The sequence below is a fragment of the Sminthopsis crassicaudata genome, chromosome 3 (genome assembly GCF_048593235.1).
Source record: "Sminthopsis crassicaudata isolate SCR6 chromosome 3, ASM4859323v1, whole genome shotgun sequence".
Classification (NCBI taxonomy): domain Eukaryota; kingdom Metazoa; phylum Chordata; class Mammalia; order Dasyuromorphia; family Dasyuridae; genus Sminthopsis; species Sminthopsis crassicaudata.
Window position 1 is genome coordinate 638,040,146 of NC_133619.1, and position 70,983 is coordinate 638,111,128.

Below are 70,983 nucleotides of genomic sequence, written 5' to 3' on the forward strand. Positions count from 1 at the left end.
CAGAGGATTTCTGAAGCCCTCAGGAAGAGGTAAGATTGATATTAATATTCAGAAATTTCTCTGATAGTCCTGGGAATTAAGATCAGTTAGCAATAGCTAAATATGATAATAGCATTTAGCATATGGCGCCTAGACGTGAAAACTTCACAATAAATCTCTAGGCCTTGAAATATTAATTATTAATTATTTTAAAAATTAACATTTGAGAAGGCATAACAGTTCCTTGTCCAGAAGAGAAAGTAAAGATACATTATGGATCAAACTGTGACCAAACCCAAGAGTAAAGTTGTAAATACAGAGCAAACTTATGAGTTGGAAACTAGAAAAGGTGATTCTTTAACAAAAAACACACCCGAAGAAAAGAAAAAGCAGGAGTGCTCCCCAATGTCAAAGAGCATTTATCCCTCATTAGAAGGCTTACCAGGACATGTGCCCTAAAGTGATCAAGGCAATGAAGAAAATTACCTCCCAGCACCCCTTAAGTACAGCTCAGTAAGAGAAGATGAGTGAGGGGATTAAACAGATAGATGCAGGAATTTAGCCTTCAAGCAGAATCAGGAGACAAAGCAAAGGCTAGATTACAGCAATTAGAACAAGAAGTGAGATAGCTCCAGCAAAAAGCTGAAGTGGAGGACAGAGAAAGGCTTGTTTGACCAGAGAGGAAAGCAAGAGCTCTGGCCACAAGCTGAGCTGAAGAACAGACAGGAGATTGCTTTGCCAAGACCAGCTGGTTTTCCTATTGAGCATAGAAAAAGCCACCACATCCCCTCCTTCCCCCCCCCCCCCACTTCCTGCACAGCTTTAGAGGAAGGTTTAATGAAGGCAGCCACTGAAGGGGAAGATATAATGCTGTGGGATTCTGATTGGGGGCTACAGGCTTATCCTGTAGAGGACAACATGTCAGGAGATCCGACACATGTTCTGATCCCATTTAAAATGGCAAGATAGGCCATGTGGCAGAATTGTGAAGACCAGGAAGAGAAATAATACTGCAGTTCAGCGAAACTATAGAGGGGTACTACGAGGATCCCCAAAACAGACTAGATAGATTAGGAACCTATCCAGAGAGGAGCTACAGGCTCCAAAGAGAATTATTAGGCCTTGATGAGAAATATGTACAGTATTTGGTGAATGCAGTTGAAGGTTTTAGCATTAACCCATGAACTACTGCATGTGTTGAAGTACAATCCAAGGCTGCAGATAGATTAGTAATCAGACTTTCAGACTACACACCTGTGATTGTACATACTATATTAAAACATATGGAACCATTTATCTTGGTTACCAATCCTCACCCATATCCTGTGAATTTAAAGGGAGATTATTCAATTGCTAAAGCACTCCCATTACATTCTTTGGTGAGGTGAATTTTACTCAAATGATTGGGCAAGAAAAACCCATGTGTACTATTTATATAGAAAACAAGCCATTCTTAGGAATGATTGATATAGGGGCTGATATATGTGTTATAAAAAAAATTGAATTGCCGATTCAAATTCAAATAGAAATAGTTAATGGAGTAGGCTTTATGGCCTTAGTCAAAAAAGATGCATAGTGTTCTCAGGACAATAATTGCTATAGTAAAGTTTTTAAAAACACAGCTCAGTTAGTTTCCAAGCAACCTCACAAGGGTAAGACATTGGAGTTAGAGAGAGTGGAGTTTTATACCTATAGAACTGCAAGGATAGTCTCTGGAGAGTTGGAACTCCCCTTTGCTCATTCATGGATTTTTCACTTCCACAGGTTGGCTTGATTGCCCAACCCCCAGGAGTATTTATAAAACATTGTTTATTTGTAGAATGATTTGGGAAACTGCTTTCTCAATCACTAGTATTGATGAGGAAACCACAAAACTCTTAAAACCTCCTTGAACTCTGCCTCACCCCAAGCACAAACAGTTTCTTCCTTTTCTAAAAACCCATTGAATTCTATTCAAATTCTAACCCTGGCTAGAACTCAAGTCAGAAGCCAACCTGGGACTCTACCCACAAGCCCCTTCAGATTATCAAAAGCCCTTCTGTTATAAAAGGAGCAAAACTGGAGTCCACTCTTTGCAAAGATCCGAAACATGGCATCCTTACGCTGGCCATGTCAAAGATTTCTGCCCACTGGAACTGTGGTTCTGGTGCCCTTTTATGTCTACCCTCAACTTCACTAACTAAACTTTACTTCCAAACCCCACAATAAACCAATTTTATCAATCTAGGTTTTTGAGTATGTAAATTCCTTTACAGAGGACTCTTGCACCGCTACTAGACCTCATTTAACTCTGTATCCTTGCGCTGAATCCTAAGGAGCTGCAGGGGAGCTCTATTTGACTTCCTGTACCCCGAATCTGCCACTAGACCTCAATTAAACCTAATTTCATTGAGGTACTCCTTATGTAGTTCTCATCATTTGGATCCCTGATAAAAATCCTCAAAAACTAGACAACCTTAACCTTTTCAGGGCTCTCAGAACCGATCTAGGTTTTGAGCTGTTCATGCAGTATTCTTTCCGGGAAGAATACATGCGTTCCTCCTTTCATCTCACCCTATCTCTAAAACATAGTAGGCACTCAGACTGGGTCTGGGCTGCAGGCAATATTCATCCATGAAGACTACTTGCATTTCAGACAAAAAGTACTCTTTTTGTCACACTCTATTTGTAGGGATAGCAGGACCAGGAAATCCAGAACTCTGAACGCGAAAACTGCTCTCATGAGAAAGTGTTTCTTTTTCACCACCAAGGAGACATATGGCCGACCCCACCCCTCTTGGGAATCTCAGGCCAGCACTCTCTTTGATCTGTTCTGGGGAGATAACCAGAGAAATGTAAGCAAATCTGTGTTTCAGCCCTTCCCCCACTCCACTGTAAATGGACAGCCTATAGCTATGAGGAGAAAGGTCACTGGATTGGGGTGCGCTTGGAGATATGTCTCTACCCGGCTGGTACTCCCTGGACAGGGGTAAGTGTTCTCTCCTTCAGGATGAGCTACCCCGTCCTCAAATTCCTGCTTGAGCCCTCAGCATCCAGGAAGCACTGGGTAAGATAACATCTCTTCCTCTCCTATCCTCTCTCCTCTCAGAACTCTCCCATGTGGCTTGACAACCTGCCATTTAAATGCTCCCATCCTGTCCCCTTCTTGGGGTACTGTACAGTGGGGAAATTAGGGACTCAAATCTTAATTTTCTCAAATCTCTGGAAAAGTTTCCCATCAACTCTTAAAATGGTATTTTGCTGGCAATCTGGACAAACGGGCCACTCCCCTCCCAGATCTTTTATCTGGCTCTTAAAGGGGCCACAATTTTCAGCCCTCTCAGAGAGCAAGGTTGTCTCATACATTTTAAAATGGGATTTGGTTTCCCTGATTTGGTCATCCTGCATTAGGACAGAGCCTCCTGTCACAGCTTTTCACTGTAGAAGCCTCAAAATTATGCTTTTCCATGCTCAAGAGGCTGTCTACAAAGACAGGGCATTTCAAACTGCTCCATTTTCCCCCCTTAGCCTCAGGGCACTTCCTGAAACTTTTCTTTACCTGCTCATGGAGAGATAAAGCCTAGATATCTGCTACATCTCTCTCCATCTCACTTTCCTATCTAACCTTACAAGTGGGAACTCCTAACTCCTGAATTTTATTGGTCCCAGGACCTTTTGCTCTTAGCACACTCTCCTATTTTTCTGAATTGGCATTCTATGTTCCTGCCAACAACTAAAAGCTTCTTTTCTAAGCTCCAGCCCTGGTCAGGTTGAAGCTTCAAGAAAGACCTTGGAATGATGGCTGGGGAATAAAATTCCAAATTAAGGCAAATTAAATTAATTGTTAAGAGAGCAAACATGGCTTCTGTCTCTTTCCTCTTATTCCCTGAACTGCAGCAGTAAATGAATTGGGAAAGATGGAAACTATTTGAAAACTCCTTAACTACTTTCAATTTGGTGCCTCTTATGGAAAAAAGCCTTTCCAGTTGCCTTTTCGCTAGCTTGCAGAATTACCTTGTGGGGATTCCTGTGTTGTCTCTCTCTAGACTTTTTCTCTGTTCTCTATTTGGTCCCTAACAAATTCTCCCTTGCTCTGTTGTGCCACAGTTCTCTTTTACTGCCTCAGTTTCTCCATACTGTTCTCTATCCTGCCTCAGTTTCTCTGGCATTGCAGTTCAAGGAGCCCAGGGGCTATAGAATATGAAAAGATTCTCTTTTAAGTTGCCTCTTAATGCAGAGACAAACACTGAGCTTGAGAAAAATAGCTCAATCACAACACCTGAACTCCGAATAGAATTCCAATCTCTCTCTCTACTCACCCAACCCCCAATTTTTCAGGAGTCATATATCTCCAATTAGGGTCTGAATTTTCTAAAAGCTCCAATGCCCCCACGCCCAACCCACTAAAGGTTGGGTGGGGTAGGATCTTTTGTCTTCAACTCACCCACTGCTCTCTGCTAGCACCTAGTTAGCCTGGGGAGAAGGTTAGTTTCCTTCCATTCCCCCTTGCCTCTTGGGAAAGGGGAGAAGGGGGGTACATGGAATTCCTCCACATTCACTAGTGGGTTCCAGCCTCCAGTTTCAGAGACTTGGCTTCAGCAAAAGATTTCAAGATAGATCTGCCTTTGAGTTCATTGAATTATTTTTAAGACTTATTAAAACTGGGATTTGTTAAAACTGTTTAACTATTGCTGTATGTTTGACGGGTTTTAGGAAATTTACTAGTGTGTTATGTATATGAATTTTGATTTATCTGATAACTTGTTTTCTGTAAAAAAAAAAAGGAGGAAGGAAACTGATTGAAATTGGTCAGGAAATTGGGAAACTGGTGTATTTTTCTTAGACACTTCTGCTCTACCCCTTATTTCATTAATTCAGATTGAATTGGAAATTATTTTGCTGTTTGCTTAAAATTTACTGGACTATGATTTGCTGAGTTATGTTTTAACTTTGAAATCCATTATTCAGTCTTTGAGATTATTCTTTAGAAACTACCAGAAATTGGACACCTTTCTTGGGACTGGCAGTCTCTCTGATCTGTTTCTTCCCTCCTGTTACCCCAGTTCCTTAATTACTATTTCAGCATTTTGATATCAGGACTCTAATAGTTTGGGGTGGCCTGTCTTGGTCTAACTGCATAATTTGCTCAGAAATCTGCCTCCTACTAGCAGCTCCTGTTCCAGAGAGAGTGGACAGGTAGAGCTACTCCAAGCCCCACTTTTCCCCTCTTTTGGAGCCCTTGACAGATTTGGGGTGCCCCTCTTAGGGCAGCAGGACTGCCTTGAGCACTGCTACTCAGCAGAGGCTGAGTTTAATGCAAAAATGACCACAGACCTCAGACTGTCCATCTCTCCTGAAATGCTCCCCAACAGCAGAGTACTTGAACAGGGAGGCCTGTGTGTCACCCTAAATAAGGAATGCCATTTGATGCTAATAATTCTGGGGTTATCAGGGAGAAACTGGTCCTTGCCATAAGTCCTTGCATTTTTCTAATTTTAGACTGGTTTATTTGGCTTATTGTCCTGACTCAGTTTCCCTAATTATCCTTACTCAGCCCTGCCTCAGTTTCCCTGCTTTTCAATTCCACAAAACCTCCTGGGCCTCCTTATAAGAATACCTGATAAGTGTAAAAGAACTTATGTTTAGAATATCAGAATGTCTTATCAAAATGCCTTTTCCATGTCTGAGATGCCTCCCCCTGATTATGTCATCTCTCTCCAGAAGACTCACTCCAGCTCTCAGCACTTTTGCCCCAGTCTATTTCAGTCTTACTGTTCACCAGGTTTGGTTTTGTTTTTCAAAACCCCCCACCCTTTCTATATCGAGGTGAACAGCCCAATTTCCTAGGACCTGATTGGACACTTTTAAAGCTACTACACTTAGCTGGGTATTTCTATTGAGACGTCATTGAAAATACTTCTGCAAACTGACAAAAATTAAAGTTTTTGTCATATCTCTCTCTCTTGCGGATGCCCAAAGAGAATGAAAAGCTATAGAATTGGGGTGCTTGGGACCAGTTAATCGCCTCTTAATGCAGAGACACACTTGCCTTGGAAAAAAAAACACCTCCACCTCACAATTTGAATACTGAATAGATTAGCTGATCTCCCTACACCCACCTTGAAAGGAGTTTCCTTTGCATACTTCTGCCTTCAGAAAAAAGGTGGCTATGAAACACCAAGCCCACCAAGGTTAGCCTCTTTCAAAGCAAAGAGAGGACTTAATGTTTTTTTTTTTTTTTTTTCCCATTCAGCTGTGCTTTTCTTTTAATACAAATGTCTCCCAGACTTAGGCCTGTAGAAAACTGTCCGAGGAAGACCCCAGTATCTGTCCTGAATTTAAGCAGGAGGAACTGCCTTCTCACCACCACAGTGAACACCACACGGGCTGAACTGGTCCCTGGCATCATGCTCCCTGGTAGGGTTTGAGGTCCGACCCTGTTTCCCTTTTATCCCAGAATAGTCCCAACACCTCAGGGGCTGGTAAGCTGTGTGCGCAGCACTGAGCGCACCCCCTCTGACTCCTTCCACCCTTCCCATAAAGAGTGGGGAAACTAGGAGGGAAAGTTCAGTATCTTTGTTTATTTTTTGGTAAGATTGAGGAACCAACCCCCTATTATTTTAAAGAAGAGCAGTACAGTTAAAAGATTTCCAAGAGTTTAAATTGTAGTCTTATCTCACAAGTAAGCATGTGCCCATTACCAGACTCTGCCTCACAAAAAAGCAGTGGCTTATTAGATACCCAGGTCTGCTGCCTCCTCCTGACTTCTGAGTCCACACCCTTTGGCAGACAGAAAGAGACAGAGAGACAGAGACTAAGGTAGAACTGGCCACAAGTAGGTGGTCTGATTCAAGGCAAAAAACAAAACCAAACACAACCCTCTCTTTTGTAAGTTAGGGGATGTCTAATCTCAACTTTTCACTTAAGTCCCTGAATTTGAGTACTTTTTTTTTTTTTTAGTTCTGTAACAAGCCACTTTCACAGTCAACATGAAGGGATTATATTCAATGACTTCTTAGTGTTCCAGCTTCCAGAAGCCAAACAGAATAGCAGAGAGAGCTGCCTGGGAGGCTCAGACTTTATTAATATATCCTCTGCTCCCCCCCCCCCCCATTAAGGAGTCCCACAGGCTCCTTTTGCTTCTGCTGTGGCAGCTTTGGCTCAGCCTCATTCCCGGGGCAGGAAGGAAATGGTATATGTGCGGGGGATGGTGGCAAAGCCCACCACCTTGGGGGAGATGTCGATGGCTTCTTTGGGGATTGGAGACTGGAAGCGAAAGTTCTGCAGGATGGTGGTGAGGAAGAGGAAGAGCTCCATTCTGGCCAAGCCTTCACCAAAACAGTAGCGTTTGCCTGAGGAGTGAGAATCAGAGGTAGTCAGGGTGGGAAAGACTCTCAGGACAGAGACTGTCACAGTTGGGTCTAACTGTAGCAGACAATGTCAATCCCAGAACCTCTCAGGACAAGGCAGGAAACTAAGAGAAACAAGGAGGAAACTAGGATGAAACCCTTCCTTAGAAGAGAGAATGTCAGAGCTGGGAGAAAACAAGAAGTCACAGTGGGGATGTGGCTGATAGTTAATTAGATACTGACTGTGTGACTTTGGGTAAGTAAATTTCCCTCTCTCTGCCTGAAAAATGAGACTCTATGGCCCCTTAAGATTACTTCTAGCTTTTAGCCTATAATCTTTTAGGGGGAAAAAGTGCCAGACTAGGAAGGGACCTTAAAACACAGAAAAATCATAGCTAAGAGGATTCTTAGGATAGAGAATGTCAACACTGGGAGAGAACTTAGAAAAAGAGAAGAAACACAAAACACATTTGAGTCTTGTGCCAAAAAACTTCCTCTATGAGGCACTCATCTGTAGCAAATACAGATTCTGGAAACTTCTCCTTTATCATCTTGCTAATTATTTGCTCTTTTTTGTTGGTTTTTGTTTTTTAAAGCTGATGAAGAACTACAAGTACTTTTAATATCTGCTAAATTTTGATGTTCTAGGTTAATATCCCATTGAGACTCTCTGGGTATGGGTGTCTAGAACATAGGACATCAGAGGTAGAAGGGACACTGCAACATAGAATTGCTACTTATCCTCAACCTTCCTACATTTCCTTCTCAGCAGGGTCCTTTACCTCCTTTGAAGAGAATATGAAAGTCATCCTCAAAAGCTATCTATATTATCTTCTCCCTTTTCTTTGGTCTACCAAATAGGTGGTCCTCCTCCTTCCTATTTCCATGATCTCATCCCTCCCAATCTCACAGAATTCCCCATCTGGATTTCTACATGCTACACAAACTAGCCTATTTGTTGTTCTCTAAATTGATCATTCACCTTTCTTCTAAGAAGCCCTTTACCTGGAATGCCCTCCCTCCTCATCCCTGTTTTTAGGCTCCTTAACTTTTTTCAAAGTAAGCTCTAGTGCCACCTCCTACAGCAAGCCTGTTCTGATTCTCAGTATGTGCATGTTTGTAATTACCTATCTACACAAATTTTGTCCTCTCCAATAGAAGGTAAGCCCCACAATCACAGTCTCTCTGGAATTATCCCACCCACCTATCTACACATTTTTTAAAAAAAAAATTTTTATTAATTTTTATAATTATAACGTTTTCTTTGACAGCACATATTCATAGGTAATTCTTTTTAACAACATTATCCGTTGTACTCCCTTCTGTTCCAAATTTTTCCCCTCCTTCCCTCCACCCCCTCCCCTAGATGGCAGGCATTCCCATACAAATTAAATATTTTGTAGTATATCCTAGGTCTACTCACTCTTAAGAAGTTTGGTCAAGTGAAATTAATAAATTAAGCAGGATGAATTGAAAGTGGACTGAAGAAAAGGAAGGGTTCACCAGGCTCAAGTCACACTGGTTGGGACCAGGGATAAGAGAGGGGTTCCTAGAAAGGACAAGAAAAGAACTTCCTGCTCACCAATGGAGAAGGGGACAAAGGCATCACTCTTCTTGAACTGGCCCTTTTCATCCAGGAAATGCTGGGGGTTGAAGGCTTCAGGGTAGGCAAAGAAATTGCGGTCCTTCAATACTGAGCCCAGCATGGGATAAACTTCTGTGCCCTAGAATTGGAGGTGAGAGAGGAGAACAAAAGAAATGAGAGATGACGGAGGGCAGACGGAGGGGAGACAGAAGAAAGATAGAGGAAGAAAAGTTCTTAGAGCATTTAGGGTGTATGTGTGGGGGGAAGGAGATATGATGCAGCAAGTTTCATTCTATTTCCATCACAGATAAATTCATGCCTAAATAACAAACTATGAATTGATATAGCATACATCTATCAACTAAAAGCAATATAATCATAAATATATAATGGGTTAATTCATTGCAAACTATATAATTTTTATTCCAAAAATTACATTTAATTCTATCCTATTTACCTTACAAATAATCAGTGATACCCCTAAACACCGAACTGAGCAAACACTGATGAAATTGAATAGGAATACCAAAATGTTCCCAGAAGCATAGGAACAACTGAGAATAGGAGGAACACAGATGGAGGATGTTCCAGGGGACATGAGACAAGATGTAGAGACACCTAATGAAGGAGAATGGAGAAACTCTCAAGAATCAGGAAGATAGAGATGTATTTGGACCTCTATCCAAAGATGGAGGAGTAAAAGGAAGGAGATATGGAATTGGGGGAGGTGAGAATGAGAGACTCCTACCTTGGGAAGAAAGTAGCCCCGGAATTTGGTGTCCTTTGTGACTCTCCGGGCCAGACCCATGGGGATCATATCGCCAAACCTTTGGATCTCATGGATGACGGCCTCTGTGTAGGGCATCTTGGCTTTGTCCTCGAACTTGGGCGAGCGGTTCCTGCCAATCACCCGATCGATTTCCTCGTGGATTTTGGCTGTGGTTGGTGAGGGTGAGAAAACAGGATGCAGGGCGTCAAAGAGATGCTGGGGAAGTGCTCAGGGAGCAGATGGAGTGGAGAGGATGGACATAGCCTTCAGTGAGAGGGGGCTGGTTTGAGGAATGAAGGGAATACACAATGAGTGAGTGTGTTTGTGTGAATGTGTGTGTGTGTGTATGAGTGTGTGTGTGTGTGTGTGTGTGTGTGTGTGTGTGTGTGTGTGTGTGTGTATAAGATGTTCTGGGCATCTCCCAGGGCACCAAAAGACTCTGAAGGTACTAGAGAAAGGGAACTTACCTTCCACTTCTGGATGCTTCATTAGCAGAAGGAAGCCATAGCGAAGGGTTGTGCTAACAGTCTCTGTGCCAGCAAAAAACAGGTTGAGGGTGGTCATGGTCAGGTTCCTCATGAAGAATTCGGTGTTGGGATTTTTCTTTTCCTGGGAGGAGAAGGTGGACAGGGCTCAGCTGGTCCTACCCCCACCTAGCTTCACCTGCAAGCTCTAAAGGTCTCCTCTTGCCCTCATGTCAGCTCAAATTACTTGAATCCCAAGAATGTATAGGGATGAAAGGGGGGGGGAGGGAATCCATAAATGATACTTGATTCAAAGGGACCCAAAACCATTTCTATTCTCCTCAGAATTCCTGATGAAACTAAATTTAGTGCTGAGGAACACTTCAGAAACTGTCAAATCCAACACTCTAATGAAGTTTTTGTTGGAGTCTGCTCATAATAGTGACCAGTGAGTGTGAGAGATGAGATCAGAACCCAGGTCCGCCTAACTCCTGACCCTGCAGCTGTAGCCACTGTAGAATACCCAGAAGGCAGAGCTGGAGAGAGCCCAGTAGCCAAAGAAGCCCCACCTTTGGCTCCTGACAAGTGGTGGTCCATTCTCAGAGAGGAAAAAAAAATTTCCCCAAGATCTTATGCAGAAAGTTAGACAAAGCTATTGGGACAAGAAGATAAGGTTCCTGTCACTCCCAGCCCCTGAACCAGCCTGTGACTATCTAAAGGGGCAGGTGGAAAGGAGAATGGGAAACTTGTCATTCTTGTCGTCCAGAGCCTGTTTCTGCATCTGCCTCCACCTTTCTGGGCCTCTTTCTGTTATTCGTGGCCCCTCTCTATCTCACTTTCTTCATTTGCCATTCTGTCTCAATCTCTCCTTGCCACATGGCCTCCACATTGGCAATGACCACAAGTGCCAAAGTCTATCTGAATCCCCGCTCTGGTGGCTGCCTGATTCTGGTTGTGTGTGAACCTGCCTCCTGCCACCGCCACAGTGACCTGTGAGTCTTGCCTCTGGAAATCTGAGAGTGGCCATCTAATTTCTGCTAGTGAAGTCTACTTTCCAATATTTGGGGGTTCCCTCAGAGATGCATAACATCCTCAGCCCGTCTGCTCCATTTTCATCGGCTACTGGGGCAGTACCTCCTGCATCTTGATCAGGAAGGAGTCAATGAAGTTCCGGGGGGCATTAGGGTCCAGGGTGGCCTGGTTCTGCCGGACCTTCTCAGTGATGAAGTCCTCCAGTCCTTTCAGGTCCTTGAATGCTTGCTGCTGAGGTCCTGGCAGATGCTTCATCACCCCATAGAACATCTCATAAAGCTGGAGGAGTGCACAAGATAAGACATGGAGAACAGGGCCTTGGGGAGGGTGACTGAGGGGTGTGGGGAGTAATAATCATGAAAAATAAAAGTATAGAATAGGGAACGGGGGACATAATGGAGAATGGGTGGTCAAGATAGGGTATAGTGCCAGTCTGGGAACAGGGGGTCTGAATGAGGAATATGGTACAGGAGATAGAAGACAGAAATGATAACTGAGGAGTAGGAGAGGAGAGATAGAGCTGGGGGAGAGAGGTTCTTGGGGGTCACCTGTCCCATGGATGTGGCTGTGAACTGGAAGCTCCCCAACATCATACGCAACAGCGACAGGAACTGTTTGTCCTCATATTCAAATCGATCACCAAAGACGATGGAGCTGATGACGTTGGAGACTGTGCGGCTCAGGAAGAAGGTGGGATCGATGGCTTCCCCTGTAGCCCAGCCAGGTCGACAGAGACAGAGATAAGGAAGCACAGAGGTAGAAAGATGAAAGAGAATAAAGGCAGAGAAGTCAAGGAGGCAAAGAGGAAGCAGAGGGGAAAAAAACCAGAGGCCCACAGAGAGATAGAGGTGGTTTTTGAGAGAGACAGAGATAAAGTTGAAAAAGAGAAGTGATGATATGAATTTATGGGGAGGGGATCCATAGAGATAGTGGATAGAGATATAGAAGGAGAAAGGAGGGAGGGGGAAAGTAGAGCAGGGAGAGAGAGACAGAGAGAGACAGAGGCAGAGAGACAGACACAGAGACACAGAGACACAGAAATGGAGATAGAGAGACACAGAAAGGCAGAGAGATAGTGACAGAGACACAAAGAAAGACAGAGAGGGAGTAGGGAAGGATGGAGAGAGAGAAGAAGGGAGAGAGGGAAGGAAAGAGATAGAGACAGAGACTGAGTTTTTGGCACTCACATTTTCTTCCAAAGGATATCATCATCCCCATCTTCAGATGTCATGAAACAGGAAGATTAGATGCTACAACACAGTTACCACCTCTCTTCTTCCTTTTCCTCCTTTTCCTTCTCTCCCTCCCTCCCTCCCCCTCTCTGTCTCCATGTCTCTGTCTGTCTCTCTGTTTCTCTTTTATCTGTATCTCTCTGTATCTATTTCTATCTGTCTCTGTGTGTCTCTCTGTCTCTGTCTCTCTGTTTCTCTTGTCTCTGTATCTCTGTTTTTATCTGTCAATCTGTCTCTTTGTGTCTCTCTGTCTCTATGACTCTGTGTCTCTCTCTCTCTATCTTTCTCATCAACCTCCACTTGGACTTAATGGTTGCCTGGAGACCTGGAATTAAATGAAAGTGACCCCTGGAGAGGGGAACTGACTGGCTCAGGTAACAAGTGATAGAGCTGCGATCCATGCCCAAGTGCTCTTTCCTTGACATCAGGCTGCCTCCCTTTATCTAGTGTGTCTCCTGGAAGGGACCTTTGAGGCCAACTAGTCCAAAACCTATTAAAAAGATAGCCCGCCTATGTAGAATGTAGAACAGCCTTGTGATAGAGCATGGATCTGAAGTCTGTTCAGTTATTTCTGTCTGACTTTGTGATCCCTTTTGGAATTTTCTTGGCAGAGATACCCATTTGCCAGTTCCTTCTCCCAGTCATTTTCCTGATAATGAAATGGAGGCAAATAGGGTTAAGTACCTTGCCTAGAACACAGTAAGTGATTGAGGCAGATTTGAACTCATGAAGCTGAGCCTTCTGGTATCAAGTCCAGTGCTGTATCCACTGCACCACCTGGCTATCAACTGAAGTCCTGAAGGCCTGAGTCCAAATCTGACCTCAGACACTGACTTGTTATGTAACCACGGACAAGGTACTCCACCTCTGCCTCAGTTTTCTCATCTTTAAAACAGGGGTAATAAAAGGGCCTGTTTCTTTAGGGTTCTTGTGAAAATCAAAGGAGAAAATAGCAAGTACTTTAGAAGCCTTAATGTGTTACATATGAAGTTTCCATTATCTTTATTTGTAAAAATCCAACCTTTCTCTTTTTAGAGGGAAGAATAAACTCAAAGTCAGGGTGAGAAAGATACTTGTTTAAGGTCACACAGTGAGTGAAGGGCAAAGTTAAAGCTCTAATCTGAGTCTTCTGGATCACAGGAAGGGTCAGTCTCTGAATCCAGACACCAAGAATTATACAATCATAGATTTAGACAGGGATCTAGAGCCACCATGTAGTCAAACTTTCTCATTTTGTAGAAAGGGAAACCAAAACCCAGAACAAGGAGGTCACTTATTCAAAATTACAAAGAAAATGTTTGAGAAGCTTGAATATGGATATTCTGGACTTTCCACCAGGCCAGGATATAGAGGATATAGAGAGGTTCACTGTTCTGAAAACCTACTCCCAAGAGAAATGGGTTAAATAGGTAACAGTTCTTATCTGTCATGAAGGATACAGCACCCTCCATAATCTATAAAGGAATAAGGGTATAGAGATGGGTGGACTGGGAAGCAAAGGGTGTGGGAAGAAGACAAGGGAGGGTCCGTGGGTGGGGGAGGTTAAGTAATAGCAAGACAAGTGTGAGATACCAGGCAGATGTAAGTCACAGGACACAAGGGCAGGTCCTTGAGAGTCAGACATGACAGCAGCCAATGTTGGGGGAAACTATATAGCTGATGGAAGCCAGGTGGTGCAGTGTATAGAGCACTGGACTTGGAATGACGAAGACTCATCTCCAAGGATTGAATTCTGGCCTCACTCACTAGTCTGTGAGTCCCTGTACAAATCATTTAACCAAGATTGCCTCAGTTTCCTCATCTATAAAATGAGCTGGAAAAGGAAGTGGTAAACCTAGTATCTTTGCCAGGAATACCTCCAATATGGAGTCTTGAGGGGTCAGATATGTTTGAAACAACAGAACAATAACAATGTAGTTGATGCTGACCTGGCCCAAGGCTCTGGAATATTCTTGGGCCCACTCACCTTTTGTGCCTCGCAAAGCCTCAATGAGGAAGCCAGCCTCTTCTTGGATGCGCTCCTCAATGCCCCTCTTGCCCATGCCAAAGTCCCTGAGGGTGGTGATGGAGAATCGCCGGAGCTGCCGGGCCCTCTCTCCATCACTGAAGACCACACCTGATCATTGGCAAGAAGAAAGGAAGGAACTCAGGGAAAACTGGGTTTTCTGCAGGACCACAGGTATGGAATCAGAAATGTATGTCCAGAGACAAGGGGAGAGAGAGAAGATGAGAAAAGGTATAGAGACAGAGAGGAACAAAGAGAGAGAGAGGAAGAGAAGTCAGGGCATAAGGGGAATGATGTAGGGAGAAAGAAATGGAAGGATAGGGGAGGGGAGGAGATAGGGTTAGGGTTACAGAGAGATGGAGAGAAAGAAAGATAGAAGAGGGGGGAAGCCACAATAAAAGACTGCAGGTCCTGGAATCAAATCTACCAAAAATCAAAAGAACTAGGCCTGTGGCCAAAAATATATCCAGCAAAATTATCTATAGTATTGAATGAGAAAAAATGGACATTCAACAAACTTGCAGATTTTCAGGACTTCCCATCATCCACATCTGAAGTTTATTGAAAATTTAATGAGTCAATATCAAAGATCAATTTCAAAGCACTCAATATGGACAAATTGTTTATGTTTTTTACATGGGAAATGAATACCATATGTTTAAGATAGACAGCAACAGGGCAGCTCAAAAGAAATATTGAGATACAGTGAAGGTAAAAATAATAATTATGTTATACAAATGAGGTGCAGAGGAAGAATAGACACAAATGCATTACAGGGGGACGCAGGGCTCATTGTTCTGAAAATCTGCTCCCAATAGAAATGGGTTAAATAGGTAATACTACATATATATCATGAAGGATATAGCACCATTCATAATTCATAAAAAAATAAGGGGGTAGGGATGGGTAGACTGGGAAGCAAAGAGTATGGGAAGTAATAGCAAGACAAATTAGGAGCAGAGTCAGCAGTGATAGGAAAGATATATACTTAGGGAAATGTGTGTGTGTAGATATATGTATATATCTACATGTGTGTGGTAGTGGGGGAGATGAAAGGGGGAAAAAGCATAAAGTAAAAAACATAAGCAGCAGAGAACAAAAAAGCAATTTATAAGAAAGTAAATTTAAAAATGGACACTTATGAATATAATTTCTTCTACTAATACACACACAAATATACATGCACTTTCTTGATCTGGTAATTTGTGGTTTACATTTTGAATTTTCTCTGATGTTCTGTTGGGCACAAGATAATGTTCTCTTTTTTTTCTCACGGTGTTTTGTAGTCCTTTTCCATTTTTCTTTTTTCTTAATCTTTTTCAAATAAAATAAATTAAAAAAATAAAGAGTGGGAAGAGACAGAGAAGAGATAGAGACATGGATAAAGAAGTGGGAAGACAGAAAGATGAGAACATAAAGAAACATCAAGAAATTGAGAGGAGACACAAAGAGAGATACGGAAGAACTGGGCAAATAAAGAGAAAAAGACACATGGAGAGATAGACAAATATGGAGAAAATGACAGAGAGATAGAGAAGGCTGAGATATGTGGAAACACAATGAAAGGAAGAGAAATGAGAATTGATAGGGAGATAGAAAGATAACTAAGGAGATATGTGGAAGAACTGAGGAGATAGGGAGGGAAACAGAAAAACAGGCAAGTGAAGCCATCTGGAGAAGTGGTTAGACAAGGAGAGAAAGAGAGAAATGGAGAGATAGAGAAGCAAAGAGAGAAAAATGGGGAGTTGCGCGAGAGCAATGGGGAGCCAAGGGGAAATGGTGAAACAGAGATAAAAGGTGGAGAAAAGTGAAAAAGGAAAAAGAAGTGTGGAGAGGAAACAGAAGACAGATGGAAAAAATATGGTAAGAAAAAAGGACAATAAAAGACAAAGGTATGGAGAGATAGTGAAAGACTAAGAAAGATGAAGAAATAAAGTAGTAGAGAAAGATAAAAAACCAGGGAGAAAGATTGGGAGAGAGAAGGAGAAAAATAAAGAAGAACAGATATTTGAAGGGGGCATTCAGGGCCAGGGTCAAAGATGTCAGTTCAGGGAGGAACATTGGCAGGCAGCCTAAACAAGGTGACTTTGACCTGGGGAGAAGGGTGTGTATGTATGGGAGATGTCCTCCCCAACTACTCACCGAATCCCTTAAAGAGCCAGTTGAAGGTGGCCTGCTCCCCCCGACCAGAGAACTCCTCTGCTTGATCGACCAGGGCCTCCTTCACGGCCTCATACCCCGTCAGGACCACAACGGTCCTATGTCCCAGATGCACTGTAAACACGGGTCCATATTTTTGCCCAATCTGGGAAGGTATGAAGAAGTAGAATAACCAGTGTTTTGCCTCTGAGCCCCATGATCTCCTCCTAAAAGGTAACATCTTTTCCCCTAAAAGATAACATCTCCATCATCTCTCACAAGCCTTCAAAAATATTTCTAAGTGTTACATAGGCTTCAGTAATAAAGCACAAAGATTTCAGCACCCAAAGAACAAGGTCAGGATAGGACTGTGAATCCTTGGTATAAACAGTTTGTTTATTTTAAAATATTTGTGTGCTGTGTAAGATACATAGAGTATGTATCTACATATCCATTTTTTGAGAGGTGGCATATTGTACAGGACAAGGAGTCCTAGTCTAGGAGTTGGGAGACCTAGGTTCTAATCCTTCCTCAGACAATTACTAGGTTTTGGGTGACTTCATCCCTGCCTCAGTTTCTTCATCTGTAAAAATGAGAAATATGGCCTCAATGGCCTGTCAGGTTCTTTTTAATTCTACATCTAGAAACCCATCATCCTGAGTTGAAGAAGGTAATAACAAAATTGCTGTTTTCCCTTCTGTAAATCTTTTTTTCTTCTGTGAAAAGTAAAATAAGAAGCACTTATGAGACAACTACTTGTGTGCCAAGCACTGTGCTAAGACTGGAAAGAAAGAAAGGCAAAGAAAGTCTGTGCCCTCCAAAAGCTCACAAGCTAATGGGACTTATCTATTCCAGGCCCCTCAGCTCCACTGAGCTTCCCTAAACAATTCTGCAGTCCCAAGAAACTAATGAACCCATGTCCAGGGCAGAGAGCACATCTGAGGCTGCACTTCTAGTGCCCAGTTTCTGCCAAGAGATCTGTCTAGCCTCTCATCTCTCCATCTCCCAATCTCCTTGGGTCCCCTCTCTCAGGTTCCCGGACTCATGTTCCCACTCTCCTGGCCTTTTCTCCGCCATTTTTCTGAATCCCTCTCTTACAACCCAGCTGTGCCCAAAAGAGTCTCTGCTTTTCTTTGAGCCTCTTTCCCATAAGGTCATAAAACTTAGACTTTAGAGACCATCGAACCCAACTCGGCCATGTTGCAAAGAGGGAAACTGAGGACTAGAGAGAGGAAAGGACTTTTCATTCAGTAGTGAGAAGCAGATTTTTTCTGTGTCCATTTCTCTGTCTTCCTCCATATCTCCTTCTCTCTGACCCTCCCAGAGTCAGCCACCCTGTAACTTGCTTATAAACATGAGAGAGATATCTCTGTCTGTCTGTATCTTTGTTGCTTGTCTTTGTTTCACTCTACATCTCTGAATCTCTCTCTCTCTCTCCCTCTCTGTCTCTGTCTTTCTGTCTCTCTGTGTCTCTCTCTGTCTCTCTGTGTCTCTCCCTCTCTGTCTCTCTCTCTCCCTCTCTGTCTCTGTCTCTCTCTGTCTCTCTGTCTCTCTATGTCTCTCTCTCTCTCTCTCTCTCTCTCTCTCTCTCTCTCTCTCTCTCTCTCTCTCTCTCTCTTTTTCTCTCTCTCTCTTTCTCTCTGTTTCTCTTATATGTTTTCATCTCTGTCTCTGCTTTTTCTTTTCTGCTAGTTTTGTCTCTGCTACTGCCCTTTTGGCTGTCTTTTTTTCTGACTGACTGTTTCTCTCTCTGCTTCTGTGTATCTTTCTTTGGGTGTTTCCATGTACTCTCTGGTTCTGTAACTGTTACTTTCCCTGTGGCTCTTCCTGTTACTGTAACTTCATTGATTTAATTTTGAGTGTCTTTGTCTCTAGGTCTTTCTTTGTGCCTCTCTCTGGGTCTGTCTCAATCTCTTTCTTTGCCTCAGTTTCTCCATATTGTCCCCTCTTGTCCCCAGTCCCCAGCCTCAGTACCTTCATGAGAGAGTCATACATCTTTTCCGTGTTCAACTGCAGGTAGTTGCCAATGAAAGGTAGGGGGGTGGGTCCAGGAGGAAGGCTGCTGCGGACCTTTCTCTGTCTCCATACAGAAAGCACCACCAAGGCTGAGAGGCAAAACAACAGGGCCCCCAGGAGCAGCCCAGAGGCCAGCATGGTGGAAGTGGCAGAAGCCTCACTGTCTGGTCAGGATAGGTGCTAAGCTAGGACTGGGATCCAGATAGGCTTGTCCCTGCCTATTATCCTTGGGCCTGGGGGTGGAGCTTATTACCTGGCACTGACCCAGTTCTTTTATGCAACATTCTGGATCTGAACCCAAAGTGAAAGCCAAGAATAGATCACTTACTTTCCAGGACCTTACAAATCCTTCTGTCCCTGTGGGCCATCCATTTCTCCTTTGTGTGAGGAGAGAACTGTATTATCAGATGAACCCTAAGAACCCCTTCAGTGGGATATTCTCTGCACCTGTGGAGCATGGGATTCTGTACCTCTTCTCTTGTTAGTCAAGTGTTTCTTTAAACACAGTGTTCACAATAAACCAAGAACTGACCCACACATGAGATAAACAACTTTCTAACCCAATCCCCCCATATGTGAACCATTTATTGTCTGATCTAATTAGGGACTTTTAGAGGGGGCAATTATTAGACCTTAATATTTTGGGTTCCTCTGATCTGGAAGAGTTATGACCTGGAGGGGGAGGAGAATGAGAGCCATTAGGACCTGGGTCAACCCAGGCAAAAATAATTGCCAAACCCAATCAGTTTCCAACTCTTGCCTAACCCACCCCTCCCTGCAATTCCCTAAAAAACATAACAATCCATCTATTTTTGTTTACCAGCTGTGCCTCTGTTCTCTTTCCCCTCCAGGTCTTAACTCTCTAGGGTCACAGCTTAGCAGAACTCATGCTTGGAGAGAAACCTGGGGAATCAGAACAATCTTCTCTAAATCTATTTTTGGTAATGGTGGATGTGGGGAGGAAGATACTGGAATGAACTCTAAGGGATTCCAAAAACCATGATTAGATTTTTGGTTTGAGTGTTTTTTTTATCTCAAAAATCAGTCATTACTACAAATTAAAGCTGAAATTCTTTTGTCTATAATCTGGACTTAAATTTTTTTTTAATAATGTAAATAAACTTAAAAGCATGTGTGCACAAACAGCCTTGCTATGTCCTTCCCCCTTAAATGTTTACCAGTTCACTCTTGTATTGGTTTGTTGTTGGTTGTGGTTGATTAGTTTGTTGTTGTTCTTTATTCTTGAAGACTAAAATGATATTACTTTATTGGGATCAAGCTATGTTACAATATACCTGACATTGGCGATTTGTGCAATCATGCAAAATACATTTCTATATTAGTGATGTTGGGAATGAAGACGCAGACCTAAAGGGAAAAAATTAAAAATAATATGAAAATAGTATGATTCAGATGCCATCAGTTCTTTCTCTGGAAATGGATAGATTTTTTCATTATGAGTCCTTGGGAACTGTTTTGAATTATATTGCTAAAAATAGCCAAGTCATTCACAGATAATCATTACACAATATTGCTCTTACTATGTACATTGCTCTCCTGGTTCTGCTCATTTCACTTTGTACCAATTTATTTGTATAACTGAATGTGTATGTTACTCCTACTTTGAACAAGTTCTCCTGAGAGTAAAGTTTAAGTACTCCCAACCAATTCCCCCATCATCCCATTCATTGTAAAAGCTCTTTCATGTCCCTTTTGTATGAGATAACTTACTTCATTATGATGAGGGAAGATCCCAAAACTCTCTAAAACTCCTTGAAGGACAGATTGTCCTTGAATCCTGATCTCTGTAAAAGACCACCCCCTCCCAGGAAAACAAGACAAACAGCTTCATTCTGTTATCCTGAGAGATGAGCCCCACCCCTGTTGATACCTCTCAGTACTGATTAAGCTTCCCATTGAATTAAAGATCAAACCTAGAGATACTAATTTCTATTCAAATTCCAGCTCAAGCTGAACCCAGCCCCCATCAAGAGCAAACCCCAGCTTCTAGCCAAGGCTTTTATTATAAAAAGAGCTAATTTTAAACTCAGTCCTTGCAGAGGACATAACATGTCATGCCAAGGGAACTCTCTCTCTTTCTGGCATAGCAGCAACTTCTGCTCTCTGAAATGACATTCTCTTTCAGCGTTACCCTCTCTTTATCTGTCTCAACTATTTCCTTAACAAGACTTTATACTTCTCTTTTAGGATATGTCTACTAGGAACTTTTTACTTTTCTGTCACACTTTGCCACTAAGGAATTCAGTCTTTCTCTTCATGCATAGCAAAAGCTGATTTCCCAATGCCTGTAAGGGTCCATTAGAGAGGTCAGGCAAGCACAGTTGGGATGTAAAGCAGGCCAATGGCCTGGAGGCCCCCAGACGTGATCAGTAGGGAGGGGAACCTATCTCTAACACAGATTGGCTTGTGCCTTTGACCTCATGGACCTGATATAAGCTCAGAGGAGGTAGGACTTGACCTCTTTCCCACCTTTTTCATGTGGAGCTTGGCCTTGAGGAGAGATACTAAGGGAGTGCAAGAGATCAGAGGGTGAGGTGTAAACTAGTGAATAAAGTCTAAGGTTGTCTGCTAAAACTCTCAAGTGCTCTGTTATGCTCAACTTGCATCCATGTGAGAAAGCAGCCAGAGGATTTCTGAAGCCCTCAGGAAGAGATAAGATTGATATTAATATTTATCAGAAATTTCTCTGATAGTCCTGGGAATTAGGATCAGTTAGCAATAGCTAAATATGATAATAGCATTTAGCATATGGCGCCTAGACGTGAAAACTTCACAATAAATCTCTAGGCCTTGAAATATTAATTATTAATTATTTTAAAAATTAATATTTGAGAAGGCATAACAGTTCCTTGTCCAGAAGAGAAAGTAAAGATATATTATGCATCAAACTGTGACCAAACCCAAGAGTAAAGTTGTAAATACAGAGCAAACTTATGAGTTGGAAACTAGAAAAGGTGATTCTTTAACAAAAAACACACCCGAAGAAAAGAAAAAGCAGGAGTGCTCCCCAATGTCAAAGAGCATTTATCCCTCATTAGAAGGCTTACCAGGACATGTGCCCTAAAGTGATCAAGCAATGAAGAAAATTACCTCCCAGCACCCCTTAAGTACAGCTCAGTAAGAGAAGATGAGTGAGGGGATTAAACAGAACAGATTCAGGAAAGATGCAGGAATTTAGCCTTCAAGCAGAATCAGGAGACAAAGCAAAGGCTAGATTACAGCAATTAGAACAAGAAGTGAGATAGCTCCAGCAAAAAGCTGAAGTAGAGGACAGAGAAAGACTTGTTAGACCAGAGAGGAAAGCAAGAGCTCTGGCCACAGGCTGAGCTGAAGAACAGACAGGAGATTGCTTTGCCAAGACCAGCTGGTTTTCCTATTGAGCATAGAAAAAGCCACCACATTCCCTCCCCCCCCCACTTCCTGCACAGCTTTAGAGGAAGGTTTAATGAAGGCAGCCACTGAAGGGGAAGATATAATGCTGTGGGATTCTGATTGGGGGCTACAGGCTTATCCTGTAGAGGACAACATGTCAAAACCAGGAGGTTTGCTGAGTTGTTTTAACTTTGAAATCCATTATTCAGTCTTTGAGATTATTCTTTAGAAACTACCAGAAATTGGACACCTGTCCTGGGACTGGCAGTCTCTCTGATCTGTTTCTTCCCTCCTGTTACTCCAGTACCTTAATTACTATTTCAGCATTTTGATATCAGGTCTCTAATAGTTTGGGGTGGCCTGTCTTGGTCTAACTGCATAATTTGCTCAGAAATCTGTCTCCTACTAGCAGCTCCTGTTCCAGAGAGAGGGGACAGGTGGAGTTATCCAGGCCCCACTTTTTCCCTCTTTTGCAGCCCTTGACAGATTTGGGGTGCCCCTCTTAGGGCAGCAGGACTGTTTTGAGCACTGCTACTCAGCAGAGGCTGAGTTTAATGCACAAATGACCACAGACCTCAGACTGTTCATCTCTGGCTGAGATGCTCCCCAACTGCAGAGTACTTGAACAGGGAGGCCTGTGTGTCAATGCTGTTTGATGTTAATAATTTTGGGGTTATCAGGGAGAAAATGGTCCTTGCCATAAGTCCTTGCATTTTTCTAGTTTTAGTCTGGTTTATTTGGCTTATTGTCCTGACTCAGTTTCCCTAATTATCCTGACTCAGACCTGCCTCAGTTTCCCTGCTTCTCAGTTCCACAAAACCTCCCCAGCCTCCTTATCAGAATACTTGATAAGTAAAACAACTTATGTTTAGAATATCAGAATGGGAAAGGCTATTAGAATGTCTTCTCAAAATGTCTTTCTCATGTCTGAGGTGCCTCTCCCTGATTATGTCATCTCTCTCTGGAAGACTCACTCTAGCTCTCAGCACTCTTTTCTCAGTCTATTTCAGTCTTACTGTTCACGAGGTTTTACTTTCTTTTTCAAAAACCCCACTCTTTCTATAGCAAGGTGAACAGCTCAATTTCCCAGAACCTGATTGGATGCTGTTTGAAGCTACTGCACTTAGCTGGGTATTTCTATTGAGACATCATTGAAAATACTTCTGCAAACTGACAAAAATTAAAGTTTTTGTTGTATCTCTCTCTCTCTTGGGGATGCCCAAAGGGAATGAAAAGCTATAGAATTGGGGTGCTTGGAACCAGTTAACTGCCTCTTAATGCAGAGACACACTTGCCTTGAAAAAAAACCACCTCCACCTCATAATTTGAATACTGAATAGATTAGCTGATCTCCCTCCACCCACCTTGAAAGGAGTTTCTTTTGCATATTTCTGCCTTCAGAAAAAAAGGTGGCTATGAAACACGCCCACCAAGGGCCTCTGCCCCCCCCCCATCCAGGAGTCCCACAGGCTCCTTCTGCTTCTGCTGTGGCAGCAAAGAGAAAACTCACTGTTTTGTTTTGTTTTGTTTTTTTCCCCTTCAGCTGTGCTTTTCTTTTAATACAAATCTCTCCCAGACTTAGGCCTGTAGAAAACTGTCCGTGGAAGATCCCAGTATCTGTCTTTAATTCAAGCAAGAGGAACTGTCTTCTCATCACCACAGCTAATACTAGAAGGGCTGAACTGGCCCCTGGCATCGTGCTCCCTAGTAGGGATTTGAGGCCTGACCCTGTTTCCTTTTTATCCCAGAATAGTCCAAACACCTCAGGGGCTGGTAAGCTGAGTATGCAGCGCTGATACTGTGCACCCCTCTGGCTCCTTCCACCCCTCTTTGGGGAAATTAGGAGGGAAAGTTCAGGATCTTTGTTTATTTTTTCTGGTAAGATTGAGGACCCAAGCCCCTATTATTTTAAAGAAAAGCAGTAAAATTAAAAGATTTCCAAGAATTTCAACTGCATTCTTATCTCACAAGTAGGGATACACCCATCCCCAGACCCTGCCTCACAAAAAAAGCAGTGGCTTATTAGATACCCAGGTCTGCTGCCTCCTCCTGACTTCTGAGTCCACACCCTTTGGCAGACAGAAAGAGACAGAGAGACAGAGACTAAGGTAGAACTGGCCACAAGTAGGTGGTCTGATGCAAGGCAAAAAACAAAACAAAACACAACCCTCTCTTTTGTAAGTTAGGGGATGTCTGGTCTCAGCTTTTCACTTAAGTCCCTGAATTTGAGTACTTTTTTTTTTTTTAAATTTCTGTAACAATCCACTTTCACAGTCAACATGAAGGGATTATATTCAATGACTTCTGAGTGTCCCAGCTTCCAGAAGCCAAACAGAGTAGCAGAGAGAGCTACCTGGGGGGCTCAGACTTTATATAATACACCCTCTGCCCCACCCCCACCCCCCATCCAGGAGTCCCACAGGCTCCTTGTGCTTCTGCTGTGGCACCTTGGGCTCAGCCTCATTCCCTCGGCAGGAAGAAGATGGTGTAGCTGCGGGGGATGGTGGCAAAGCCCACCACCTTGGGGGAGATGTCGATGGCTTCTTTGGGGATTGGAGACTGGAAGCGAAAGTTCTGCAGGATGGTGGTGAGGAAGAGGAAGAGCTCCATTCTGGCCAAGCCTTCACCAAAACAGTAGCGTTTGCCTGAGGAGTGAGAATCAGAGGTAGTCAGGGTGGGAAAGACTCTCAGGACAGAGACTGTCACAGTTGGGTCTAACTGTAGCAGACAATGTCAATCCCAGAACCTCTCAGGACAAGGCAGGAAACTAAGAGAAACAAGGAGGAAACTAGGATGAAACCCTTCCTTAGAAGAGAGAATGTCAGAGCTGGGAGAAAACAAGAAGTCACAGTGGGGATGTGGCTGATAGTTAATTAGATACTGACTGTGTGACTTTGGGCAAGTAACTTTCTCTCTGCCTGAAAAATGAGACTCTATGGCCCCTTAAGATTACTTCTAGCTTTTAGCCTATAATTTGTTAGGGGGGAAAAGTGCCACACCAGTAAGGAACCTTACAACACAGAAAAATCATAAGAGGGTTTTTAGGATAGAGAATGTCAGCATTGGGAGAAAAGAACTTCCTGCTCACCAATGGAGAAGGGGACAAAGGCATCACTCTTCTTGAACTGGCCTTTTTCATCTAGGAAATGCTGGGGGTTGAAGACTTCAGGGCAGGCAAAGAAATTGCGGTCCTTCAATACTGAGCCCAGCATGGGATAAACTTCTGTGCCCTAGAATTGGAGGTGAGAGAGGAGAACAAAAGAAATGAGAGATAAAGGAAGGCAGAAAGAGGGGAGACAGAAGAAAGATAGAGGAAGAAAAGCTCTTAGAGCATTTAGGGTGTGTGTGGGGAAGGCGATATGATGCAGCAAGTTTCAATCTATTCCTAACACAGATAAAGTCATGCCTAAATAACAAACTATGAAATGATATAGCATAAATCTATCAACTAAAGCAATATAATCATAGATACATAATGGGTTAATTCATTGCACCTATATAATTTTTATTCCAAAAATTACATTTAATTCTATCCTATTTACTTACAAATAATCAGTGATACCCCTAAACACCGAACTGAGCAAACACTGATGAAATTGAATAGGAATACCAAAATGTTCCCAGAAGCCTAGGAACAATTGAGAATAGCAGGAACAAGATGGAGGATGTTCCAGGGGACATGAGACAAGATGTACAGACACCTAATGAAGGAGAATGGAGAAACTCTCAAGTATCAGGAAGATAGAGATGTATTTGGACCTCTATCCAAAGATAGAGGAGTAAAAGGAGGGAGATATGGAATTGGGGGAGGTGAGAATGAGAGACTCCTACCTTGGGAAGAAAGTAGCCCCGGAATTTGGTGTCCTTTGTGACTCTCCGGGCCAGACCCAGGGGGATCATATCGCCAAACCTTTGGATCTCATGGATGACGGCCTCTGTGTAGGGCATCTTGGCTTTGTCCTCGAACTTGGGCAAGCGGTTCCTGCCAATCACCCGATCGATTTCTTTGTGGATTTTGGCTGTGGTTGGTGAGGGTGAGAAAACAGGATGCAGGGCGTCAAAGAGATGCTGGGGAAGTGCTCAGGGAGCAGATGGAATGGAGGGGATGGACATAGCTTTCAGTGAGATGATGGTTTGAGGAATAAAGAGAATAGAAAATAAGTGTGTGTGAGTGAGTGTGTAAATGTGTGTGTGTGTGTGTGAGAGAGAGAGACAGAGACAGAGAGAGAGATAGAGAGAGAGAGAGAGACAGAGAGAGACACACACACAGACAGAGAGAGAGAGAGAGAGAGAGAGAGAGAGAGAGAGAGAGAGAGAGAGAAAGCGAGAGAGAGAGAGAGAGAGAGAGAGAGAGAGAGAGAGAGAGAGAAACAGAGAGACAGAGAGACAGAGAGAGAGACAGAGGGAGAGAGTGGAAGAAAGAGAGAGGAGAAGAGAGAGGGGAGAGGGAGGACGGAGGGGGACGGAGGGAGGGAGGAGGGAGAAAAGGGGAGAGAGGGGAGAGAGAGAGAGATGGATGTTCTGGCAGCTCCCAGGGCACCAAAGGAGTCTGAAGGGACTAGGGAGAAGGGACTCACCTTCTACATCTGGATGCTTCATTAGCAGAAGGAAGCCATAGCGAAGGGTTGTGCTAACAGTCTCTGTGCCAGCGAAAAACAGGCTGAGGGTGGTCATGGTCAGGTTCCTCATGAAGAATTCGGTGTTGGGATTTTTCTTTTCCTGGGAGGAGAAGGTGGACAAGGCTCAGCTGATCCTACCCCCACCTAGCTTCACCTGCAAGCTCTAAAGGTCTCCTTCAAGGTCTCCTCTTGCCCCCATGTTTGCCCCCATGTCAACTCAAATTACTTGAATCCCAAGAATGTATAGGGATGAAGGGGGGGGGAGGGAATCCATCAATGATACTTGATTCAAAGGGACCCAAAACCATTTCTATTCTCCTCAGAATTCCTGATGAAACTAAATTTAGTGCTGAGGAACACTTCAGAAACTGTCAAATCCAACACTCTAATGAAGTTTTTGTTGGAGTCTGCTCATAATAGTGGCTAGTGAGTGTGAGAGATGAGATCAGAACCCAGTCCGCCTAACTCCTGACCCTGAAGCTGTAGCCACTGTAGAATACCCAGAAGGCAGAGCTGGAGGGAGCTCAGCAGCCAAAGAAGCCCCACCTTGTGTCTCCTGACAAGTGGTGGTCCATTCTCAGAGAGGAAAAAAAAAAAGATTTCCCCAGATTTTATGCAGAAAGTTAGATAAAGCTGCTGGGATAAGAAGATAAGGTTCCTGTCACTCCCAGCCCCTGAACCAGCTTGTGACTATCTAAAGGGGCAGGTGGAAAGGAGAATGGGAAACTTGTTGTTCTTGTCTTCCTGAGCCTTTTTCTGCATCTGCCTCCACCTTTCTGTGCCTCTTTCTGTTATTCGTGGCCCCTCTCTGTCTCACTTTCTTCATTTGCCATTCTCTCTTAATCTCTCCTTGCCACACGGCCTCCACATTGGCAATGACCACAAGTGCCAAAGTCTATCCGAATCCCCGCTCTGGTGGCCGCCTGATCCTGGTTGTGTGTGAACCTGCCTCCTGCCTCCACAGTGACCTTTGAACCTTGCTTCTGGAAATCTGAGAGTGGGCATCTAATTTCTGCTAGTGAAGTCTACTTTCCAACATCTGGGGATTCCCTCAGAGAGCCATAACATCCTCAGCCTGAGGTCTCAGCCCATCTGCTCCATTTTCATCACCCACTGGGGCAGTACCTCCTGCATCTTGATCAGGAAGGAGTCAATGAAGTTCCGGGGGGCATTAGGGTCCAAGGTGACTTGGTTCTGCCGGACCTTCTCAGTGATGAAGTCCTCCAGTCCTTTCAGGTCCTTGAATGCTTGCTGCTGAGGTCCTGGCAGATGCTTCATCACTCCAGAGAATATCTCATAAAGCTGGAGGAGTGCACAAGATAAGACATGGAGAACAGGGCCTTGGGGAGGGTGACTGAGGGGTGTGGGGAGTAATAATCATGAAAAATAAAAGTATAGAATAGGGAACGGGGGACATAATGGAGAATGGGTGGTCAAGATAGGACATAGTGCCAGTCTGGGAACAGGGGGTCTGAATGAGGAATATGGTACAGGAGATAGAAGACAGAAATGATAACTGAGGAGTAGGAGAGGAGAGATAGAGCTGGGGGAGAGAGGTTCTTGGGGGTCACCTGTCCCATGGATGTGGCTGTGAACTGGAAGCTCCCCGACATCATATGCAACAGGGACAGGAACTGTTTGTCCTCATATTCAAAGCGATCACCAAAGACGATGGAGCTGATGACGTTGGAGACTGTGCGGCTCAGGAAGAAGGTGGGATCGATGGCTTCACCTGTAGCCCAGCCAGGTCGACAGAGACAGAGATAAGGAAGCACAGAGGGAGAAAGATGAAAGAGAATAAAGGCAGAGAAGTCAAGGGGGCAAAGAGGAGGCAGAGGCCCACAGAGAGGTAGAAACAAGAGAGGCACATGGAGGTGGTTTTTAAGAGAGACAGAGATAAAGTTGAAAAAGAGAAGTGGTGATATGTATTTATGGGGAGGGGATCCATAGAGATAGTGGATAGAGATATAGAAGGACAAGGGAGGGAGGAGGAAAGTAGAGCAGGGAGAGAGAGACAGAGAGAGACAGAGGCAGAGAGACAGACACAGAGAATGGAGACACAGAAATGGAGATAGAGAGACACAGAAAGGCAGAGAGATAGTGACAGAGACACAAAGAAAGACAGAGAGGGAGTAGGGAAGGATGGAGGGAGAGAAGAAGGGAGAGAGAGGGAAGGAAAGAGATAGAGACAGAGAATGAGTTTTTGGCTCTCACATTTTCTTCCAAAGGATATCATCATCCCCATCCTCAGATGCCATGGAACAGGAAGATTAGATGCTACACAGTTACCTCCTCTCTTCTTCCTTTTCCTCCTTTTTCTTCTCTCCCTCCCTCCCTCCCCCTCTCTATCTCCATGTCTCTGTCTGTCTCTCTGTTTCTTTTGTATCTGTATATTTCTGTATCAGTTTCTATCTGTCTGTCTCTGTGTGTCTCTCCGTCTCTATGACTCTGTGTCTCTGTCTCTCTTTCTCTCTATCCTTTCTCATCAACCTCCACTTGAACTTAATGGTTGCCTGGAGACCTGGAATTAAATGAAAGTGACCCCTGGAGAGGGGAACTGACTGGCTCAGGTAACAAGTGATAGAGCTGCGATCCATGCCCAAGTGCTCTTTCCTTGACATCAGGCTGCCTCCCTTTACCTAGTGTGTCTCCTGGAAGGGACCTTTGAGGCTATCTAGTCCAAATCCTTTTAAAAAAATAGGAAACCTTTGACCAAGGCCACCTATGTGGAATATAGAACAGCCTTGTGATAGAACACAGATCTGAAGTCTGTTCAGTTATTTCTGTCTGACTTTGTGATCCCTTTTGGAATTTTCTTGGCAGAGATACCCATTTGCCAGTTCCTTCTCCCAGTCATTTTCCTGATAATGAAATGGAGGCAAATAGGGTTAAGTACCTTGCCTAGAACACAGTAAGTGATTGAGGCAGATTTGAACTCATGAAGCTGAGCCTTCTGGTATCAAGTCCAGTGCTGTATCCACTGCACCACCTGGCTATCAACTGGAGTCCTGAAGGCCTGAGTCCAAATCTAACCTCAGACACTGACTTGTTATGTAACCACGGACAAGGTACTCCACTCTGCCTCAGTTTTCTCATCTTTAAAACAGGGGTAATAAAAGGGCCTGTTTCTATAGGGTTCTTGTGAAAATCAAAGGAGAAAATAGCAAGTACTTTAGAAGCCTTAATGTGTTATATATGAAGTTTCCATCATCTTTATTTGTAAAAATCCAACCTCTCACTTACATCAACTGATGCTGAGTGAAATGAACAGAACCAGAAGATCGCTGTACACTTCAATGCTGTATGAAGATGTATTCTGATGGAAGTGGATATCTTCAACATAAAGAAGATCCAACTCACTTCCAGTTGATCAATGATGGACAGAAATAACTACACCCAGAGAAGGAACACGGGGAAGTGAATGTAAATTGTTAGCACTACTGTCTATCTACCCAGGTTACTTATACCTTCGGAATCTAATACTTAACGTGTAACAAGAAAATTGGATTTACACACATACATTGTATCTAGGTTATACTGTAACACATGTAAAATGTATGGGATTATCTGTCATCTAGGGGAGGGAGTAGAGAGAAGGAGGGAAAAATTTGGAAAAATGAATACAAGGGATAATGTTATAAAAAAATTACTCATGCATATATACTGTGGGAAAAAATTCTAAATTAAAAAAAATCCAACCTCTCTCTTTTTAGAGGGAAGAATAAAATCAAAATCAGGGTGAGAAAGATACTTGTTTAAGGTCACACAGTGAGTGAAGGGCAAAGTTAAAGCTCTAATCTGAGTCTTCTGCATCACAGGAAGGGTCAGTCTCTGAATCCAGCACCAAGAATTATACAATCATAGATTTAGACAGGGATCTAGAGCCACCATGTAGTCAAACTTTCTCATTTTGTAGAAAAGGAAACCAAACAAGGAGGTCACTTATTCAAAATTACAAAGAAAGTGTTTGAGAAGCTTGAATATGGATATTCTGGACTTTCCACCAGGCCAGGATATAGAGGATATAGAGAGGTTCACTGTTCTGAAAACCTAGAGAAATGGATTAAATAGGTAATACTACTTATATGTCATGAAGGGTACAGCACCCTCCATAATCTATAAAGGAATAAGTGGGTAAAGGGTGTGGGAAGAAGACAAGGGAGGGTCCGTGGGTGGGTTGGGGTTAAGTAATAGCAAGACAAGTGTGAGATACTAGGCAGATGTAAGTCACAGGACACAATGGCAGGTTCTTGAGAGTCAGATATGATAGCAGCCAATGTTGGGGGAAACTATATAGCTGATGGAAGCCAGGTGGTGCAGTGTATAGAGCACTGGACTTGGAATGAGGAAGACTCATCTCCAAGGATTGAATTCTGGCCTCACTCGCTAGTCTGTGAGTCCCTGTACAAATCATTTAACCAAGATTGCCTCAGTTTCCTCATCTATAAAATGAGCTGGAGAAGGAAGTGGTAAACCTAGTATCTTTGCCAGGAATACCTCCTGTTAGGATTCTTACAAGGTGCTAAGTCACTGGAATGGATAGAGACAATAATTATCTAATTTAGAATGGTACTTAACAGTTCTTTAGTTCAGTAATGTATTTACTAGAATTCCACAAGATTCACACCTTTAAGAGAGCATACTTTTAAGGAGCTCTCACAAGCCCAGGAAGAAAGAAGCCCACTCTCTGGGAGGAGGAGTTGAGTCATTCCAACTTCCAACTTTGTGCTGGCTGGAGACATTGGAAGGCCGAGAGGCTGAAGCTGGCTGGAGAGATTGGCCCCACGTTGGGGGCCAAAATGTAAAGTCTTGTCATCTCTCAATTGTAATCCTTCTCGGGGAGGAGGTTTCTTTTCTGTATAATCTTTTCTCTGTGAGCAGATTTCTTGGGAGGCTTCAGGAGCCTCCAGCCAGATCGAAGGTAGATGTGAGAATGAAATCTTGACTCAGAATCTCCTAGAGTGTGGGAATCAGACTGTGCCTCCAAGAGTATGGGAAGTCTTCTCCTTGATCTTCACCAGAATGACCCTTCCAGACTCTAACTTCTCCTTTTATCCTCCCAGAGAATGGCCTTGTGCGTACTCCAGGGGCTTGTGGGAAATACAACCAATGAACAATCTCCTTTAAAGTATTCCTTCAAAGGTATAAACTCCCTTAAAGGTTTGAACTAAAGGTGTGCATTCTGAGCTAGAGAATTGTTAAGTACCAACTTAGTACTTAGTAAGAACCTAACAGGAGGGAGCTCTTGGAACCAAGGAGAAAGATAGACCTCTACTAAAGCTAACCAGGCTCAGGAAAAGATTCAGGACTTTGAAGGAGAAAATAAAGGATCTGGACTTTACCTCCTGGCTGCATTTGGGATTATTGAACTGAACTGAAATGAAAGCTGCCTCCAGAAGCTCCTCAAGAAACCTGCTCCCAGAGAATGATTACAATTTAGAGAAAAGAACATTATAGCCTTCAATATGGAGTCTTGAGGAATCAGACATGATTGAAACAACAGAACAATAACAATGTAGTTGATGCTGACCTGGCCCAAGGCTCTGGAATATTCTTGGGACCCACTCACCTTTTGTGCCTCGCAAAGCCTCAATGAGGAAGCCGGCCTCTTCTTGGATGCGCTCCTCAATGCCCCTCTTGCCCATGCCAAAGTCCCTGAGGGTGGTGATGGAGAATCGCCGGAGCTGCCGGGCCCTCTCTCCATCACTGAAGACCACACCTGATCATTGGCAAGAAGAAAGGAAGGAACTCAGGGAAAACTGGGGTTTCTGCAGGACCACAGGTCCTGGTACGGGATCAGAGATGCATGTCCAGAGACAAGGGGAGAGATAGAAGATGAGAAAAGGTATAGAGACAGAGAGGAACAAAGAGAGAGAGAGGAAGAGAAGTCAGGGCATAAGGGGAATAATGTAGAGAGAAAGAGAAGGATAGGGGAGGTGAGGAGAGAGAATGAAATGGAGAGATGGAGAGAAAGTAAGATAGAAAGAGGGAGGAAGCCACAATAAAAGACTACAGGTCCTAGAATTATATTTATCAACAATCTAAAGAACTAGGCCTGTGGCCAAAAACATATCCAGCAAAATTATCTATAATGTTGAATGAGAAAAAATGGACATTCATTGAATTTGCAGATTTTCAGGACTTTCCATCATCCACTGTTAGGATTCTTACAATCCAGTTAAATCACTGGAATGGATAGAGACAATAATTTTCTAATTTAGCATGGTTCAGTATGATTGATCTGATCCTACAAGGAGATGTTATGGCCCAGAACTGAAACAAGGTACTGAATGGAATAGAGGAGACAATTGTTAAATCTAATTTAGCATTGATTTAATCTTACAACAAACAATGGTTTCCTAGTGATACAATGATTGGTGTGTGCTCTGTGTGCAACATATAAGTAAGAAGCAATCAGAGCCAAAGAGGACTTCGGGAGATTCAGAGTCAGGATTCAGTCGAGGAGATTCACAAGTTGGGCAGAATGAAGGAGGACAGAGAAGTGGCGTCAGGCTGTCCTGTGGAGAACACTGAAACCAAGATCCAGAAGGCCTCCAGAAAACTAGCTGAGCCCCAAGTGAAGGAAATAAGATTTGGAAAGAGACAGTAAAAGATTTAGACTTTAACTCCTGGCTGCATTTGGGATTATTGAACTGCACTCCAGAAGCCTCCCAAGAAACCTGCTCCAAGAGAACGATTATGATTTAGAGAAGAGAACATTACAATCCACATCCAAAGTTAATAAAAAATTTAATGAGCCAATATCAAAGATCAATTTCAAAGCACTCAACATGGACAAATTGTTTATGTTTTTTATATGAGAAATGAATACCATATGTTTAAGATTGACATCAACAACAGGGCAGCTCAAAAGAAATATTGAGATAGAGTGAAGGTAAAAATAATAATTATGTCATACAAATGAGGTGCAGAGGAAGAATAGACATGGAGGCATTAGAGGGGGAAGAAGGGCTCATTGTTCTGAAAACCTATTCCCAATAGAAATGGGTTAAGTAGGTAACACTACATATATATCATGAAGGGCATAGCACCATCCATAATTCATAAAGAAATAAGGGGATAGGGATGGGTGGCCTGGGAAGCAAAGAGTATGGGAAGAAGACAAGAGAGGGATCTGTGGGGTGGGGGAGATTAAGTAATAGCAAGACATATTAAGAGCAGAATTAAAGGAAAGAGTCGTCAGGAATAGGAAAGATATATGTGTAGGGATATGTGTGTGTGTGGGTGTATGTATATATCTACATATGTATACAAATATATCCTTTCTTTACTATAGTCTACTTGGGAGTAATGGGGGAGATGAAAGGGGGAGAAAGAATAAAGTAAAAAATGTATCAGAGAACAAAAAAGCAATTTACAAGAAAGTAAATAAAAAATAGACACTTATGAATATAATTTCTTCTACTAACACACACACATAAGTATATGTGCAATTTCTTAATCTGGTATTTTGTGGTTTACATTTTGAATTTTCTCTGATGTTCTGCTGGGAACAAGATAATGTTCTCTTTTGTTTTGTTTCATGTTGTTTTGTAGTCCTTTTCTATTTTTCTTTTTTCTTAAATCTTTTTTTAAATAAAATAAATTTTAAAAAATAAAGAGTGCGAAGAGAGAGACAGAGTAGTGGAAAGACAGAAAGATGATGAGACAGAGAAACAGCAAGAAATTGAGAGGAAACACAAAAAGAGATACAGAAGGACTGGGCAAATAAAGAGGAAAAGACAGATGGAGAGATAGGGAGGAAGTGGGAAGGCAGTTAGAAAGACAGAAATGGAGAAATAGACAAATATGGAGAAAATGACAGAGAGATAGAGAAGGCTGAGATATGTGGAGACACAATGAAAGGAAGAGAAAAGAGAAATGATAGGGAGATAGAAAGATAACTGAGGAGATATGTGGAAGAACTGAGGAGATAGGGAGGGAAACAGAAAAACAGGCAAGTGAAGCCATCTGGAGAAGTGGCTAGACAAGGAGAGAAAGAGAGAAATGGAGAGATAGAGAAACAAAGAGAGAGAAAAATGGGGAGTTGAGTGAGAGCAATGGGGAGCCAAGGGGAAATGGTGAAACAGAGATAAAAGGTGGAGAAAAGTGAAAAAGGAAAAAGAAGTGTGGAGAGGAAATAGGAGACAGATGTAAAAAACATGGTAAGAAAAAAGGACAATAAAAGACAAAGGTATGGAGAGATAGTGAAAGACTAAGAAAGATGAAGAAATAAAGTAATAGAGAGAGATGGGAAAGAGAGAGAAAGATGGGGAGAGAAAAAGAGAAAGACAGAGAAGAACAGATATTTGAAGGGGGCAGTGGTAGTCAGGGCCAGGGTCAAAGATGTCAGTTCAGGGAGGAACATTGGCAGGCAGCCTAGAGAAGGTGACTTTGACCTGGGGAGAAGGGTGTGTATGTATGGGGGATGTCCTCCCCAGCTACTCACCGAATCCCTTACAGAGCCAGTTGAAGGTGGCCTGCTCCCCCCGACCAGAGAACTCCTCTGCTTGATCGACCAGGGCCTCCTTCACGGCCTCATACCCCGTCAGGACCACAACGGTCCTATGTCCCAGATGCACTGTAAACACGGGTCCATATTTTTGCCCAATCTGGGAAGGTATGAAGAAGTAGAATAACCAGTGTTTTGCCTCTGAGCCCCATGATCTCCTCCTAAAAGGTAACATCTTTTCCCCTAAATGATAACATCTCCATCATCTCTCAGAAGCCTTCAAAAATATTTCTAAGTGTTACATAGGCTTCAGTAATAAAGCACAAAGATTTCAGCACCCAAAGAACAAGGTCAGTATAGGACTGTGAATCCTTGGTATAAACAGTTTATTTTTAAAATATTTGTGTGCTGTGTAAGATACATAGAGTATATATCTACATATCCATTTTTTGAGAGGTGGCATAGTTTACAAGACAAGGAGTTCTAGTCTAGGAGTTGGGAGACCTAGGTTCTAATCCTTCCTCAGACAATTACTAGGTTTTGGGTGACTTCATCCCTGCCTCAGTTTCCTCATCTGTAAATTGAGAAATATGGCCTCGATGGCCTGTCAGGTTCTTTTTAATTCTACATCTAGAAACCCATCATCCTGAGTTGAAAAAAGTAATAACAAAATTGCTGTTTTCCCTTCTGTCCATATTTTTTCTTCTGTGAAAAGTCAACCAACAAGCACTTATTAGACAACTTCTGTGTGCCAAGCACTGTGCTAACACTGGAGAGAAAGAAAGGCAAAGACAGTCTGTGCCCTCCAAGAGCTCACAAGCTAATAGGACTTATCTATTCCAGGCTCCTCAGCTCCACTACTTCCCTAAACAATTCTGCAGTCCCAAGAAACTAATGAACCCATGTCCAGGGCAGAGAGCACATCTGAGGCTGCACTTCTAGTGCCCAGTTTCTACCAAGAGATCTGTCTAGCTTCTCATCTCTCCATCTCCCACTCTCTCCTTGGGTCCCCTCTCTCAGGTTCCCGGACTCATTTTCCCACTCTTCTGGCCTTTTCTCCACCATTTTTCTGAATCCTTCTCTTACAACCCAGCTGTGCCCAAAAGAGTCTCTGCTTTTCTTTGAGCCTCTTTCCCATAAGGTCATAAAACTTAGACTTTAGAGACCATCAAACCCAACTCGGTCATGTTGCAAAGAGGGAAACTGAGGACTAGAGAAAGGAAAGGACTTTTCATTCAGTAGTGAGAAGCAGATTTTTTCTGTGTCCATTTCTCTGTCTTCCTCCATATCTCCTTCTCTCTGAGCCTCCCAGAATCAGCCACCCTGTAACTTGCTTGTACACATGAGAGAGATACCTCTGTCTGTATCTTTGTTGCTTGTCTTTGTTTCACTCTACATCTCTGAATATCTCTCTCTCTCTCTCTCTCTCTCTCTCTCTCTCTCTCTCTCTCTGTCTATTTCTCTTATGTGTTTTCATCTCTGTCTCTGCCTTTTCTTTTCTGCTAGTTTGTCTATGTTTCACTGCCCTTTTGGCTGTCTTTTTTTTCTGTCTGCCTGTTTCTCTCTCTGCTTCTGTGTATCTTTCTTTGGGTGTTTCCATGTACTCTCTGGTTCTGTAACTGTTACTTTCTCTGTGGCTCTTCCTGTTACTATGACTTCATTGATTTAACTTTGGGTTTCACTGTCTCTTTGCTTCTCTGAGTGTCTTTGTCTGTAGTTCTATTTCTCTTTTTCTCTTTGTGCCTTTCTCTGAGTCTCTCTTAGTCTCTATATTTCTCTGCCTCAGTTTCTCCATATTCTCCCTCTTGTTCCCAGCTCCCAGTACCTTCATGAGAGAGTCATACATCTTTTCCGTGTTCAACTGCAGGTAGTTGCCAATGAAAGGTAGGGGGGTGGGTCCAGGAGGAAGGCTACTGCGGACCTTTCTCTGTCTCCATACAGAAAGCACCACCAAGGTTGAGAGGCAAAACAACAGGGCCCCCAGGAGCAGCCCAGAGGCCAGCATGATGGAAGTGGCAGAAGCCTCACTGTCTGGTCAGGATAGGTGCTAAGCTAGGACTGGGGTTCAGATAGGCTTGTTCCTGCCTATTATCCTTGGGCCTGGGGGGTGGAGCTTATCACCTGACATTGATCCAGTTCTTTTATGCAACAAAGAACTAACCCACATATGAGATAAATAACTTTCTAACCCAATCCCCCCATGTGTGAACCATTTAATATCTGATCTAATTAGGGACTTTTAGAGGAACAATTATTAGACCTTAATATTTTGGGTTCCTCTGATCTGGAAGAGTTATGACCTGGAGGGGGAGGAGAATGAGAGCCATTAGGACCTGGGTCAACCCAGGCAAAAATAATTGCCAAACCCAACCAGTTTCCAACTCTTGCCTAACCCACCCCTCCCTGCAATTTCCTAAAAAACATAATAATCCATTTACTTTTGTTTACCAGTTCTGCCCCTGTTCTCTTTCCCCTCCAGGGAACCCAAGGTCACAGCTTAGCAGAACTCATGCTTGGAGAGAAACCTGGGGAATCAGAACAATCTTCTCTAAATCTACTTTTGATAATGGTGTGTGTGGGGAGGAAGATACTGGAATGAACTCTAAGGGATTCCAGGAACCATGATTAGATTTTTGGTTTGAGTGTTTTTTTTTTTGTTTTTTAACCACAAATCAAAGCTGAAATTGTTTTGTTTATAATCTGGACTTAAGAAATTTTTAATAATGTAAATAAACTTAAAAGTATATGTGCACAAACACCCTTGCTATGCCTTTCCCCCTTAAATGTTTACCAGTTCACTCTAGGATTGGTTTGTTGTCGGTTTTGGTTGACTGGTTTGTTGTTGTTCTTTATTCTTGAAGCCTAAAATAATATTACTATATTGGGATCAAGCGATGTTACAATATACCTGACTTTGGCAATCAATCTTAGAAAGTTCAATCACAGACCAGGCACAACTAGTCCAAGTAAACATTTGAAGTGGAAATGTAGAGAGGGCAGAAACTCTGAAAAGCTATACTTAAGACTAAGTATGATTGATGTAATCTTACAACAAGATATTAACTCAGAGCAATTGCTGAGATAATGGTTCCCTGGTGATATAATGATTGACTTATACTCAGTATGATGAATTCATGCAATTGTAATAGAATATTTAAGAGGTCAGAGTCAGACTGAAGTCAGAGACTGAGATGTGCAGACTGCTGACTGCTGGCTGGAAGAGATGCGAGACTATAGAATGACTGACTGAGACTGCTGGGACTGAGACAGGGTGTCTGAAGGAGACAATAAAAACTTTGGACTTTATTCCTGACTATTCTCATGGTGATTATTCTGTTGAGACCAAGGCCCAGTTCAGAGGACCTCCAGAAAGCCAGCCAGAACATTACAGAAATGGCTCTAAATTTGCACTTCCTATTTCTTTTGAACTACTACAATGCTACTTTTCACATAGAACAGTCTCTCCATGCATCATTTTTGATGAGGGACACCATTGTGTCCCCTGTTTGACAACTGACAACTCAATAAACAGTTTGTGAACTCAGAAGAAATGTAGTAGAAGGCCTAGAAAATGAAGTCAATACCAGATTGGAGGGTTGGTGATTAGATGCTAATGAACTATGTAATATATTGCCCCTCTGTGATTTCATTTGTTCCTACAATATGAAGAGTTGAAGAGATACTGACTGGAACAAAGATGAAATGTGTATGGAGTGTGTGGAGTTGGTAAATGAGCTGACTTTAAAGGTAAGTGACATCAGAAGGAAAAGCCTTGGAGATCAGAGACACTGTGCTTGAACCTGGCATCAGTCAGGTTTGGAGGAGTCATGTGAGAGCTCTTGAGATCAGGCTTGACTAAGATCTATCCTGGCTTATGTAACCTCTGTAAACCTGATTAACTATGAACTCTGTGAAATGGAGTAGGATCAAAAATCACCTACCTATACTGTTCTGGGAAGGTCAGACCAGGGACTGCCCATGAAACTTGAGGATGCCTAAACCCCATACCTGAGGTAACTTTGGACAATGGAAAAAATGTTGAACTTGATCTAAGTGATGGGATCCAGTTCTGCTATTCATACCAATATGACTTTGGACAAGTCACTCTGGATCTCCATTTCCCCTCTATATATTTATTCAATATTTTATTTCCCTCGATTGTATACACAAATTTTGGTTTCATTCATGAATTTTTGGGGGGAGGTTCTAAATGCTCTTCTCCTTGATATAGATTATATATATATGCAAATGTATATTTCCATATTAGTCAAGTTGTGAGAGAAAACAGACCAAAAAAGCCCCCTGTTATGGGCCAGAACTCTGAAACAAAGATTCTTACAGGGTCCTAAGTCAGTAGAATTGATGAGACAATGGTTATCTAGTTTAGCATGGGTCAGTATGATTGATTTAATCTTACAACAAATAATGTTTTTTTAGTGATATAATGATTGGTTTATACTCGGTATAGAGCGCATAAGCTGGGAGCCTCAGCCAGAGTTAGAGCTAGAGAAGACAAAGGACTGGAGGTAGGAGTTCAAGCTCTGCGAGTCAAGGAGAGAGATTCATTTCCACCTTCAGTCAGGCTCCTGATGGCTCTCCTGGGGGACTGAGAGAGCTCAGCTTCAGAGCTAAGGAAGACAAGTGGACTGGAGGCTGTGGTGGCAGGCTCTCCTACTTATTTTCTCTACTGAAACCAAGACTCTGGAAAGACTCTAATAAAGCTAACCAGGCCCCAGACAAGGAGACAAGATTTTGAAAGAGATAATAAAAGATTTGGACTTTAACACCTGGCTGCTCTTGTGGGATTACTGAACTGAAACAAAGGCTGCTCCCAGAGACTCCAAGAAAACCCAACAAGAGAACATTACATTTTGGTGCCTGAACGTGGGAACAAGAACCTACATCTGTGTCCCAGAAATTAGGGTGAGTACAAAAATAGACAAGAAAACTTTGTTAAAGGACTAAAGTAGTACTTCAGCAAAAATGGGACAGATATTTAGAAAACAGCCTTCTTTTCCACTTCAAGGAAAATGTATCAAAAACATGGTTAAACTTATTAAAAAAAAAACAAAACAAAACCAAGGTTTGATTGTAACTTGGGATCAGATCATTGAACTTTTAGAAACAATACAGTACACATTTCCTTGGTTCTCTAAAGAAAAAAATTAGATCCAAAAGAGTGGAAATTAGTAGGAGAGCAACTATGTGAATACTACAATGATAATGGACCTGACTCAATTTCTAAAGAAACACTTTATACATATAACTTAATACAATTGGCTTTAGTAAATTATATAAGTATTAGAATAAGGAAAAAGAAGAAAGTGCAGGAAGGGGAGGATACTGACAAACTAGGTGAAAAGGATGAAGAATTAGACAAGAAAGGAGTTAAGTACAATTCTGATGAAATTAAGGAGTGTGATGCTTCACAGCAGGAGCCATTAGGGTACTCTTCATCCCCTGACCTACCCCTCCTCAAATAACCCTTCATGCGTGGAGAGAGAAGGAGAAGGGGGAGGGACAGTGACACAATCAGCACCACTTATGAAGCAGCCTATGTCATAGACTGACAAGATTACAAAAAGCACTAGTTAAAGCTAAAAAAGGACAGTATATATCTGATTTAATAAATGGATACCCTGTGATTGAATAGCTTCATTCTTCATGTCAACAAAGGAGAAGATACACTTCTTTTGATCTGGAAAAAATCAAAGATTTGAAAAAGGCTGCACTCTTTATGGGGCTACATCATCTAATGTTAAAATGATATTAGAGAATTTGGCTTATGAAATTTTAACATCCAGTGATTGGAAATCTATAGCAAGGACATGTTTAGAATCTGGACAAAACTTGTTGTGGCTTTCAGAGTATAGTGAATTATGCAGGATACAAGCCCAATTCAATAGGCAAACTGGAGTTAATATATAAATCATCTTTGACCAACTAGCAGGTAAAGGTCAGTATGAAGATACTTCAGCACAGATTAATTACCACATAGCAGCATATGAGCAAATTGCTGTTACTGCTATAAAGGAATGGGGCTCCCTCCCAGGAAAGCAAGATCCCAGGGAAGCCTTCATAAAAATAGAGCAAGGTCCAAATGAGCCCTTTGCTGATTTTGTGGGACGTCTGCAAACAGCTGTCACAAGAACCATTGGAGAAAATTATGCTATAAACATTATGATAAGACAACTGGCTAAGGAAAATGCTAATGGGCTTTGTAGAAAAATTATTCTGGGACTACAGAAGGATGCTCCTTTAGAGGAGATCATAAGATGCTGTGCCACAGTGGGCATAAATGCTTATTATACCCAGACTATAATGAACATGGAAAGAGAGGGTCCCTCTTAGCAAGGGACTTCTAGAGAAACTCATTGATGTTTTCAGTGGGGTAAAGTAGAGCATCTGAAAGCTCAATGTAGATAGAATGAGAAAACAGGGGGAGAGGATAAAACCCAAAACGTTGTGTCCAAAATGCAATCAAGGCTTCCACTGGTCCTTAAATTGTAGATTGACCTAAGGAAATGAGAGGCGGAGCACAGCTACAAGACCTCAAACAAAAAACAGGTGGGGCATGATGGCAGCCGAGTTTACATCCAGAGAGTCTTTAGAAACTCAATACTCTGATATGATCAATCAGCAGAAAAGCAATCTGATGGAAGAAAGGGATTACATGATCAATTGACCAAAAAACAATCATATGGGAGAAAGGGATTACAATTGGGGAGAATATAGGCTTTTTAACCCAACAGAAGGGCAGTGTCCAGTTTGAGCAGCTCCAATGTAATTGCCATGTGATGAGGAGAGATTTAGAAAGTGGCAAATAGAAGGGACTAGATAGGTTAACAGCTTGGGAGAAAAGGTTTGCTTGTTATTTCTATAGATGAAAAAGGAATCAGATGGGTGCCAATGAGCACTTGGAGAGAGACAAAACAGAGAAAAACCTCAAAACAAAGGAAAAGACCTAAAAACATCTGACACTGAAAGAACATGGCTGATAATCTGACTGTTACAGAATTTCAAAACCAGCAAGAATCATTGGATTTCCTGAGATGAAAAATTGTTGATAAGACTGTTGCAGAACTTCAAAACCAGCAGGAATCATTGGATTCCCTGAGACATGATAAGACTATTGCAGAACTTCAAAATCTGCAGGCATCACTGGACTCCCTGAGATGAAAATTTGTTGATAAGATTGTTGCAGAACTTCAAAACCAGCAGGAATCGTTGGATTCCCTAAGACATGATAAGACTATTGCAGGATTTCGAAATTTGCAGGAATCATTGGATTCCTTGAGATGAACAATTGTTGATAAGACTGTCACAAAACTTCAAAACTTGCAGGAATCATTGGATTCTCTGATACATGAAGTGATGGACAATAGATTGGTTTTGGACTATTCTAGGACTTATGGACATGTATAATTCCTCATGTTGATTCATGTTGTTTGTAATATCTCACATATTGATGGATTTATGTATACCTGTTTCAAGTGAGACCCTTCAGAAACCTGCTAATCTGGTTGATCCCATTTTCCTTTGGTTTTTAATCTCCCTTCCTGAGATGTCAGTGAGGGCGTCATCACCTCCTTTTTGGTGTTTTCACCCCTTTTTTGAGGAGTCAGAGAAGGCATGATCACCTCCTTTTTTAAGGTTTTCACTTCCTTGAGAAATCAGGGAGAGTGTGATCACCTTATATTCAAAAACAAAAGAAAGCAGGAGATGTTATGGGCCAGAACTTTGAAACAAGGATTCTTACAAGGTGTTGCAAATAGAATTGATGATACAATGGTTATCTAGTTTAGCATGGTGCTTAATGGTTTCCTTGATATAATGATTAGTTTATACTCAGTGTAGAGCACATAAGCTGGGAGCCTCAGCCAGAGTTAGAGCTAGAGAAGACAAAGGACTGGAGGTGGGAGTTCAAGCTCTGGGAGCCAAGGAGAGAGATTCATTTCCACCTTCAGTCAGGCTCCTGGTGGCTTTCCTGGGGGACTGAGAGAGCTCAGCTTCAGAGCTAGGGAAGACAAGTCGACTGGAGGCTGAAGCACAAGCCCTTGGACTCAGATTCATTCATCCTATCTCACACCTTGTGATGGCAGGCTCTCCTCCTTAACTTCTCCACTGAAGAAAGCTAACTGGGCCCCAGGAAAGGAGACAAGACTTTGAAAGAGATAATAAAGGATTTGGACTTGAACACCTAGCTATTTTTGTAGTGATTACTAAACTGAAAAAAAGGTCAGAGACTTCAAAAAACCCACCAAGAACATTACAGCCCCCCCCAAAAGAAAGCTTTTAAAAAAATGTTGTGTTAAGGACCACACCTAAGTGTGAAGGGGCAGGTCGGTTCTCCAAAATCCCCCACAGCTGTGAATCATATGAAGCAATTGCAAATCAGCTTTTACTGACTGATGTTGCTTGTGGATTGGGAATGAAATAAATTAGAGGCAAGAGGGAAGCGGAGAAAGGTCAGAGATTGCAACTGCCTCTCAGTCTCTTTGCATCGTTATCATCTTCTCAGGGATCTATGCTACTGGTGAGAAGTAGATCCCCAGCAGCTACTGGCAGGTGACTCCTGTAACAAATGGCACCCAAACAGGGATACAAGAAACACAAGAAACAAAGAAGCAGCATCACTTGAGAGCTGTTTGTGAGCAGGATCCTCCCAAGAGAGTTCCTTCAGTAACCAGGGGGAAGGAAAGGGAGAAGAGACTCAGTAAGACTTTTCAGTCAGGGTAATTAAATGGGCCAACACATCAAAGGGCTGAGCCAGGAGACTGATGAAAAATGCCTGTTTTGACTACAGTCCTCTTCTCTGTCAGAAAATTTGCCACCGTGACAAGATTCAACACCTGTTACAATATCTCACTCTACAACTATCCAGAGGCAACAGTGATGTTTGCATTCCTCAGCACGGGGACTAAGATAACATCTGTTTCACAATATTGGACAAACTTACTGAGTATGCTATTGAGGGAAAATTAATCATGTTCCCATAAAACAAAAAATGAGGAATTGTTCAAGACCATGTCTAAGTGTAAAGGAGCAAGATGATTCTCCAAAAGCTCCCACAGCTGTGAATCATAACAACCCTGCAGAAATTGCAAATCTATCTTTCCCGACACAGATGTTGCTTGTGGATTGGGAATTAAATGAATTGGAGGCAAGAGGGAAGAGGAGAGAGGTCAGAGAATGCAACTGCCTCTCAGTCTCCTTGCATTGTTATCCTCTCACATGAAGAGATCTATTCTGCTGGTCAGAAGTAGATCCCCAGCAGTCACTAGCAGGTGGATCCAGTAACATTTAAGGATTCTATGACGATGGTAGAGTAGGTCAATAAATTTCAATCTCTCTAGATATCTCCCATAAACAGAACAAATTCATGCCTCAGGCAAACATAGGCTGGTATAAAATCAAGAGAACTTGGGACAGAACAGGGATCCTCCTGATACAACCTGAGAAGATATGAAGAAAGACTCTGGACAGAGAAGTGAAGTACAAACACCTCCAGGCTAGCTCCATAAAAGAGTAAATATCAGGAGTGAAACAAGGTTGCCCACTATCACCATTACTATTCAATATAGTACTAGAAACGCTAGCCTCGGCAATAAGAGCCGAGAAAGTGATTCAAGGAATAAGAGTAGGTAATGAGGAAATCAAACTGTCACTCTTTGCAGATGACATGATGGTATACTTAGAGAACCCCAAAGACTCTGCTAAAAAGCTATTAGAAATAATTCAGAATTTTAGCAAAGTGGCAGGATACAAAATAAATCCACATAAATCCTCAGCATTTTTATATATCACCAACAAAATACAACAGCAAGAGATACAAAGAGAAATTCCATTCCAAACAAATGTTGAGAGTATAAAGTATTTGGGAATCCATCTACCAAAGAATAGTCAGGAATTATATGAGAAAAATTACAAAACACTTGCCACAAAAAATAAAGTCAGATTTAAATAATTGCAAAGGCATTCAGTGCTCTTGGATAGGCCGAGCGAATATAATAAAGATGACAATACTCCCCAAACTAATCTATCTATTTAGTGCTATGCCAATCAGACTCCCAAGAAACTATTTTAATGACCTAGAAAAAATAACAACAAAATTCATATGGAAGAATAAAAGGTCGAGAATTGCAAGGGAATAATGAAAAAAAAGTCAGATGAAGGTGGTCTAAGTGTACCTGATCTAAAGCTATATTATATAGTAGCAGTCACCAAAACCATTTGGTATTGGCTAAGAAATAGACCGGTCGATCAGTGGAACAGATTAGATACAAAGGACAAAAAAGGGTACATCTATAGCAATCTAATCTTTGACAAACCCAAAGATACCAACATTAAGGATAAAAATTCATTATTTGGAAAAAACTGTTGGGAAAACTGGAAATTAGTATGGCAGAAATTAGATATGGATCCACACTTAACACCATATACCAAGATAAGATCAAAATGGGTCCATGACTTAGGCATAAAGAATGAGATAATAAATAGATTAGAGGAACAGAGGATAGTCTACCTCTCAGACCTGTGGAGGAGGAAGGAATTTATGACCAGAGGAGAACTAGAGATCATTATTGATCACAAAATAGAAGATTTTGATTACATCAAACTAAAAAGTTTCTGTACAAACAATACTAATGCAAACAAGATTAGAAGGGAAGTAACAAATTGGGAAAATATTTTTAAAGTTAAAGGTTCTGACAAAGGTTTCATTTCCAAAATATATAGAGAACTGACCCTAATTTATAAGAAATCAAACCATTCTCCAATTGATAAATGGTCAAAGGATATGAACAGACAATTCTCAGATGATGAAATTGAAACTATATCCACTCATATGAAAGAGTGTTCCAAATCACTACTGATCAGAGAAATGCAAATTAAGACAACTCTGAGATACCACTATACACCTGTCAGATTGGCTAAGATGACAGGAACAAATAATGATGAATGTTGGAGGGGATGTGGGAAAACTGGGACACTGATACATTGTTGGTGGAGTTGTGAAAGAATCCAGCCATTCTGGAGAGCAATTTGGAACTATGCCCAAAAAATTATCAAACTGTGCATATCCTTTGACCCAGCCATACTACTACTGGGCTTATATTCCAAAGAAATACTAAAGAAGGGAAAGGGACCTGTATGTGCCAAAATGTTTGTAGCAGCTCTTTTTGTTGTAGCTAGAAACTGGAAGTTGAATGGATGCCCATCCATTGGAGAATGGTTGGGTAAATTATGGTATATGAAGGTTATGGAATACTATTGTTCTGTAAGAAATGACCAGCAGGAGGAATACAGAGAGGCTTGGAGAGACTTACATCAACTGATGCTGTGTGAAATGAGCAGAACCAGAAGATCACTATACACTTCAACAACAATACTGTATGAGGATGTATTCTGATGGAAGTGGAAATCTTCAACATAAAGAAGATCCAACTCACTTCCAGTTGATCAATGATGGACAGAAATAACTACACCCAGAGATGGAACACTGGGAAGTGAATGTAAATTGTTAGCACTACTGTCTATCTACCCAGGTAACTTATTCCTTCGGAATCTAATACTTAATGTGCAACAAGAAAATGGTATTAACACACATATATTGTATCTAGGTTTTACTGTAACACATGTAAAATGTATGGGATTGCCTGTCATCAGGGGAGGGAATGGAGGGAGGGGGGGATAATTTTGAAAAATGAATACAAGGGATAATATTATTTTAAAAAAACAGTAAATAAAGACCCCTGGGACTAGTTGGACTTGGCTAGGGCCTTAGCCAGAACTACATAGACTCCTGGATACTGTGAGGAGTCAGGGTCTGAGTCTGGGAAGACCGAACAAATCTCGATTGATTAGGAACACCAGACCCAGCTGTGCTGGAGAGATGCAGCCCTGGGTGAGAAGGAACCAGCACACAAAGAAGTGCAGAAGCAAAAGGACAGTGATGCTGCTGGCTGCAAGCACTTCCAGGAGGAAGGAGCTCTTGGTTTGGGATTCCTGGTCAGAGGGGAGAGCTGAAGTGATGCTAAAAGCACCATCCCCTCCACATCGTGATTAGAGGTGCTTATATTAATGTAATGTTCTGGTTTAGCTTTCTGGAGGTCTTGGGACCAGCCTTTGTTTTAGCAGAGTAATCACCATGAGAATAGCCAGGGATAAAGTCCAAAAGTCTTTGTCTCCTTCACAATCTGTCTTCTTGCCTGGGGCCTAGGCTAGCTTTCTGGAGGCCCTTCAGATGGGACTTGGTCTCAGTGGGGGAAAGTAGGAGAGCCACTACGAGGCTGATGAAAATGGAATATCTCTTTCTGAGTCTGAGAGCTTGAGCTCCAGCTTATATACTCTATTACAATCATATCATTACAGTATACTGAGTATAAAACAATCATTATATCAGTAGGGAACCATTATATGTTGTAAGATTAAATCAATCCTACTGAACTAGAGAACTATTAATCACCATACTAAACTAGATAACTAGTTTTATCAATTCTACTGAGTTAACACCTTGTTTAAATCAATCCTACTGAGCCTTAAGTATATTTCTCCAAATTTCTTGCCCTTTACACACTAATACTTCTCACTAAAAAAACAAAAACAAAAACAAAACAAAACAAAACAAAACAGACAAAAAAAAAAAAAAAAAAAAAAAAACACTGGCAAATAAGAAAGAACCCAGCCATAGAAACTTACTGTGGGAATAAAGTGCCTTTTCCATTTCAGGAACAGTGAAGACTAGGGTTCATATTCAGAGGAGGACACTGAAGGTAAAAAAAAAAAAATAAAAATAAAAAAGCTTCTTCCACTCCAAAGACATCCCTGCTCAGAGAAAATTTCTAGAACTCGAAAAAAGAATTTTAAAATTAAATGAAAGTCATTGAAGAAAAACTTAAAAAAAGCTCAAAACAAGAAAAACAAGATTATGAAAAAAGTTAACCAACTAGAAAAGGAGATGAAGAATCTTTTAGATGAAAATAATTCTTTGAAAATTAGAATTGAGTAAGAGGGAACCAGTTAAGCTATAGAGGACCAAGAAAAAGATCAAGAACAATACAGAATATAAAGAATTAAAAAAAACAACAGAATGTGAATCATCTTATAAGAAAAACAACAGAGCTGGAGAATGAATCAAGAAGAGAAAATATTAGAATAATTGGACTACCTGACAGCTGTGACTAGAAAAAAAAGGAATCTTGACACAATAATGCAAGAAATAATCCTAAGGTGATTTAGGGGAGTCAAACCTCTTCATTTGGTTCCCTGAACCCCAAACCTGATGCTAACATCATTTAACTCACTGGCCATCAGGAACCCTAATCTCATCATTTTGGTTCCCTGACCAAGAACCCTGAAATCTAGATCTCATCAATTCCACCTCTCCCTTCCCCTTTCTCCCAGTGAATTCCTTTCTTCTCCCTTAATTTGATTTTTTAGATATCATTTCATCACATTCAATTTGCATATGTGGTCTGTCATGTGTATTGTTTCTAAGTATTCTAATAATGAGAAAGTTCTTAGGAGTTACAAGAATAATCTTCCTATATAGAATGTAAACAGTTTAACATGATCAAATCCCTTAGCATTACTCTTTCCTGTTTACCTTTTTTATGTTTCTCTTGAATCATGTATTTGAAAATTCAAATTTTTTATTCAGCTCTGGTCTTTTCATCAGAAATGGTTGAAAGTATTCTATTTTACTAATTAAACTTTTTATCCCCTGAAAGATTGTATTTGAATTTTCAAGGCAGGTGATTCTGTTTTGCCCTTCAGAATATCATATTCTAAGCCCTCTAATCCTTTAATATAGAAGCTGCTTGGGGTAGCTAGGTGGCATGGTAGATAGAACTCAGCCTTAAAGTCAGGAGGACCTGAGTTCAAATTTGACCTCAGGCATTTAACACTTCCTAGTGTGTCACTTAACCCTAATTGCCTCAGCCAAAAAAAAAAAAAAAGTGTAGAAACTGCTAAATCTTGTGTCATCCTGACTGGATTTATGATATTTGTGATTTCTTTCTAGTTGCTTGCAATATTTTTATCTTGATCTGGGACTTCAGAAATTTTTCTTTAATATTCTTGGATTTTTTCAATTTAAGATCTTTTTAAAGAAGTGATCAGTGGGTTCTTTTTAACTTCTATTTTATCCACTGGTTCTAGGTTTTCAGCAATTTTCCTTGATAATTTCTTGAAAGATATCTTGAAAGATCATAGCTTTCAGGTGATCTAATGATTTTTAAGGTACCTCTCCTCAATCTATTTTCCAGGTCAATGGTTTTTTCCAATGAGATATTTCATGTTTCCTTCTATTTTTCATTCTTTTGATTTTATTTGTATTTTTCTTGATGTTTCATGGAGTTCTTATCTTCTTCTTGCCAAATTCTGATTCTTTTTTAAAAATTTATTTTATTTGAAAAAACAGTAAGAAAAAAAGAAAAACAGAAAAGGAATGCAAAACAAAAGAGAACATTGTCAAGTGTCCAGCAAAACATCAGAGAGGATTCAAAATATAAACAACAAATTTCAGATCAAGAAAGTATATATATATATATATATATATATATATATATATATATATATATATACACACACACACATATATATTATATATGTATATATATATTAATAGAAGAAATTATATTCATGAATGTACATTTTTTCTTCCTTGTCAATTGTTCTTTGGTTCTTTGCTGCACAACTTATTTACTTTATTCTTTGTTGCCCCTTTCATCCCCTTCCCACTTCCAAGCAAGCTACAATTAAGAAAAGATATATTAATGTATTCATATGTAGATATATACATATAAACACAGACTCACACACACACACATACACACACACACACACACACACACACACACACACACACCCCAGATAGTCACATATCTTTCCTATCCCTACTGTCTCTTTAATTAAATTCTGCTCTATAATTTGCCTTGCTATTACTTAACGTCCCCCCACCCAAGGACCCCTCACTTATCTTCTGCTCTCACATTTTTTCTCACTTTTGCTTCCCCATCCACCCATCACTCTCCCCTTATTTTTTATAGATTTTGGAGGGTTCTATGCCCTTCATGGTATATATATAATGTTGCCTATTTAACCCATTATCATTGTTAGTAGGTTTTCAGAATTACAAGCCCTCCTTCCCCTTCTCTTCTTCCTCTGCACCTCATTTGTAAAATTTCAAGCATTTTTTAAAATGCCATAAACTACTACTGATTAGAGAAATGCAAATTAAAACAACTCTGAGATACCATCTCATATCTCTCAGATTGACGAAAATGACAGGAGAAGATATAAATGTTGAAGGGGATGTAAGAAAACTGACACATTAACTAATTATTGGTGGAGTTGTGAAATGATCCAACCATTCTGGAGAACAATCTGGAAATATGCCCAAAGGACTATAAAACTGTGAATACCCTGTGACCCATGAGTGCCATTACTGGGTCTGTATCCCAAGGAAATTATAGCAGGAAAAGGATCTATACATGCAAAAATGTTGTAATAGTTCTTTTTGTGGTAGCAAAGAATTGGAAAATGAATAGCTATCCATCAAATGGGGAATAGTTGAACAAGTGGCATGTGAAAATAATAGAATATTAGTGGTCTATAAAAATGATGGACAAACTGATTTTAGAAAGTCCTGGAAATTTTTATATGAACTGATGCTGAGCAAAACAAGGAGAACCAGGCAAACATTGGATACAAAGTTCAATGATCAACTATGAAAGATTTGGTTCTTCTCAGTGGTTCAGTGATCCAAAGCAATCCCAATAGACTTTGGACAGAAAATGCCATCTGCATGCAGAAAAAGAACTAAAGAGACTCAATGTAAATGAACACATGCTACGTTCATTTCTTTTTCTGTTTTTTATTTCTTCCATGGTTTTTCCCTTTTATTCTGATTTTTCTCTCCCAACATGATTCATAAAGCAATGTGCAAGATAAACAAATTTTTAAAAAAACCATATAGTATACATTTCCCATGTAAAAAATCATAAACAATTTATCTATATTTAAACAGTTTGCTCATGTTGAGTTCCTTAAAATGGATCTTTGATATTGGTTTTTATATATTAAATTTCCTATTAAGTTTGGATTTGTTTGACAGAAAGTCCTGAAAATCTGCAAATTTATCATAGGTGCATTTTTTCTCATTCAAAATTATAGATAGTTTTGCTGGATAGGAAATTTTTGGCCATAGGCTTACTTTTGATTGTTGGTAGATATGATTCTAGGAGCTGTGGGCTTTTATTGTAGCTGCTGGTGAATCTTGTACAATTTTAATTGTAGCTCCAGCATATTTGAATTGTTTTTTTTCTTATTTCTTACAAAATTTTCTCTTTGATCTAAGGGTTTCAAAATTTGGTAATAATATTTCTCTGTGTTTTCCACAAAGGATCTCTTTGATGATTTTTTTCTATTTCTATTTTCCACTAATGTTCTCTTACTCCAGCAGAATTATTTTGGATTATTTTCTGCATCACTGTGTCAAGATTCTCTGATGTTTCTTGGGTCTTTTCCTTTGTTTCAAGGGTCTTCTCCTTTTCTGTCTCTCTCTGATGAACAAGGCAAATACGGCTTGTTGGCATCCATCTGATTCCTTCTCCATCTATAGAGAAACAAGCAAACTCTCTCCCCCAAGCAGTTAACCTATCTGGTCCCTTCCATTCACTACTTTCTGGATCTCTCAACATCACCTCATGATTATCTAAAGATAATGGAGCTGCTCACACTGGACATTACCCTTCCAGTGGGTTATAAAACCTGTCTGCTGGAACCAGTGCATCTTTATAAAAAACAAAACAAAACAAAACAAAAAAAAAACTAATGGTATAGAGAGCTAAATTTAAAAGTTCTCTAGGGTTACCTGTGGCTCCACCTTTCCTTTGTTTTTGGAGGAGCATCTTGATGTCTCTGTTTCTCCTCTCTACAATTGCCTGTCCTTAAGAATCAAAAGGTATGCCAGTGGTGTGTAAAATCTGATACTGTGCACAAAAGTGTGCAAAATGTTTGGAAGTATTAGCAGGTCCATTATCTGTTTTTATTGTTTGTGGCACACCCATGATTGTAAAAGGTTGTATAAGGAATTCAGTGACCACTCGGGCTGTCTCTTTTGCTGCTGGTATTGCAAAAGTAAATCTTGAAAAGGTATCTACTACAACATGGATAAAAGACAGACAGCCAAAAGATTTATAATGGGTCACATCCATTTGCAAAATTTCATTGGGTCTCAAACGATGAGGGTTCTTCCCTGGAGGGAGCGTAGGAGAATGGAAAGGAAGGCAAGCTATACAAGGTTTTACTATGCTCCTAGCTTCCTCTTTTGTTATCCCAAATTGCAAATGTAAAGCTCAAGCAGCCTGATGATATTTAGAATGAGATTTTTGGGCTGTCTGAAATAAAGGAGTATTGGCCAACATGGTTAGAAGGCTATCTGCCTTTGAATTTCCATAAAAAATAGGACCTGGAAGTCCACTATGTGAGTGGACATGAAAGATATAAATCTTACCTGGATGCTTTCTCACTTGTTCTTGAAGTTCCTTAAAGAGCTGATACATATTAGAGGCTACAAATTTTATTTGGGCTGTGGCAATTCTTTGTACCACATCTACTGAAAAGGCTGAAGCACATATTATATTTATATCTCTTGGATAAATAAGTTGAAGTAAGTTGAAGAGCTACAGAGAAATACCCACAGATACTGGAATAGTGACAGAGAAATAGACATAGAGAGATAGAAGAGGGAAAGAGATGTAGAGAAGAAGAGAGATAAAGATATAGACAGAGGCAGACATTTGTGAATCAAAAGACAGAGGGAAAAGAGCAAAGGAATCAAAAAATGGATACAGATACTTAGAAAGGGACATGGAGACAGAGACAATCTAAGGTAGAAGTGGCCATAGGGGCAATATGGTGCAAGGCCAATTTCTCATTTGTGAACCAAGTCTTCAGAGCCACTTCCAGTTTTGCCCTTGACTCTGTGTTTCTTGGCATAAGTAGTGGGGAAAGTATCAGAATAAGAATCAAGAGATTTAGACCTAGAAGAGACTTCAAAGGCCCGCTAGCAAACCCCATCATAATTCCAGTAAAGAAAGGAAATGACTTTTCCAAAATCATACAGCTAATAAATGTCAGAGGCAAGATATGAATGCAGATACTTTGATTCCAAAGCCATTTTTTAAAAATTGTGCCTCATCAAGGTAAAACCTAGACTGCAACTGCTTCACTATGTGGGATCTGGGAGTAAGTATCTTTCCCTTTGGGAGCTTCAGTCATCTCAACTGTAACCTGAGGATACTGGAATTAATGAGCTCAGAGCCACTTAGTCTCAGCTTCCAAGAATCCAACTAAATAGCAAAGAGAGCTTTTTTTTTTTTTTGGGGGGGGGGGATGTTCAGATTTTATTAGTACATCCTCAAGCCAGGACTCCTGTAGGCTCCTGTTTCTGTTGTGGCTGCCTGGGCTCAACCTCATCCTCGGGGCAGAAATGACATGGTATAGGTGGGGGGGATGGTGGCAAAGCCCACCATCTCGGGGGAGATATCGATGGCTTCGGTTGGAAGTGGAGACTGGAAGTGGAAATTCTGCAGGATGGTGGTAAGGAAGAGGAACAGCTCCATTCTGGCCAGGCCTTCACCAAAACAGTAGCGTTTGCCTGAGGAGTCAAGAGGCAGAGCTAGTCAGGATGGGGAAGGCCCTTAGAACGGGACTGTCATCCCTGGAAGGGTTCTTAGAATAGAGAATGTCAAACTTTGGAGAATGCTAGATGGAAAATAAAATAATAGTTTTCTGGGCTTGCAGTCAGGAAGACTTAACTTCAGATCCTCTTTTGACATTTAATATCTATGTATTCCTTGGTAAATCATTTAATCTCTCAAAGCTTCTGTTTCCTCATCCACAGAATTAAAGGATTGAACTTGATAGCCCAAAAGATCCCTTCAAGGTATAAATATGTGATTCCATAGGATACAAAATGTCAGATTTGAGAGGCAATTTAGAAAAAGATAAGTACCACAAAACATGTATAAGTCTTATGTCAGACAAGGCTTTGTTAGGAGGTACTCATCTGAGGAAAATATAGATTCTGGATACTTTTTACTTTATCAAATTCTTTTTGTTAATCAGCTTCTATGTTTTTTATTGTTTTTAGGACCACAGGTGTTATCAATGGCTATTAAATTTTGATGCTCTAGTTTGTTGCCCCATTGCCCCACCCTAGGTATAGGTCTGTCTAGATTCCAGTTTTTTAAACCATAGTTTGCAATCCCTTATGGAGTCTCGTAACTGAATGTGAGGGATATTGAAATTATGATTTATTATGAGTAAATGTTTTCATATACCTAAATAAAATTTTCATGTTAAATTTCTCAGGCAATAAGGAGTCATAAGTGAAAAATTTAAGAAACCCTCAGCTTGAATGAAATGAGCAGAACCAGGAGATTATTATACACTTCAACAGCGATACTGTTTGAGGATGTATTCTGGTGGAAGTGGATATCTTCAACATAGAGAAGAGCTAATTCAGTTCCAATTGATCAATGATGGACAGAATCAGCTACATCCAGAGAAGAAACACTGGGAAATGAGTGTAAAGTGTTTGCATTTTTGTTTTTCTTCCCAGGTTATTTTTATCTTCTGAATCCAATTCTTCCTGTGCAATAAGAGAACTGTTTGGTTTTGCACACATATATTGTATCTAGGATATACTATAACATATTTAACATGTATGAGACTGCCTGCCATCTGGGGGAGGAAATGGAGGGAGGGAAGGGAAAAATTGGAACAGATGTGAGTGCAAGGGATAATGTTGTAAAAAATTACCCAGGCATATGTTCTGTCAATAAAAAGTTATTAAAAAAAAGAAGCCCTTACCTAGACCATGTGTTTGATGATGTGTTATCAGTAAAGCCCTTGGAACATAAGAGTTGCTCTTCTCATCACATCTCCTACATCTCCTCAGCAGAGGCCATGGACTCATTTGAAGAAAAAATGGAAGCTATCCCATATAAGATTTTTAATCCAACTTATGGTACACCTCAAATCCCTCCTACATCATCTCCTATTGTTCCTGTCTTTGCTCTATGGTCTGTCAAAACTGTTGTCCTCCTCCTTCCAGCTCCTTTGATCCCAGCCCTCCCAATTTCATAGAATTCTCCATCTAGCGTTCTACTTTCCAAACATACTGGCCTATTTTCTGTTTTAAAATTGATCACTCAACTTTCTTTCTTTTTTTTTTTTAATTTTTTTAAATTTTTATTTAATTTTATAATTATAACATTTTTTTGACAGTACATATGCAGATCACTCAGCTTTCATCCAAAAAGCTCCTTATCTGGAATGCTCTCCTTGCTTTTAGATTCTTTCATTTCCTTCAGAATGAGCTCTGGACCACCTCAACAGCAAGCCTTTCCTGATTCTCTTGTTGCCAGTGTTCTCCTTTTGCAAATTATCTTGTAATTACTTCTCTACCTAAACTTAGTTCCCTCCAGTGGAATGTAAAATCCTTGCACACAAGTACTGTTTTTCCTTATTTGGGGTCTCCATATCAAAAGTACTTATTAGACTGAATGCTAGAATTCAGAATGACCTAAAACATCATCTACTCCAACCTCCTCACTTTACAAATGAGGAAAACGAGGTCCAGAGAAAGGAAGGGACTTGACCAAAATTAGAGACTTATACAGCCCTAAGATGATAGATGCTGAGCTGAAAGGGACCTCAGAGACCCTTGAGTCCCAGGCCTAAATTTCACAGATAAGGAAGCTGAGGGTTAGAGGGATGAAGTGATTTGTGCAAGGTCACCCAGGTAGGAAGCTTTAGAGACAGGACTTCACCCAAGACCTCTGACTCCAGATTCAGGATTCTTCCTAGTGTATGTGCTTCTTCCTTAAGGAAGGAGGGACTCTGGTGAGATTTGGGGGGTTATATGTTCTGGAACCCTTAGCCCCATAACGACATCTCTCTAGAACCACTCCACCCACCTACTTACCCACTCACCCTCAAGTGAAATTGATGAAATTCAGTAGGATGAATTGAAAGTAGACTGAAGGAAAGGAAGGGTTCACCAGACTCAAGTCACACTGGTTGGGACTAGGGATAAGAATGAGGAAGCTGGAGGGGAAGAGAATGCTCACCAATGGAGAAGGGGACAAAACCATCGTTCTTCTTGAAGTGGCCCTTTTCATCCAGGAAGTGTTGGGGGTTGAAGGCTTCAGGGCACGCAAAGAAGTTTCGATCTCTCAATACTGAGCCCAGCATGGGATAAACTTCTGTGCCCTAGAATTGGAGGTGAGAGAGGAGAACAAAAGAAATGGCAGATGAAGACAGAAGAAGAGGAGAGAAAGGAGAGGGAAAGGAAGAGGGGGGAGAGGGAAAAGGAAAGAGAGAGAGAGGGAGAAGGAGAGAGAGAAAGAATGAATAAATGGGAAAGGGGAGGAGGGAGGGAAAGGGAAGGGGAAGAGGGAAGAGAAGAGGAAGGGAGAGGGGAGACAAGGGGAAGGAAAGATAAAAAGGGAGAGAAAAGGAGAGGGGGGAGAGAAAGAGAGAAGAGAGAAGAGGAGGGAAACAAACAGAGAGAGAAAGTATATTTTGTATCTGAGAAGATAGGGTTGAACAGGAGAAATAAGAATTAATCTCAGGCAGAAAGAACTGAGTTTAAGTTGTCTCCAACAAATTCTAACCATGTGACCAGGGGCAAATTACTTAATCTTAAAACTATAATTTGCAGAAAAGGTGCTAACCTGCTTCCTTAGAGACAATTCCCTTTTCCAGTGCAATCATGGGTCCAATCCTTTTCCTTATATTATATGAAGGGGGAGGATGATAGATGAAGATTCAGAGCATGAAGCAGATGGAGAAATTTCTCAGGTAAAAAGATGGAGGTATGGAGCTGGGAGAATTGAGAGTGAGAGGCTCTTACCTTGGGAATAAGGTAGCCCCGAAAGTTGGTATCTTTGGTGACTCGCCGGGCCAAACCCATGGGGATCATGTTGCCAAACCTCTGGATTTCATGGATGACGGCCTCTGTGTAGGGCATCTTGGCTTTGTCCTCAAATTTGGGTGATCGGTTCCGCCCAATCACCTGATCGATTTCCTCATAGATTTTGGCTGTGATTAATAGAGAGGAGGGGGTCTCAGAGAGACCCTGAAATTGTCCCAGTGAACAGATAGAGTGTGGAGGGATGCAGGGCCAAGGAATGAAGATAATCTGTTTCAGAAATGTGTGTGTGTGTGTGTGAGAGAGAGAGAGAGAGAGAAAGAGAGAGAGAGAGAGAGAGAGAGAGAGAGAGAGAGAGAGAGAGAGAGAGAGAGAGAGAGAGAGAGAGAGAGAAGAAAAGAAGAGGAGAGGAGAGAGAGAACAAGAATGACAGAGAGAGAGAAAGAGAGAGAGAATGAGAAGAGAAGAACAGGAGAGAAGAGGAGAGGAGAGAGAACAAGAATGAGAGAGAACAAGAATGAGAGAGAGAGAGAGAGAGAGAGAGAGAGAGAGAGAGAGAGAGAGAGAGAGAGAGAGAGAGAGAGAGAGAGAGAGAGAGAGAGAAGCACATGGAAGATGAGGAAATCAAAGGAAAAGTTTATCGTTAGCTCCCAAAGTTCCAAAGAACTTCTAAGGAGATTAGGGGAGATAGGGTTTACCTTCCACTTCTGGATGCTTCATTAGCAGAAGGAAGCCATAGCGAAGGGTTGTGCTAACAGTCTCTGTGCCAGCAAAAAACAGGTTTAGGGTGGTCATGACCAGGTTCCTCATGAAGAATTCGGTGTTGGGATTTTTCTTCTCCTGGATTTGAGTGGGGAGGGAAGTAGAGGCTTAGGATCCCCAAACCCAGCCCATTCACATTCTCTTCCTCTTTTCTGCCCATGCCAGTACAATTTCCTTGAGCCCCAATAATGTGAAGGGGTGAAAGGGAAAATCCATTATTGGCCCCTGATAAACCTGGAACATCTCAATTTAAAGGGACCCAAAAAGATACCTAATCTCTGCAGAATTCAGATAATCAAAGATTCAGTGTTAGAAAGGACACTAGAGATTGTTAAATTACAATCACTCTCACGAGGAAGTTAAGGCACTAAAATGTTGGGACCTGTACTGAACAATATAGCTAGTAAGAGTCTGAGGTGGGATTTGAAACCAGGTATGTTTAATGTCCAGTACAGTATGCTGCCTTCCAGAATCCCAGGATGGTAGAGCTGGGAGAGACTCCAACAGCCAGAGAAACTCCACCTTGAGCTTCCTGACAAGTGGTGGTCCAGCCTCTGCTTGAAGAACTCCAAAGAGGGGGAATCTGCCCATTCTCCAGGTAACCCATCTCACTTTTGACAGTTCTCACTCTTAGAAAGACTTCTCCCTGGCATCAAATCTGAATTCCTTCCTTTACCATTTATCCTTTTGCTTCTGCCCTTCAGGACCAAGTATGACAAATTTAATAACCTCCATCCTACATTTTAGAGATGAAGATGGAAAGACTCAGAGAGAAAAACATCTTATGCAGAAAGCCAGACAAAGCTGCTAGGATAAGAATATAAGGTTCCTGAGCACCTTCAACCTCCAAACTCAGTTTGTAATTGGTTGTAGGACGAGAAAAGAGCAGGGAGCATAGGGAATGGGGAATCCCTATTGGTGTTTCTTGGTGATGGCCTTGTCATCTCATGTCTCTCTTTCTGCATCTATTTCCATGTCTTTTTGTCCATCTCTCCATTTCTGTAATTCGGTGTCCCTCTTCTCCGCCTCTCACTTTATCCATTTGTCTTTATCTCTGCCATGAGCCTTACCTCAGGAAGACTGAAGCTTGCCATCTAATTATCTGCTCAAGCTGCCTGATCTTGTCTGAGATCTACTCTTGCTCTCTGTGAACCCCAGTTCCCATTATCCAGAGATTCTCCCAGAGATCCATAACACCCTCAGGCTGAGATCTCAACCCATGTCCTTCATTTTCACCTACCCACTGAGTCAGTAAGTACCTCCTGCATCTTGATCAGGAAGGAGTCAATGAAGTTCCGGGGGGAGTTAGGGTCCAGGGTGGCCTGGTTCTGCCGGACCTTCTCTGTGATGAAGGCCTCCAGTCCTTTCAACTCCTTGAATGCTTGCTGCTGAGGTCCTGGCAGATGCTTCATCACTCCAGAGAACATCTCATATAGCTGGAGGAAGACACAGGACAAGTCATGGAGTACAGGGTGATGAAGTGACCGCTTGGAAAGGCTAGTGATTTAAGAATATCAGAATGGGTGATGAAAGCTAAGGGTATGTAGTAGGGACTAGAATGAGTGGTCAGGGCAGGGCACAGAATCAGATTGATAATGGGTCAGTTAAGATGAAAGATGGGCATATGACCCATCTTCATGATGGAGCATAGGATCAAATGAGGAATGAGCAGGACATGGTAGAAGATTGCCAAGAGAATGGGGAAAGAAAGTCAGACTGAAGAAGGAAGTCAAGATGGACACAAAGTTAAATTGGGAATGGCAGGGTCAGATTGAGGAATAGAGTACAGAAGATCGAGGACAAATTGGATAGGAAAAAAAGTCTTGGAGGGGTCACCTGTCCCATGGATGTGGCTGTGAACTGGAAGCTCCCCAATATCATATGCAACAGGGACAGGAACTGTTTGTCCTCATATTCAAAGCGATCACCAAAGACAATGGAGTTGATGACGTTGGAGACCGTGCGGCTCAGGAAGAAGGTGGGATCGATGGCTTCCCCTGTGGTCCAGCCAGGTCGACAGAGACACAGAGATAAAGAAGCACAGTGGTCAAATGATGAAGACAGAGGACTGAAGATGGTAGTTTATTTTATTTTTTCCCCCTGAGGCTGGGGTTAAGTGACTTGCCCAGGGTCACATAGCTAGGAAGTGTTAAGTATCTGAGACCAGATTTGAACTGGGTTCCTCCTGAATTCAAGGCTAGTGCTTTATCCACTGGGCCACCTAGCCTCCCCGATGGTAGTTTATGATGAAGAAAAAGAATAAAGGCAGAGAGAGAGGAAGAAAGAAGAAGCAGAGAAAAAGAAAGGAACAAAGATATCAAGAGATGCATGGAGGAAGTTTTAGAGATAGTGTAAAAGGGGACTGGGAGAAGACATAACAAAGTTATACGAAAAGTGGATAGAAGCAGAGTTAGGGAGAGAAAAACATAGTGACTCAGTTTCTAACGCTCATAGTCTCTTCCAAAGGACATTAAATATCCCTATCCCCAAATTCCATGAAGCAGGGAGAATGGATGGTGGAGGCCTCTCTTACTCCCTCTGTCCTGGGCTCTCAGGAATGGCCTGATGCATGAAATAAACTCTTTATTTAAGAAGAAGCAGAAGGAGTATTTTTACTGGCGCTCATTCAGAGTGGGGTTAAGTTGAAACCTGGGATGGGACAGCTAGGTTCTGTAAGAAACATGGCAGCTTGATGTCTTGAGGTTAAAGAAGCATGAAATGGGTCTCTGCCAACTTGGAAAGAGGGTCAGGGCTCTCATTGTTCAGCATTTTTATCATGTTCTAAATAAAGGCATGGAATTTCCATTTTTGCTTGCATTTTTGTTTTCCTTCTCAGTTTTTTCTTTCTTTCCAGATTTGATTTTTCTTGTACAGCAAGATAACTGAATAAGTATATGGGCATATATTGGATTTAACATATACTTTAACATATTTCACATGTATGAGACTGCCTGCCATCTAGGGGAAGGGGTCTGGGGCAAGGAGGGGAAAAGGTGGAACAGAAGTTGTAAACACAAGTGTTTGCAAAGGTCAATGTTGAAAAATTACCCATGAACGAATGAATAAAGACATGGAAATCCCATCGGCAGATGACAGAAAATTACATGGGACAGCTCATTCTAATAATAATAGGTAGGATCCAAAACATCCCTAGGCTAAAATGATGTGGCTGAATTAAGGTTTCAGAAATCCATTTCATTGGCACCAGATCGGGGAGTTACGGCCACGTGATAGATCTCCTGAGCAAGTTCTGAGGTTCTCAGTGGACTGCAAGCATCAGGAGTGACAGGACAGTCCCCAGACTCCAAACTAATTTAATCTTAAACTGTAAGTTAGGAAAAGCTTAGTGCCTCAAACATGAGCAATGTTCTCCTCACCCCAACGAGGCAACATCTGGGAGACTCTGGTCATCTGGTCACCAGATTAGGAAGAACATTGACAATCTAGAGAGGACCCAGAGGAGGGCAGTCAAGACAAGGAAGGGTCTTGAGTCCATGTTATATGAAAAATAGTTGAAGGCATTGAGATGATTCAAACCAGTTCCACTTGTGCAGTGATGAAGAAGAACCATCTACACCCAGAGAGAAAACCATGGGAACCGAGTGTGAAATACAACATAGCATTCTCACTCTCTCTGTTGTTATTTATTTACAGTTTTCTTTCTCAGTTTTTCTTCCTTCTTGACCTGATTTTTCTTGTGCAACCAGATAACCGTATAAATATGTATACATATATTGGATCTAACATGTATTTCAACATATTTAACACGTATTGGACTACCTGCCCAGCTAGGGGAGGGGAAAGTTATGCGAGGGTCAATGTTGGAAAAATACCACGTGTATGCTTTGTAAAGAAAAAGGTTTAATTAATAAATAACAATAATGATAATAATAATAAAAGAAAAATGGTTGAAGGAAGTGGAAGTACATAGCCTGGAGAAGAAAAAAACTCAGGGACAACAGGAAAGCTCTCTTCAAGCATTTAAAGACTCTTCCTGTAGCAGAGGGATTAGATTTATTCTGTTTCATCCCAATGACAAAACTGGAATCTGAAGGAATAGATGAGAGCTGAAAAGGACCTTAGAGGCCATCAAGGTTACAATGCCAAGAGCCATCATAGGGAGGATTTGAACCCAGATCTTCCCAACTCTCAGATCTGCACGCTATTCACTATTATATGATGTCCTTGAGGTAGCATAGGGAATGAGCAATATCATGCTCATTTTACAGAGAGGGACACTGAGTCCCAGAGAAGGGAGGTGACTTGCTCAGGTTGTAAGTGGTAGAGCTGGAATCCATGCCCAGGTCTCCTCATTATAAGTTCAGTGCCCTTTCCATGTAGGGCTGCCTCCCCTTACATAACTTGCGAGTTGAAAGAGGTCATTGTCCAATTAAGCCATTACTTTTATTTACAGATGGGAAAATGAGGTCCATAGAAATGAGGTTGCATACCCCAAATCACAAAGCAAGTAAATGGAAGAAATCGATTGAGAGCTCAGGTTCTCTGACTCCAAATTCAAGACTGTTTATGATACCAAAATCTAAGGATCAACTACATGTAGGTCACAGGACAATGGGGAGAAAGGACAACTGTCAAGTTGGTGGGAAGCAATGTAGTTGAGGTTGATCTTATCCAAGGTTCTGAAATCGTCCTGGGCCCACTCACCTTTTGTGCTTCTCAAAGCCTCAATGAGGAAGCCGGCCTCTTCTTGGATGCGCTCCTCAATGCCCCTCTTGCCCATGCCGAAGTCCCTGAGGGTGATGATGGAGAATCGCCGGAGCTGCCGGGCCCTCTCTCCATTACTGAAGACCACACCTGGGCAGGGCAAGAAGGAGGGGATTGACTCAGGAAGGCTTGGGAAAAAAAAAACCAAGATGTGGTCCAAGCGAGCCAAGGAGTAAAAGAGAAACCAGGAAAAGTGAACATAAGGAGAGGTGTAGACAGAAAGGGAGGGGGTGGGAAGATAGGGAGAAAAGAGAGAAATGGCAAGGGAGACAAAAAGGGGCAGAGATTTAGAGACAAGAAAGGAAGAGATGGAGAGAAAGATCATAAAACAGTCACAGAGAGGTGAATATAGGGAGACAAGGAGGGGAAAAGAAGCAAAGGAAAGATGGGAAATTGGACATAATACAATGAGATTTAAAATAAGATTGGGCAAGGGGCAGCTAGGTGGCGCAGTGGATAGAGCACCAGCCTTGAATTCAGGAGGATCTGAGTTCAAATCTGGTCTCAGACACTTAGCGCTTCCTAGCTGTGTGACCCTGGGCAAGTCACTTAACCCCAGCCTCCCAAAAAAAAAAAAAAATAAGATTGGGCAGACTGGGAAAGACAAAAAAGGAGAGATGAAGAGAGAGGAAGGAAACAGAAAAGCAATAAAGGGCAAGACACTATAAGGGAGATATGGAAAGCCAAGGAAAGAGAGGCAGAAATGGGCGGGGTGGGGAAGGATAGAGGGAAATAAAAAAGGATGGAGGAAAACCTAGAAAGATGGAAGATATAGAAATACTGTGAGAGTCAAATAGGGAAAGATAGAGAAATAGGAAGACACCAAGAATTACATGGAAAGAGAGAGAATGCAGGGAAAGAAAAAGAAATGGAGAGGTAGGAGATGGTGATACAATGAGAGACAAAAAGATGCAAAGACAAAGAGAGCTAGAGGAAAGGGAAAAAGCAGAAAGATGCAATAAAGAGGTAGAGAAATGGAGAGACAAGAATTGGCAGAAGAGACAGAAGGATAGTAAGAGACAAAGAAAAACGAAAAGACATAAGAAATAGAAAGAAAGGTGGAAAGAAATGGGGAGAAGAAATGGAAAAGAAAAAAAGAAAGAAATAGGGACATATAGGAGGCAATGAGTAAAGAGAGAGGATTGAAGATGATAGAAACCCTGGCGGGTAGCCTAAAAAGCCACATTGGGTATATAAGGGTCCTCCCCAGACACTCACCAAATTCTTCAAGAAGCCAACTGAAGGTGGCCTGCTCCCCCCGACCAGAGAACTCTTCTGCTTGGTCAACCAGTGCTTCCTTCACAGCCTCATACCCCGTCAGGACTATGACAGTCCTGGGCCCCAGCTGCACTGTAAATACGGGACCATATTTTTCCCCAATCTGGAGGGAAGGTAAAAGTCAGAATAACCAGAGCCCCACAGTTTTCTCCTCTGCTCTCTCCACTGAAATATAGCCTTTCACCCATCATCTCTCAGCAGCTTTTAGAAACTTTCTAGTTATAACTTAGCCAATCAGTAAAAAACAGGTATTTCTGACATAAAAAGGACAGTCCTGCAAATCCCTGTTATAATCATTTATTTTTAAACAAATAAATTATATCTACATTAAATAAATTAAATAAAACATGTATAAAATATGCAAATATATATATATATATATATATATATATATATATATATATATATATATATATGTATTTATATATGTCTATGTGAGTCACAAAAACTTAATTAATTCCATGGCCAGAGGAGAGAAAGCACATCTGATGCTGCCTTTTCATCCCCATTTTCTGCCAAGACATTTCCCTACTATCTCTGTTCTTTCCAACTTCCACTCTCTCTCCTGGGGTCTCTCAGGCTAACTCTCCAAGCTTCTTGGCTCTTTCTCCACATTTCCCCAAATTCCTGTTGCAGCACAGCTGTGATTATCCCTCCCCACCCAAAAAAAAAGTCTCTGCTTTTCTTGGAATCTCTTTCCCATAAGATCATAAAATTTACACTTTAGAGACCATCTAGCCCAATCTGGTCATGTTGCAGAGAGGAAAACTGGGGATTAAAGAGAGAAAAGAACTTTTGAATCAGTAGTGAGAAGCAGAGACTTTTTTCTTCCTTCATCTCTCCTCTCTGGCTCACCCAGAGTCCTCTTCAGCCACCCTTGAACTTGCTTCATATCTTTCTGCCTCTGAATCTTTGTCCCTTATGTTTCTCTCTCACCATACATCTGAATCTCTCTCTCTCTGTCTCTGTCTCTGTCTCTGTCTCTCTCTCTCTGTCTCTCTCTCTCTCTCTGTCTCTCTGTCTCTCTCTGTCTCTCTGTCTCTCTCTCTTTCTCTCTCTCTCTCTGTCTCTCTCTCTCTCTCTCTTTCTCTCTCTCAGGTTATGTGTTTTTATATCTCTGCTTTTTCTTTTCCTCCAATTTGTCTCTGTTCCACTGCCCTTTTGACTGTCATTTTTTCCTGTCTGTTTCTCTATTTCTGAGTTTCTTTCTTTGTATTCTGCAATTCTCTGTCACTATTACTCTATGGTGTGTGTGTGTGTGTGTGTGTGTGTGTGTGTGTGTGTGTGTGTGTGTGTGTGTGTCTGCCTGTTAATTTGTCTTTGGCTTTCACTGCCTCTGATCCTCTGTCTTTGCTTGTAGATCTATCTCTCTCTTTGCTCCTTGTGCCTCCCTGTGGGTCTCTTATGCTATTCCTCTGTCTCCTTCCCTCCGTGTTCTCCTTGTCTCCAGGCCCCTTCCCCAGCCTCGTACCTTCATGAGGGAATCATACATCTTTTGGGTGTTGAGTTGCAGATAGTTGCCGATGAAAGGCAGGGGGGTGGGCCCAGGGGGAAGCCTGCTTCGGATCTTCCTCTGTCTCCAAACAGAGTGTACCACTAGGGCAGAGAGGCAAAAGAATAGTAATCCTAGCAGCAGCCCGGAGGCCAGCATGATGGAAATGACAGAAGCGTCACTGCAGTTTTCTGAGATTTGGGCAAGTGTTAAGTCCAGCTTAAACTTTCCCTGTCTTTTATACTTTAGCGTAAGGGGTGTACTTGGCATTGGTCCCAGATTCCTTATATAACATTCTCAATCCCAATGCATTCCTCCCTTGAGTTCTGGGACTAGCCAAACCTGAAGGCCAAAGAAGGGGAGAAAAATCAAGTACAATAAGGGCTCAGAGATTTGAAGATTCCAGAATGTAAAAGAAATAATGGGGAAGATTTCAAGGAGTACCATGGTCCAGAGATAAAGTTCGGGGTCTCAGAACATGATTGTGAATATTTGGGAGGGGTTCTTAAGGCTCTAGCAGATGCCTTGAAACTTAGAAACAAGATCAGGGGGATTTCTGATGAAAATTTTGGAGGACTAGTTAGGAAGCCTTAGCATTAGGACTTGGAGGGCAAGGTGTCTTAACACTTGAAGATGAAGCTGTAGGGGCCAAAGAGAACATCCCGAGTAGATCCTATGAAGCATGGGATCCAGTACCTGTTGTTAACCAATAATCCTTTAAACACAATCTTCACAACAAACCAAGAACTGATCCAAATATGAAACACATAAATCTCTAATCTAAACTTTCCTATGGGAGCCATTTATACTTTGATCTAATTAGGGAGCTATGGAAGGTGAAGGGGGGGGGTCTCAATTATTAGGCTTTAGGATTCTGTTTTGGGATTCTCTAACCTCATTTTTGTTCTTTTCTTTTAAAATTGTAATTTAAAAAAATAACAGGCTTAATCATTATCCACAAATAGAAACATTTCTGACCTCTTAATTTTGAAGATGAAGAAACCGAGAGGTGAAGGTCAGCCAGTCAGCCAGCTGCCGAGCTGGAATTTGTTGGGTTTTTGGAGGGGCAACTGGGATTAAGTGACTTGCTATTGTTACACAGCTGGGAAGTGGTAAATGAAGACTTGACCCCAAGGCCAGGACTCTATCCACTGAACCATCTAGCTGCATCCATGGAGCTGGGATTTGACCCCTTGTTATCTGATTCTCTACCTGGGAGAGAATCCACCTGGGAGGTTAGCCATGGACAACACCTCAATACTGTCCATATTTGTCTCTGGGCAGCAGTTTCAGGGAAGAGACAGAGAAGAGAGCTGGTAAACAGAAGGAAATAGATTGTGATAATTGTTAGGGAAATACAGGGAGGGGCAGGTTAAACAAAGGTAGGAAACAAATTAGGACTGCAGTTATTTTTATCTGAGCTGATTTAGGTCTCAATGGTCCTTCCTTCCCTCCCCATCTAGGGCTAACCATAGTTACCTCCTTTCCAAGGCCCTTGCCTAGCAGAACTCAGGCTCAGGGAGAAGTCTGGGGAATCAGGACAATCTTTCTTATGTCTACTTTGGGTAAAAGGGGATCAGGATGAATGCTGGCAGGGGGATGCATACATCCCCTTGCTCTACTCTCCCCCTATCTTAAATATTTGCCAACCATTCCTATATTGCTCAATGATTGGTTGGTTGGTTATTTTCCTTTCAGAGGCCCCAAAATGATACCGCTATGTTGGGGTCAAGGTACAGTGTGTCCAACTGTAAATCATGGCCAGAGGCCTCTGAAGGCCTCAGAGGAGTTGGTAGAATTAGTTGATACTCTGAGGTACTCTGAGGGCCTAGGCACCAGGAAAGACTGGTAATAGTAAATGCTATGAGAGCATGTTACAGCTAGTAAGTAGTGCAGTTGGATGTTGTGATTGTAAGAGCAAATTCAGCTCTTTTTTTTATTGCCCAATATTGCTCCAGGTATGGGGAGGAGTCCCCAAGTTCAATGGGTTGTCTCTGGTCTGACTTTCCCAGAACAGCAGAGGTAGGTGGCTTTTGATCCAATCCCTTTTTGCAGACTTCACAGTTAAGCAGGTTTACAGAACGTACATATATATGTGGCTGATCAAATGGATATGATTTCAAATGGCTCTCCCACAAGCCAAGCACAAATGATCCATATGGATATTTGGAGTAGAAATGTCTCACATTTGTTTTGAGTTATTGGAATTCTGCTTTGTTCACAGAATATAGTGCCTTTTTTGATGCAGGTAAGACATGCTGGGTAGTCCTGTGCTAATCTCCCATTTCTCACAATCAAATGCTCAATAAAAAATGCATGAGTGCAGTAGAAATGCAGAAGTCAACACCAGACTGGAGGGTTGGTCATTAGATGCTAATTAATCCTATAACTTTAGGATACCAAAATGTCTTCCATCCATGATCTCATTTGCACTTTCTAATATCCCATTGCGTGAAGAGGTTGAAAAAAGACTGAGTGGAGAAAGGCTGGTGTGTGCATGGGGTGTGAATGCCTGGAAATGGAGAAAGGACTGACTTTGGAAATCAATGACCTCAGAAAGAAAACCCTCTGGATCAGAGGCACTACTCTTGAATTTGGGATCAGTCAGGTCTAGAGGAGTCATGTGAACTCCTGACATCAGGTTTGGCTAAGATATATATATATACTATTACCAGTCTCTCCTGATGCCTAGGCCCTCAGAGTACCTCAGATTATCAACTAATTCTACCAACTCGCCTCCTCTGAGGCCTTCAGAGGCCTCTGGCCATGATTTCTTGAATCATAGTTTATTATTAATTATTAATCAGTTATTACCGATAGTGCACTCAAGAACAGCCATGTGCAAACTTAAAGCCTTTATTATACCTTCTCACATAATTCCCTGACTTGTTAACTCTCTAGTGAACACCTGGTCTGAAGACCCACGTGTTCACTATCAAGTTCCTTACCTCTCTTGGCTATCCATCCACTCGGCTCCGTTACCCCAAATTAAAGAGAGTGATGTGCTGCCCACAGTGGGCTTAAAAAGGGTCTGTGAGGTCACACACACAGCCAACCATCAAGAGAGCCATCTCCCATTATGAAGCTATCTCAATATGGCCAGGATCCCGCCCAAGGGACAGTCCTTTACCCACAGATATTACTTCTGGGCCACTCAAATCTCCTGTTGCACTGTGGCCGCCCATTTAAAGGACCTTTACTACTAGCTATGTGATTTGGGGCAAGTCACCCAATGTCTCTGGGCCTCCATTTTCAATTTTAAAAATATTTATTTAATATTATATTTTTTCCTTCTAAATATATATATATATATATATATATATATATATATATATATATATATGTATATGTATAATTTTAACATCTTTTAACTTTTGAGCTCCAAATTCTCTCCTTTTTCTCCCCCACCTTTCCCTCAGAAAGCAAGCAATTTGATATGAGTTATATAAGTAGTCATGCAAAATATATTTCCATAGTAATCATATTGTAAAAAAAATACAGACCAAAAATAAAAATACAAGAAAAAATAAAGAATGTAACAAAAAAGCATGCTTCCATTGGCATTCAGACTTTCTGTCTTGGATTATTATATTTCTAAGAATAGCTGAGTAATTGACAGTTGATGATTGTAAAATAGTGTTGTCACTGTGGATGGTGTTCTCCTGTTTTTCTCCTTTCACTTTATATCAGTTCATGTAAATCCTCCCAATTGTTCCGAAATTATCTTGCTCATAATTTTTTATAACACAATAGTAGTCCTTCAAAGTCATATACCACAACTAATTCAGCCATTCTCCAAGTGATTATTTCCTCAATTTCCAATTCTTTGCCACTACAAAAAAAGAACTACTTTAAATATTTATATATATATATATATATATATATGTATATATATATAGTATGTATATATGCCCTTTTCCTTTTAAAAAAATCTCTTTAGAATACAGACCTAGAAGAAGTATTGCTGGGCTAGAGGATAGGCATAATTTTATAGTCCTTTGGCATAATTCCAAATTGTTGTCCAGAATGGTTGGATTGGGATTGGATCAAAAGCCACCTACCTCTGCTGTTCTGGGAAGGTCAGACCAGAGACAACCCATTGAACTTGGGGACTCCTCCCCATACCCGGAGCAATATTGGGCAATAAAAAAAAAAGAGCTGAATTTGCTCTCAAAATCATGACATCCAACTGCACTACTTACTAGCTATAACATGCTCTCATTAGCATTTACTATTTATTGATTCACAACTCAATTTTCCCACATCCCCTTCAAATATTTTGATTTTCCTTTCCTATCATATTAGTCAATTTGATAGGTATGAAATGTTTTAATTTGCATTTCTCTAATCAATAGTGATTTAAAGTTGTGGGGGTTTTTATATTTGATCATGCCTCTCTTTATTTCCCAAGAACTTTTTTTTAAGTATTTTTTATTAATTTTTATAATTATAACATTTTCTTTGACAGTACTTATGCATAGGTAATTTTTTTTAACAACATTATCCCTTGTACTCCCTTATGTTCCGAATTTTTCCCCTCCTTCCCTCCACCCCCTCCCCTAGATGGCAGGCATTCCCATACATATTAAATATCTTATAGTATATCCTAGGTGTTTTTTTTTTTTCATATGATCAGGGATAGCTTTGATTAATCCATCTGAAAATTGTTTGTCCATATCCTTTGATTTTATTAATGTGGGAATGAATTGTATTCTTATAAATTTGGCTCAATTCTTCATGTTTGAGAAATGATGCCTTTATCAGAGAAACTTGCTATAAAATTTTTTCTCAGTTATGTTATTTACTTGTGTATTCCCCTTCATTCTACTCCCCCTATTTATCCTACTCTCCTTTCTTTCACTCTATTCATCCTCAAAAAGTTTTGGTTTTGACTATCACTTCCTGCAATCTGTTCTATCACCCCTCTCACTACTCCCACCCTTTTTTATGCCCTTCTTTCAATTTTCTGTAGAATAAGATAGATTTCTATACTCATCTGAGGGTGTATTTTATTCCCTCTTTAAGCCAATTCCAGTAAGAATAAGATTCAAGTGCTTTCCCCAACAGCTCCATCTTTCCATAAAGCTCATTTAAGTTTCTATTATGTGTGATAATTTTCCCTATTCTGCTTCTCTGTTTCTCTGGAATTTAGCTCTAATATTCTGGGAGCTTTTATTTTGAAATCTCTTTCAAGAAGTGATTGATACATTATTTCCATTTCTATTTTACCCTTTCATTCTAGGCTATCATAACAATTTCCCTTAATTTTTTGACAGACAATGTCTAAGCCCTTTTTTTTAATCATGACTTTCAGATAGTTCAATAATTCTTAAATTATCTCTCTTCAATCTATTATCCAAGTCAATTGTTGTTCCAATGAGATAATTCACATTTTCTTCTGTTTTTCATTCTTTTGTTTTTGTTTTTGTTTTGTTTTTTCCTTGAAGCCTCATGGAGTTCTTAGCATCCAAATGTCCAATTCTAGTTTTTAATGGATTTTTTTCTCTGGTGAATTTTGGTACTTCATTTCCCATTTGGTTGATTATACTTTCTAAGGTCTTCTTTTCTTCAGTAGTTTGGTGTACCTCCTTTATCAAATTATTGACAATTTTTTTCATAATTTCTTTGCATCAATTTCATTTTGTTTCTGAATTTTTCCTCTATTTCTTTCATTTTGCTTTTAAAATCTTTTTTTGAGCTCTTCTAGCATTTTGGGGGGAATAGGAGGAAGGGAACTGAGTTCAATTCATATATTTCTTTGATGCTT

The 70,983-nt window shown here is 41.3% G+C and overlaps 3 protein-coding genes across 4 annotated transcripts; all 3 read right to left on the reverse strand.

Annotated features, from left to right (window-relative positions):
* Positions 1–6,519: 6,519 nt before the first annotated feature.
* On the reverse strand, positions 6,520–18,750 carry LOC141564413 (cytochrome P450 2A13-like). 2 transcript variants are annotated; one of them, XM_074306875.1, is made up of 9 exons: positions 18,508–18,750; positions 16,537–16,699; positions 14,356–14,505; positions 11,706–11,866; positions 11,260–11,436; positions 10,129–10,270; positions 9,641–9,828; positions 8,890–9,031; positions 6,520–7,310 (listed from the first exon to the last, which is right to left on the reverse strand). In XM_074306875.1, the coding sequence occupies exons 1-9, from the start codon at positions 18,685–18,687 to the stop codon at positions 7,126–7,128; spliced, it is 1,488 nt and encodes a 495-aa protein (XP_074162976.1). In that variant the 5' UTR covers positions 18,688–18,750; the 3' UTR covers positions 6,520–7,125. The 2 variants fall into 2 exon arrangements, with proteins under 2 accessions (XP_074162976.1, XP_074162975.1); XM_074306874.1 differs by having other exon boundaries at positions 6,520–7,349; positions 8,827–9,031; positions 18,508–18,749.
* Positions 18,751–23,793: 5,043 nt separating this feature from the next.
* LOC141564414 (cytochrome P450 2A13-like) lies at positions 23,794–37,077 on the reverse strand. Its single transcript, XM_074306876.1, has 9 exons — positions 36,839–37,077; positions 35,011–35,173; positions 32,131–32,280; positions 28,133–28,293; positions 27,687–27,863; positions 26,520–26,661; positions 25,774–25,961; positions 25,031–25,172; positions 23,794–24,587 (listed from the first exon to the last, which is right to left on the reverse strand). The coding sequence occupies exons 1-9, from the start codon at positions 37,016–37,018 to the stop codon at positions 24,403–24,405; spliced, it is 1,488 nt and encodes a 495-aa protein (XP_074162977.1). The 5' UTR covers positions 37,019–37,077; the 3' UTR covers positions 23,794–24,402.
* A 13,797-nt stretch (positions 37,078–50,874) lies between these two features.
* On the reverse strand, positions 50,875–65,402 carry LOC141564415 (cytochrome P450 2A13-like). The gene is made up of 9 exons (XM_074306877.1): positions 65,196–65,402; positions 63,665–63,827; positions 62,387–62,536; positions 59,558–59,718; positions 58,981–59,157; positions 57,658–57,799; positions 56,942–57,129; positions 56,157–56,298; positions 50,875–53,677 (listed from the first exon to the last, which is right to left on the reverse strand). Exons 1-9 carry the CDS (start codon positions 65,373–65,375, stop codon positions 53,493–53,495), a joined length of 1,488 nt encoding a protein of 495 aa, XP_074162978.1. The 5' UTR covers positions 65,376–65,402; the 3' UTR covers positions 50,875–53,492.
* Between the last annotated feature and the right edge of the window lie 5,581 nt (positions 65,403–70,983).

Coding starts and splice junctions, on each gene's coding strand:
- LOC141564415 (XM_074306877.1), bottom strand. CDS start 65,375: ATGCTGGCCTCCGGGCTGCTGCTAGGATTACTATTCTTTTGCCTCTCT. Junction 56,299..56,941: donor GGGGCTACCTTATTCCCAAG/GTAAGAGCCTCT, acceptor CTCCAATTCTAG/GGCACAGAAGTTTATCCCAT. Junction 53,678..56,156: donor TTTTGTCCCCTTCTCCATTG/GTGAGCATTCTC, acceptor TTGACTCCTCAG/GCAAACGCTACTGTTTTGGT.
- LOC141564414 (XM_074306876.1), bottom strand. CDS start 37,018: ATGCTGGCCTCTGGGCTGCTCCTGGGGGCCCTGTTGTTTTGCCTCTCA. Junction 32,281..35,010: donor CTGGCTCTGTAAGGGATTCG/GTGAGTAGCTGG, acceptor GCCAATGATCAG/GTGTGGTCTTCAGTGATGGA. Junction 27,864..28,132: donor CAGCCACATCCATGGGACAG/GTGACCCCCAAG, acceptor GCACTCCTCCAG/CTTTATGAGATATTCTCTGG.
- LOC141564413 (XM_074306874.1), bottom strand. CDS start 18,687: ATGCTGGCCTCTGGGCTGCTCCTGGGGGCCCTGTTGTTTTGCCTCTCA. Junction 11,437..11,705: donor CAGCCACATCCATGGGACAG/GTGACCCCCAAG, acceptor GCACTCCTCCAG/CTTTATGAGATGTTCTATGG. Junction 10,271..11,259: donor TCCTGATCAAGATGCAGGAG/GTACTGCCCCAG, acceptor TTCTCCTCCCAG/GAAAAGAAAAATCCCAACAC.